The 70,558-nt window shown below is 53.0% G+C and overlaps 1 protein-coding gene across 2 annotated transcripts; it reads left to right on the plus strand.

The window, feature by feature from the left end:
- The first annotated feature begins 11,338 nt into the window (after nucleotides 1-11,338).
- On the plus strand, nucleotides 11,339-39,936 carry Micall2 (MICAL like 2). Of its 2 annotated transcripts, none has more exons than XM_075974714.1 (17): nucleotides 11,339-11,619; nucleotides 24,073-24,121; nucleotides 27,197-27,338; nucleotides 28,170-28,360; nucleotides 28,980-29,095; nucleotides 29,638-30,738; nucleotides 33,145-33,407; nucleotides 34,201-34,294; nucleotides 34,877-35,037; nucleotides 35,889-36,041; nucleotides 36,207-36,262; nucleotides 36,337-36,460; nucleotides 36,935-37,025; nucleotides 37,125-37,198; nucleotides 37,699-37,813; nucleotides 39,521-39,567; nucleotides 39,720-39,936. In XM_075974714.1, the coding sequence occupies exons 1-17, from the start codon at nucleotides 11,477-11,479 to the stop codon at nucleotides 39,791-39,793; spliced, it is 2,994 nt and encodes a 997-aa protein (XP_075830829.1). In that variant the 5' UTR covers nucleotides 11,339-11,476; the 3' UTR covers nucleotides 39,794-39,936. The 2 variants fall into 2 exon arrangements, with proteins under 2 accessions (XP_075830829.1, XP_075830836.1); XM_075974721.1 differs by having other exon boundaries at nucleotides 35,892-36,041.
- The last annotated feature ends 30,622 nt before the right edge of the window (nucleotides 39,937-70,558 follow it).

The raw sequence follows: 70,558 nt of genomic DNA on the forward strand, positions 1-70,558 counted from the left end.
GGGTGCCCTGCTGTAGGGAAATGGATCCTAGACAACAGGGCTCCAGCTTAGTAGCTTGTGCAGAGGGCCAGAGGTCTGTCCACACCCAGTGCTGAAGCTCACAGCTCACGAGACAAGGCAGGGCTGCAGACAACTCCTGGTACTGGACGTGGGTGTGTAAGGAGCACAGCGTCACTCACAAAGGCCATATGGGTGGCAGAGGGGCCAGTGTCCCCAGGTCCTTTCAGTCTCAGGATAAATCTGAAGGCTGATCCTGCTGTTAGCCTGGAACCTGCAGCAGACCACACACTAGCCTCCAAATCCAGACTTCCCCTGGAAAGGCACCTACGTTCCACACTCCAATGCCACATTCTCCGGCAGCCTTGGGCCTGTATTCTCATGCCCTGCACAGAGCTGGGAGATGGCCAGTGTCCAACTGTGTGGCAGAAACTGTACCTTAAACAAGGCCCAGCCTGAGGAGAGGGAATGAGATCCAGCTTAGGGTCCAAGAGTCAGCCATGGCCTTGAACCTGAGTCCAGAGGGACAGCTGATGGCCCAGTTCAGTGTCCAGTACTCCCGGTATACAGAGAAAACTGGCAGGAGCTGAGGTCATCTCTAGGCCACTCTGGCCTCAATTTCCCTTCATTGTAAAAGGGGTGTTCACACTTTTCCACCATTCTAGGGGAGGGATGGGGTGAAGGGTGCCCTACACTATAGCCAGGCCGTTGAGGGCAGAGTCCAGGGACTCCGCATGCACCAGGCCAATGACTTCCATAGTTCCTGGAGGACAAGAAGCCCAGCGTGTCCCCAGTTCAGAGGGGGCCAGAGTGTAGCCTAGTTGAGACAGAAGGCAGACATGGGCAGGTCTGCGGTGGGATGGCTGCAGGGCCCCTGCCAGTGAGGAGCTGTCTGGTGGGATTAGGGTCCATACAGTATCAGGCCAACCAAAAACAGATACACACAGGACCCTGGTGTAGCCCGTGTGTTGGCTCCAGGCTCTGCTTCCTCCCCATCAAAACCCCAGAGGTCTGCCATTGGGCACTTCATGGAGTATAGGACAGCCACTTCTGGGGTAGAGAGTCTGGGGTGGAGAGTCTGGGGTCAGCCTCCTGCAGTGGGGCAGCAGAAGTTCCCCCAGGCAACCCCATCCAAGCCCAGGGTCTTGCCAGTCCTCAGCTTTTCATTCTGAGGAGGAAGAAGAGATGGATATAGGACAGTGCCCCAAACCCACCCGCTTCCCTGTGGCTGCTAGCGGGTGCCGGGACTTAGGGTGTGGTGTTGTCATGGTGATAAGCATGCCTGCTTCCTCCTTGCCATAAAAAAAGCCTTTGGGTTTCATTTTCAATTCTGGGCAACTGTGACCTTCACATGAGGTGAGAGTTCTGGGAACCCCACACCTGGGAGTTCCAGGTACTCAATCATCTCTTCTGCCAGGTAGACAGAGCAGGGAGGCCCATGGTGGCTCAAGGTTGTGCTTAAGGGTGGGAACCAGAGACCTGGGAGGTTCTGGGGACTCGTGCCCCTCTCCATTTCTTCCTGAGAGCAGCCAGGAACTCTGACCCAGTTAGTCTGGCCAGGTAGGCTAGGGTCGTGCCAAGTATCTACTAGCGAGGCTATGCCTGGAAGCCTCATGGGACTGTGGCTCCTTCCTTCCTGGGAGGTGACCCTGCTAGGAGGACAGGGAGGCTCGGCTCATCCTGGATGTTCCTCCTCAGCCTGCATAGCTATAGATTTGAAAGGGTAACTTTTCAGCTCTAGGTCCCCTTGGGCTCGCTGGTCCAGTGGCTTACTAGAAGCATGAGAAAGTAGCATATCAAAGGGATGAAGAGGAGCCAGGCATGGTGGTGCACGCCTTTAATCTCAGGAGGCAGAGGCAGGTGGATCTCTGAGTTCGAGGCCAGCCCAGTCTACAAAGAGAGTTCCAGGACAGCCAGGACTCTTACACAGAGAAACCCCGTCTCAAAAAACAAACAACAACAAAAAAGGGAGTGGGGGAGAGAAGAGGAATTTTCCTGGGAAGTTCAACACATTGATTCCTGCTGAGAACTCAGGAGTCTCACTGACCCTGTGGGCATTTGCACAGGAAGCAGTCTGGTTCCTGTGACTCCAGGGAGGGAGATAAAGACCCAGAGGAGAGAGAGGCCCTCCTGGAGATAGGAAGATGTCACTCAGCAAGGCTTGGCCTCACTCACCCAAAGTCAGGGCCACCCAGAGAGTGGGACGGGCTCAGGGCAGGAACCTCTGCAATGCCCAGGACCCCACCAAACCCTAAGTTGAGGGGCCTGTGCTGCCTGTCAGTGGCTCTGCACTGGGCTCCTGCTGGGGCTACAGGTCCTGGGAGCAGAAATGCTGGGGACTGCGCTGGGTCCCTGGTCCCCTCATCCGTGGTAGCAGTACAGCAGGGGACCACAAGGCTCTTGTAGAGACCTCTGGGTGTGCTGGGTAAGGTGTGTCACTTAGAGGTTGTTAGCCAGGACTGGATCCTGCTCTCCCTTCCCTGGTTGGGCCCTCAAGCACATTTCTCAGCCACAGGGAGGCTGTGGGGAAGAGTGGGATTCCGCGGTGTGCGGAACCGCTTCTGGCGCTACGTGAACAGAGAGGGAATGTGATTTGACAGGCCGCACAGCCAAAAGCACAGGTCGGCTCCCTGCATCCATGGGTCCTGCTGCCCTCAGTGCCGAGTACTGTTTGCTGTTCATGTAGCGGGTCGGGCCCTATTACAAGGGGTTCCTATCAATGGTATGAAGAGGATTAATAATGTATTTATAGCACATCGTTGCGGTAGCCGAGAATGATCTATAAATGTGCGGTAAATGTTTTATAATGTTTTTGTAACCCGTTATAAATGATAAATGGCCGACTCTAGATGCGGGATCAAATATTTATAATGCATTGTGCGCAACGCTGGCCTGCAACAGTCCAGGAAAGCCATTAATAATAAAGTGGATGGAAATGTAAAAGTTACGGGCATGCCCGGCAAAGCCATTTATAATGAAATGTAAAATTTGGCTGTTGGAAGCAGCCCATGGCCGAAGCTCCAGCTGTGTCCAGTGTCTCCCATCTCCTGGAGGCCAAAGAGAGGTGAGAGGGAATGTCCAGAAGACCATTCAAGGCTATTAACGTACCCACAGTGGCCAGTACTCTTTGGTGAGGCCTAATCAATTAGCTAGAGGGCCTACAACCGGGATTCACAGCCTTCTCTCACTCCGCTCCCTTGCCTGGAGCTGTAGGGATACCTCCCTCCCCAGCCATCCACACAGATCCGTGAGCAAAGTCATGTTGGGAATCTCTGGGCAGCATCAGGATGTAAAGGCCCTGATAGGTCCTGCAGGGAACAGTCTGCTCTGGGTCTTGCTGCGATGTTTCTTTTACACATGCCCATTTCCTACCATCCCGTTGTCTCCCCTCATCAGCCCTGAGCCAACCACCACTTTAGGGGCACACCCACCAGGTGAAGGTCTACAGGCTCCGCTCTGTGAGGTACCCCACCCAGAGCGAACCACCAAAGCTCCTATAGGCTACAGGACAGAAGTGGACCATAGGTCTGAGCTAGCTTTTAAATTTATGTGTGTGTTTTTGTACCCTCTGAGACCAGAAGAAGGCACCAGATTCCCTGGAGTTGGAGTTACAGGTGATTGTAAGCCACCACACATGGGTTACAGACCTGGGCTCTCTTGAGCCATTTCTCCAGCCCCCATGCTAGCTTTTGAGTTGATGTGAATGATAGATACTTCTCTATCCTGTCCCGGTCCCCAGCTCTGCCTCTGCTGCCTTAAGACGATGCAACACAGATAAAAGCAGGAAGCAGGGAAACTGAAGCTGACCTGGAAGGCCACACAGAGAAAGAAACCACTGCAGTGGCTGGATCTCCAAACCCCTCCCTGGGCTGGGATGGGGCAGAGCTGGCCTTGGAACCTTGTTTTCTTCAGCCAGAGTGAAATGGAATGTGAGGATGGCTGAAGAGGCCAGGCCAGGGCCACTGCCCTCCCCAGCTCTCTCCCAAATCACCCTCTGGTCCCCACCAAGCTGCACTTCTGCCCATTCCTGCCCCAGGGCCTTTGAATGCCTGGCCCTCTGGCCTTTCCTCCTCCTGGCTGCTGCACACCTCCTTCAGGGCTCAGTTCTGACATTCTTTCCCTGGAGAAGTCTTCCAGCCTTCCAGACCCTGGTCCTATCGGCATGTCTGCAAGATCCAGCTGCAGTCCCAGCTGCTTTGCTCCCAAAGGTCTTTGCTGTCTGGCCCTGTGGAATCACCACACCACACACACACACACACACCTGCTAGGTGCCACTGGCTAGTAGTAAGGGCTTAACTTGACCTAAGGGAGCCAAGCAAAAGCGTGGTTTCACTAAAACCCATGCCCACCTGCTCTCAGTACGAATGCAGTCACCAGACAGCACAGCCGGCAAAGCTCAGCATGCCTGGTGCTGGGGGATACAGCAGGGAACCCGCAGACAGCTTTCCTGGTCACAAGGGCCGCATCACAACAGGTTGGATGGACAACCATGAGAGGAACTTGGGGTTTGAAGTTAAGCAGGGGTGGTGGAGATCTTTGAGCAAACAGCCAATAGGAGGTGAGCGGGGAACCTAGCAGACATGGGGGCAAAGGTCCTGAGGCAGGAATGTCGGACTGCATCCCAGGCACAGCTGCGGAGTGGGTGTGGGGATGCTGAAGGGACTGGGACAGAGCCCCGTGCTCTGATGTAAATGAGGTGTGCAGGGCTTAGGAAAAGGGATGGGACCACAAATAGTTTGTTCAAAGAGACAGGCAGCCTGCCCCACGTAGCAGGCCCCATAGAATCCCAGGTGAGAACTAGGGGAGCTATCGGGGTGATATGCAACAGGTAGATTAGGGGCCAGTGCTGAAGGCTAGACTCAAAAGTGTCCAAGAGCCAGCCTGTCTATCATCCAAGCAGCTGACCTGAGTCGTGGCCTCAGCTATGTAGGGCTGGGATGTGTGGATCGGGGCCAGAGAGTCAGGCCTTCAGCTTGAGCAACAATGAACATGAGGCTGCCTGGAGTCATCTAGGATGCTTGGGCCCAGGCCAGAGGCAGACGCCTGGGATTCATCAGCAAGAATGGGAGTTTAGAAGCTGAAGCAATCACTTGGTAGCTAAGAGCACTTGCTGCTCTCACAGAGGACTGAAGTTCAGTTCCCAACACCAAGACAGGTGGCTCACAGTCACCGTCCTTGACCCTGCTCCAACGGCTCTCCAGTGCTCCTGGCATCTATGGGTCCTGTACCACATGCACGAACTTGCACTCGGACAAACATATAATTTAAAAATAAACAGTCGGGTGGTGGTGGCACAGACCTTCAATCCCAGCAGCACTCAGGAGGCAGAGGCTAGCCTGGTCTACAGAGGGGTTTCCAGGACAACCAAGGGTACACAGAAGCCCTGTCTAAAAAAACTCAAGGAAATAAGTAAATACAAATAAAAAATACATCTTGTTTGTTTTTTTTCAAGACAGGATCTAGCTGTGTAGCTCTGGTTGTTCTGGAACTCCCTCTGTAGATCAGGTTGGCCTTGAACTCACAGAGCTCCGCCTGACTCTGCCTCCTAAGTGCTGGGAATGAAGGTGTGTGCCACTATGCCTAGCTTTAAATATAAATCTTTAAAAAAAAAACCAACAACAAAGCTGGACAGTGTTGGCGCACACCTCTAATCCCAGCACTTGAGAGGCAGAGGCAGGCAGATTTCTGTGAGTTCAAGGCCAGCCTGGTCTACAGAGCTAGGTCCAGGACAGCTATGACTACACAGAGAAACCCTGTCTCTAACAAAAAAAAAAAAAAAATCAAAAACCAAGCCAAACCAAACAAACAAAAAACAAAATCAGAATGTTCAACTAAAGCTGGTGGTGGCTATGTGCCTGTCATCCCAGTACTCAGGAGACTGAGCCAGGAAGGAGTTCAAGGCGAACGTGGCTAGCATGGGCTACACAGCAAGACCTTGACTCAAACAGCAAAAAGCAACTAAAGAACCTGTCGTGAATTCACCAAGGACGAGAGAGGGAAGGCAATCAATGGTGAGATAGGAGAGACTCAAGAGCGTGACCAGTGGCCTCGGGATCCGGCTGCAGGCTGCAGTGTGAAGTAGTGTGATGTCCTTACCTGAGTGACTGCGGAAGTGGTGGGATGGGGACCTCGGGCAGCAGATCCCTGGGCACATGGAGGTGGGACAGGGACAGTGTGGTCCACTGCTATTTGTCTTGCTATGGAGGGAGGAGGGGAGGAATGGGAGAAGCCACGGATCTGGAGGAAGGAAGCTACTTAGAAGGGCCTGGTTACAGGAGAGTCGTCACAGCCCAGGGTGGTCACAGGAGACGGCAGAGCCCATGGACTCATTCTGGGACAAGGGGGACAGGGTGGGAGTCCCCGGAGGATTCCTCCAGAGAAGCCCAATTTGAGTGCAATGACATCTACAGTATAGTGGGATGAGAACCTGTGTTTAGCCTCCCTACACATACCACACATACACACCACACATACACACACACACCACACACCACACACATACATTCCACACACACACCACACACACACACCACACACGCACACTAGTCACACATGCACACATACACACACACCACACACACCACACACATACACGCCACACATCACACATACACACACACACACACCACACACACCACACACATACATTCCACACACACACACCACACACACACCACCCACGCACACTAGTCACACATGCACATACACACACACACCATACACACCACACACACCACACACATACACGCCACACGCCACACATCACACACACACACACACACCACACACACACACCACACACATACATTCCACACACACACCACACACACACATCACCCACGCACACTAGTCACACGTGCACACATACACACACACACCATACACACCACACACACCACACACACACACCACACACGCACACTAGTCACACATACACACACACACCACACACACCACACACACACCACACACATACACGCACATATCACACATACACACACACACACACACCATACACACCACACACACCACACACACCACACACATACACGCCACACATCACACATACACACACACCACACACACACGATACACACGATTCTTCTCTGGACGGCTGTAGCACAGTGGACAGTGGCGCGAGCTGTACACTGCACATCTCCAGGGGCAGCCATGTGACTGGTCTCCTCTGCACATGGCCCTGTGACTCATCTCTGATGGCCTCCCCAAGGCTTTCCAGGCTCAGCCTACCTCACTCACAGGTGTGTCCTCCTGCTCTCCCAACCCTTAGAAATAGGCCACGCAAGACGTGTAAAAACGGTATGGGGAGAACAGGGACCAGGAATCCCTGAGCATGTGAGGGGAGGGCTCACCTCTGACATTGCTGTAGCTGCAGTGGCGACACTTCTGACTCCTTTTTAAATGGATCTGTGTGTTTTCCCGACATGTATGTATGTGCACCGTGTGCATTCAGTGTTGTTATGTAGGGTTTCCGCCAAGACGGAAACACCCCATCCTGCAGGGAAGTACAGAGATCTACCTGCCTCTGCTCCCTGAGTCCTAGGATTAAAGGCTGCTCCACCACTGCCCAACTGAGCCATTATTTTTTCATACTTTTAAAAAGCCAAATCTCTGGAACTGGAGTCACGGATGGTTGTGAATCCCCGTGCGCGTGCTGCGGACATAACCTGGGTCCTCTGCAGAAACAGCAAATGCTTTCAGCTTCAGCTGCAGAGTCTCAGAAGCCCTGTTAGCCTTTTCCCGGGAACTGGCCAGTCTTCTGCGCTCTGCCTCTCTAGTCTGTATCTCTCTCTGTCCTGAGTCTCTGTCAGCATCTCTTTCTCAGTCTCTCAGCATCTTCTTCTCTTTGTCTTTCTCTGTGCTTCTGTCTTGCTCTGTCTCTAGGTGTTTCTCTCTGTGTCTCTGTTACTCTCAGATTGAAATTAGCAAAATGCCCTATAGGGTCCAGACACCCACACACACCCAGGGGACCAATCTGAGCAAGAAAAACTCAACTGTGAGCACATGACCCTGCGTTCATTGAGTACCTATTACTCATATGCTCCCTTATGGGGGAAGAGCTGTGCTTTCCTTTGCGTCAGGAGAAACTGAGGCTGAAGTTGGTTGGGAAAGCAGTGGGTTTGATACCCATCTTCCTGACCTCCCCGGGCAGGTCAATCCCCTAGACAATGGCCATCACCAATAAAAGTTGTCTTGGTGAGAGCTGGGGCTGGGTGCCACCAGGGTGGAGGTGACGGGGTGGGGAAAATTTTCTCAGACGGCCACCGGGGTCAGAATTTGCACTGATGGTGGAGGCTTCCATAGGCAAGCACCAGTTAGAGCGGGAGAATGAGGGTTGAAGGGCAGGCAGGAAGGAGCAGAGAGGGGCACTCAGGTACGTCAGTGGCCCTCTGGAGCTGGACAGTGGGCTCCTGGAGAATGCTCTGTGTGGTCAGCTGGGGAACCGAGGCCCAAAGGGAACATGGCAGGGTGTGGCCTGCAGAGGCATGATAAGCAAGACTGGCAGGTTCTAGGAGCTGATAAGGTTCCTGGACTTTATTCAGAGGGAGAGCTGGCAGGAGGGGCATCTGGAACAATGGGGGGGGGACCGCAAGGTGGATGAAGGCACTGATGTCATCTTGGAGCGAGATATGGGAAGGTGGCAGTGGTGGGCAGATTGGGGTATTCTGGCTTCGGGGACTCTGGAAAGGCAGGTTCTGTGAGGTGCTGGTGGTGACATCACTGATGGCCCCAAGGGACTGTCACAAATGCTGTCCTCAAGCTACTATGGGAACAGGAGCTGGGGGTGGGGAGCATGCAAAGGTTGGCCTCGAGATGAGTTGAGCACTCAGACTCTGGCATGGCCCTCTCTGCTTTTGCTCACCCTTTCTTCCCCCTTCTAGACAGTTGCCTTCCATACCAGCTTTTCCAGTTCTTGTAACTGCCGCCCTGAAGGTCGGGAAAAGCCTGGTTCCGGGACCAGGCTCCGGCTGAATAGGCGTGATGCTGCACTTTGTCCCCTTGATGAGAACCCTCAGGCGGATCAGCTGCTTTGACTGGGCAAGGGTTGGGGCTCTAATCCCAGGCTTGTGCACTGTGTGGGACAAGGACCTCACTGCCCTCTTACGGGCCCCATACCTGCTGCCTGTACCCAGGTGCCTCCTCGATGCCAGTCCATGGTTTGGGCATGGAAACCCTGTCTTCAGCCCTTGTCAAGGGTGTAAAAAAAAAGCCACCTGGTTCCAAATCAGATGCCTCTTTTTGGAAAATCCCTACCTTCCTAAAGGTCCTGCCTAGACAAGCCTTGGGGCCCAGCTTGGAGGTGTCACCTCATTGTTGGTTAGTCTGGTTCATCTGACTACATGCAGATTCCTAAGGGGGAAAAAAACAGGTTGTAGTGTAGGTCTTTAATCCCAGCATGCTGGATGCAGAGGCAGGGGGATATTTGTAAATTCAGAGCCAACCTGGTCTACAGAGCAATTCTAGGACAGCCAGGGCTACAAATAGAAACTCTGTTTCAAAAAAACCAACCAACTAACCAACCAACCAACCAAACAAACAAACAAACAAACAAACAAAAAACCATAGAGGGCAGCCACCTGGCCAATTGAGGCTCTGAGAGAGGTATTTTCCTTATCATCCCTATCAGCTATGTAGAAAACAAAACCAACAAGAAAGCAGGAAGCCAAAACTCTCCTGTCTCCACAGAGACCTCTGGAGAGTCCCCCACAGCCTCAGCTTCCTCCTCCGTGAATGTGAGGAGATACCTCTGGCTGGCTGGCACCCCTGAGAGTGAAGGGAAATGAGGCTGCATTTTAATGTTTGCGACAGGGTCTCAGGTAGACCAACTCACCCTGGAACTCCATCTATATCAGAGGATGAGCTTGCATTTTTGATCTTCTGGCCTCGACCCACTGAGTGTGGGATTCCAAGTGTGAGCCACACACACAGTTTCTGCAGCGCTGAGGATGGAACAAGGACAGTGTGTAACAGGCAAACATTCTACCCACCAAGCTACACCCCAGCCTCCAAACCGGACAGCTTTGTCGACCCTGAAACAGGGAACTTCCTTCTCCACCAAGTTTGCATTAATCCCATCCTTTGTTTTCCCATATGTCAACAGGCCGCTTCCTCCACTTCTGCACCGGGATGCTAGGAGGCACCTGGCAGTACAGGCCTGCCATCCCAGACAGCTTCCAGAGGCTGAGTCAGGAGGATGACAAGTCCAACAGTTAGTTCAAGACCAGCCTGGGAAACTTGGACTCTATCAATCTTTTTTTTTTTTTTTTTTTTTTTTTTTTTTGGTTTTTGGTTTTTCAAGACAGGGTTTCTCTGTGGTTTTGGAGCCTGTCCTGGAACTAGCTCTTGTAGACCAGGCTGGTCTTGAACTCACAGAGATCCACCTGCCTCTGCCTCCCGAGTGCTGGGATTAAAGGCGTGCGCCACCACCGCCCGGCTAATCTTTTTTTTTTTAAATCTTTTTCTTAAAACTGTGGTGGGTTTGGGCTGGAGAGATCAGTCAGTGGTTAGGAGCATTTGTTGCTCTTCCAGAGAACCTGGGGCTTAATTTCCAGCACCCACGTGGCAGCACAACTGGCTCCAACTCCAGTTCCAGAGGAGCCGGGGCCCTCTTCAGGCCTCCTGGGGACCCAGACACACAAGTGGTACAGATGCATGTGCGTGACAAAGTCCATACACGTAAAATAGTATTAAAGGTTAAAAAGGAAAAGAAAGAAAATCGTGGCTGTGGATGCAGCTCAGCTGCTGGCATGCTTGCCTGGCATGCAGGAAGCCCCTACACTGCGGAAACCAGGAATGGTGTAAGTCAGACAGGCTTGTGACCCCAGCACTAAAGGTGGTGGAAGCAGGGCAATCTCAAACTCAACTCAAGGTCAGCCTTGCTTATACAGTAAGTTAGAGACCAGCCTGAGCTACACAGGTCCCGTCTCAAGGAAAAAGAAAGAAAGAAAGAAAGAGAGAGAGAGAGAGAGAGAGAGAGAGAGAGAGAGAGAGAGAGAGAGAGAGAGAGAGAGAGAGAGAGAAAAGAAAGAAAGAAAAGAAAACCCCGACGCCTCTGCTGGGAGTCCTGGCTGGAGGCCAAGGCTAGAGCACCCGGCCTTTATTCTCCCAGTCCCAGGAAGGAGGGGCGTGGTCTTCTATGGGCGTGGCTTTCCCGGGATATGGGTGTGGCCTGAGCAAACTGGGGCGGAGAGGCCAGAACAGAGGCGTCTGTGTGGAGCTTGGGGTTTATGAGACAGGCCTCCAGGGGGCGTGGCCATATGGGGGCGGACCCTAATAGGCGGGGACTTCAAGGGGGCGGGGCTGGCGGCCTCGCAAGCGGCTTTAGTGTGGGGCGCCGGTCGCGTTCTCTTCTTCCAACCGGGCTGGTTGGTGGTCTGCGGGTCCGGTCCTCGTCCGCGCCTCGGGCCCGATCGGGGCCTGTGGCCAGCTCCTCGAGCCGCCGTCCCGGCCCGCCGCCCACATGGCGGCCATCAAGGCCTTACAAGAGTGGTGCCGGCAGCAGTGCGAGGGCTACCGGGACGTGAGCATCACCAACATGACCACCTCGTTCCGCGATGGCCTGGCCTTCTGTGCTATCCTGCATCGACATCGGCCTGACCTTATGTGAGTGCTCTTTGACCCCTCAGTCGGGCTCTGAGGTGCCGCTGCAAACGGGAAACTGAGGCCACGCCTGCCCTGGGATCTGGGTCAGAGTTTGCAGACACACCCCTCTCCGATGGGTCACCCGGGGCAGGATAGAGTACTGCAGGCACAGTCCACTCTGTGGTCCCCAATGCTGCTGCAGTCAAGTGGCCTCTGTGCAGGCCACCAAGTGCAGCTGGGCCAGGGGCCAGGACGTGGGCTGTCCAGCCGGCTTAGTCAGTAGTGACTCAGGGCAGCGTCCGCCTTCCCCGGCTCCCTGAGAAAGGGCAAAGCAGCAGCTCCTGGGAACCTTCTGAGACCCTGTACTGTCCTGAGGTTTGACCCCAAGATCAGGGTCATTTAAGGCATCTAGTGGAAATACTACCTCTTCCCCTGCTTGTCCAGGCATCTTTGGGCAAACATTCAAAGAGGGAAGTCCAAGCCTTTTAGCATCCTAGGGTTGGGGGGGGGGATCAATGGAGACTGCGTCACTCTCCCTGGAAGTTACAGGAGCGGGCAGGGGATGGAGTCTAAAGCCCTTACCGAAAAAGAGGCTTTGGCATAGGACTTTAGGAAGTAAGCTGGCTCGGTTTTGCTGAGGGACCTTGGCCCACGGCTGAATCTGTTCTGTCGGTAATTCACTTAGCAAACGCTTTGGCAGACTGTTAGAGATCTAACTTAGGCTGGTGGCCAGAGTCTTGGAATGGGACAAGATCACCTGTAGCCCATGCTCTTCTGAGAAAAACTTTGTGCTGAGATATGGTAGCTGGAGTCGGGGCGGCTGGCCTGGGAGTGTTTCTCAGGGAGGGCTTGAGGCTAGGTGAGGCTCTAGGCAGCTTCTGTGGAGCCAGCCTTATTCAGGCTTCTTGCTGTGCAGACAGGGAAATTGAGGCTCAGAAAAAAAAACCAACAAATGAACAAACAAACAAAAACTCTTCTTCAGGTTACACAGCATGGCAAACAGAGCCAGGTCTGGTACCATCCGGCTTCCTTGTGCCAAGTCTTGCTCTTCTCGGGAAGTGGGAATCTTGAGCAAGAAGTAGTATTCTGCCCCATGGTTGTGAAATATGCTGTTCCCTCCACCCCCGCCCTGAGCTGCTTGGGGAGGCCCCGTGGCCTCAGTCACCCTCAGGGAGGTGGATGGTATGAGTTCAGTAGGTCATCAGAGATATGGCAAGCGGAGAAAGCCTTGATGGATATCGGGCCAGGGATGTGGACCTTGGAAGATGGCCTTAGCGCACAGGGATGTGGGTAGCTGGGTCTCTCTGGGTAGTGCAGGGGGAGGCTGGGTGATGATCTGGAGCAGGGAGCCTAGATGAGAACCATGGGACAGAATTTCAGATGGAGGAGACGATGGCGTTGGTTTCGGCTGGCCTAGCAGCCTCAGTTGGTAACTAGACAGGGACAGGACCTTTGCAGATACAGAGTTTCCATCTGCTCTGAGGCAGGGGGTTTATGAGCTCCGGCCTGACACATAGTACCCACCGACCAGGAGGGGCGTATACACAGCGGTGTACTTTGTGCTTGCCTGTGTGCTTGTGTGTACACATATGCCAGCACCAGCAAGTGCCAAATATTTGCTCATTTGACTGACAGTTACTAAGTGCCTGCTGTATACTGTGTAAGATTGCCTCAGCCCCCAATGTGCAGGGAACAACTTCCTGGTCTCAGAGACAGAAGCTCAAGGTGATGACAGGGAACCAAGAGACTGACAGGAAGGAGGCTGGAGGAAGAGGCGCCTGCTGAGTTCCACTCTGGGTGGGTTATCTCACACCCTGCTGACTTCCTTGCTGCCTGTTCCAGTTGAACTGAGAGCTCTAGGTGATGGGGGGGGGTGTCTCTTAGTTAATGCTGTGTGGAAGCTGGAAGTGGCTTGTCTCCACGTCGCTGGAGTCCCCCAGATAAGGTCGTGCCGCTGGAGCTCGGTAGATGCGGTAGAAGCTTGAGGGGACCTCTGTGGATTTGGAAGGAGTTTGGAAATGACAGAACTCTAGGCAGTCCAGAGATGGAGGCATGAGCTAAGGGACACCCTGGAGTTCCCAGAAGCTGGGAGAGATAAGAAGGACCCTCCCCTGGAATGAGTGTGACCCTGTGACATCTTGACCCTGGATACCTGGCCTTTGGGGATCGGAGGACATGTATTCCTTGGTGTGGACGTCTGTAATAGCAGCGGTGGGAAAGGAGTGTGGCTTTCGGCAGAATTGCAGTGGTTGGTGCAATTCTAAAGCAGTGGTCCTCAACCTTTGGGTCTCGAACCCTCAGCAGGTCGAACACCACTTTCCCAGGTCATACATATCAGACATCCTTCATATCAGATTACAATTTATAACAGTAGCAACATTACAGTTATGAAGTAACAAGGAAAACAGTTGTATGGTTGTGGGTCACGACAACATGAGGAGCTGTATTAAAGGGTCGCAGCATCAGGAAGGTTGAGAACCGTTCTTCTAAAGCGTGGCTGAGTGCAGGAGGAGGGACTGCCATCTGCATCTAAGCCTTAACCCCCCCCCCCCCAGTGTTGTGTCTGGCTCAGAGTTGGGCTTGCCACCAAGCCTGATGACATGCCTTGGCTCTGCGGGACTCACCCACGTGATGGAAGGAGAGAGGTGACTCCCAGAAACTGTCGATTCACCTGCACGTGTGCAGGGCTTCATGCGTGTTCTCCTCCAAATAAATAAATGCTGTTTTTAAAAAAGCCCCCGGCCTGTGTCCTGCCGTGCTCTGGTGCAGGTGGTGGGTGGGGTGGGGGTGGGGGATGTCTCACTGCAAAGTTGGGTGACTACCAGGAGGGGAAGAAAAGTATAATGGACCACAGCTACAGAGGGGCTGTCCTCTCTGAGGAGCCCTGAGGTCAGTCAGATCTTGGCAGGGGTGGGGGGACACAGGTCCTAGCACCCCAGTACTCAAGTTCACTTTTCCTTCCCCCCAAGACCCTCTGGCAGCAGGAAGGTGGACATCCTGTCTCCTTGTCCCTAGCTTTGCCACCAGGAAGTCCTTCCCTTTGTCTGGTCCTCCTGCCTGCTGAGTGTGCTTCCTGTGGCCCTTGGCGGAGCACAGCTGTGAGGGAGCCAGCCTGGGCACGGAGCCAGCCAGGTGGGGCCAGGCTGCAGGCAGTGAGTTCACGTGTGCTGTGTCCCTGACGTCCCTGACCCTCCCACGTTGCTAGGCCCACAGGACTGAGAAAACAGGCTTTCCAGTGAAGCCACCTGGGCCAGCTCCCTGCCTCATGCCACGTGTCCCTCCCTGCTCCGCCTCAGAGCTTGGGTTTTTCACAGAATTTAAGAGTGCCTGTTCGCAAGGACATTTCCGCTATGAAGCCACCACGCAGCGGCCAGGTGAGAGCTGGGAAACCACCCAGCACAGCAGCCCAACCCACTCTAGTCAGCAGCCCTGCCCCAAGTAGGGCCGGCTTCCCTTTGGACCTCACTAGGAGCCGCCACATGGTTCTAGCTGGGCCATGGGGGCAGAGGCGTAGTATTCTGTTGGTCTGAGCCAAGAGGTAAGGGAGGTTGCTTCAGGGAAGCTCCCCTCTGGCAGGAGAGCCCTGTGGGACCCTGAGATTGAACTCAGGTTGTCAGACATGTATGATGGAAGAGCCTTTACCCAATGAACTGTCTTGCTAACCTGTCTCTCTCTCTCTTTTTGTCTTTTTCTTTTTCTTTTTTTTTTTTTTTTTTTTGAGACAGAGTCTCATTATATAGCCCTGCAGGCTGGGAACTCACTATGTAGATCAGGCTGGCCTTAAACTCACAGAGATCTTTCTGCTTTTGTCTCCCAAGTGCTGGGATTAAGGTGTGTGTTGTTACCATGTCTGGCGCCTTTTTCTTTGTTGAAATGGGAGGGTGGTGTCTCTCGTCCAGGTTAGCCTTGAACTCACTATGTTGCCAAGGATGACCTTGAACTCCCGATCCACACATATGTGGGATTACATATGTGTGCCACAATGCACAATTTTTGCAGTCCTGGGGATGATCAGAACCCAGAGCTTCATGCCCACTCTAAGCAAGCCACACCCCTAGCCCCAATGGCGCTGTTCTGTTGTTTATTTGGAGACAAGGTCTTGAACTTGAATTTGGAGACAGGCTGGTCTAGAACTCACTGCATAGCCCAGATTTGGGCCAGTTCTGCTTTTGCCAGTGAGCTCTGGGATTATAGGTATGCACCGCCATGGATGCTATAAAGGCAGAGTTCTGTGGAAACTTCCTGCTCTTGGTCATTGGTGGGGTGACCTGAAGGTCCTCAAGGTCCCTGCAGCTCTGGAAGCTAACCACCGCTAGAAGCAGCAGGTGGCTGAGGCAGCCTTTGTATGGGTCCCTTGTGGGAGGGGTGCCTCTGACTCTTTGTCTAGACTGCAGACTGTCCTGCTGAAGGTCAGGGGTTTCCCAGGGTGTGCTCTATCCCAAAGCACCCCTGGCCAGAGCTGAGAGTGGACCGGGAGGCAAAGCCAGCTTCCTTCCCTCCCACACAGGCTCGGCCAGCGGGAAGCTGCTTGGGCATAGAGGCCTTCTGTTCTCCAGCCTGAGGCTGGCTGCCCAGACCCTGCCACTGCCTCTGGCTGAAACTGTCCAGGACTATGGGAGGGGGCTGCTGTCCTCCCAGGGGACAACCCAGCCTCATGCTGGCCTTCCAGAGGCCTGTTCCCTGTGCCCGATTCCCAGACTCCTAGGGGGCTGGTCTCCCGCTTGGTCCCCTTGGTTCTACACTCACCCTCAATCCCTCTCTCCACTTTGGAGCCACACCCCCCTCTCTTGCTGTCTCTTCTCTCTGCCTTCTTGCCAGTGAGATTAACTCCAGATGTGCTGGATTTGTCTAGCGATAACACTAAGCTGGGAATTCCCCTCCTAGCTGGGTACCTACCCCTACATAGCTGAGTTTTTTTTTTCAGGAAATACAAGAATGCGAAGTCAGCCACGTGGGAATTTAGAAGGGGGGGACTATTCCCAAGAGCCCCCCAGAGGTGTTGGGGGGGGCTGGAGGCTGGCTTCCTCCACAGCTAAAGCACACATGGCTGGGAGAGAGGGCCATTGTGTTCCATGGACGGGTGGTGGCCTGGTTGTTCAGGCCCCAGACTATTCGGCCATCCACACACTGGCGAGTGACTCTTTACCCCATTTATTGATTTGTTCAGTTCCTGATGAAACGAAATACAGCAGGGAGTGGGGAGGTGAGGGCCCAGTTCGCTCCCCAGTGCCCCTGTGATCATGGTGTGATAACCAGGGATGGCGGTGTGCCCTTGTAATCCCAGTGTGGGGAGGCGGAGACAGGAGACTGTCAGAACTTGCTGCTTTGCCAGCCTGTTCTAATGGGCAAGCTCCAGGCCCCAGTGAGAGACCCTGACTCAGAAAATGGGATGCATGGCTCCCTAGGTCGATGTCTGGCCTCCATATGTGTTCGCACATTTGTACACCCGCATGACCCACCCCCTGCACACACAAACACACACGAAATAAAGGAAAGAAGGAAAACGGAAGAAAGGGTAAGAGAATGCCAGGATCTTCCTTAAGATGTCTCAGACAGAGGAATCTAATACACGTGGGCCGCACACCTCTGGTCCCAGCTCCAAGAGGCTAAAGAAGGAGGATCCAGGTTGGTTTGGGTGGTGGAGTAAGTTCCAAGCCAGTCTGGACTGGGGGCTCAGGGAGACACAGTCTCAGTGAGTGTGAGGCTGACTGCTGGGGATTGTAGCTTTGTGGTAGAGACCAGCAGTGTGTATGAGGCTCTAGGGTTGATCCTCCCATACTGGAGAGATAAGTGAAGTTGGAGGGCAGGGCCGTTCTTCAGAGGCTGTGGAGAGAAGCCTTGCTTATCTCTGCTGGCGTGTGTATAGCCTGCTGTGGTCCCTCACGGTGCTCACGCCTTCCCTCCTCTGTGTACGTCTCTGTTCAAGTTTCCCCTCAGCATAGGGACACAGACATCTCTGGTCAGGCTATCCCAATGACACCATGTTTATTTGATCACATCTGTGATGACCCTGTCTCTAAGTCTGGTTATACTGGGAAGTTCTGGGGTACTGTGAGTGCGTGTGCCCCTCCACGTGTGCCCCTGCACAGGCATGCATGCATGTGTGTGTGTGTGTTATATGTGTGTGCTTCAGTGCATGTACGGGATATTATTATTCCTTGGATGTTTACCACATTGTTTTTATTTTTTAAAAAAAGATTTTTAAATGTTATTTTATGTATATGAATATTTTGAATACATATATGTCTGCGCACCATGTGCCTGCCTGGTGCCCGTGGAGGTCAGAAGAATATTTTGGGTCCCCTGGAACTGGAGTTACAGAACATTGTAAGCCATCATGTGGGTGCTGAGAACTGAATTGGTCCTTTGGAAGAGCAGCAAGTGCTTTCAACCACTGAGCCATCGCTGCAGCCCCACCTTGTTATTTATTTGTTTATGTATGTATGTATGTATGTATTTATTTAATGTATATGAGTGACCTGCCTTCAATGACACCAGAAGATGGGATCAGAACCCGTTATAGATGTTTGTGAGCATGTGGTTACTGGGAATTGAACTCAATACCTCCTGAACAGCCAGTACCCTTAACCGCTGAGCCATTTCTTCATTACCCCCCCCCCCATCTTGTTTTTTGAGACAGAGTTGCTCACTGGCCTGGAGCTCACCAGATAAGCTAGACTGGCTGACCAGAAGGCCTAGAAAGCTTCCTGTCTCTCTACCTGCCCAGCACCGGAGCTACAAGTTTGCACCACCACGCCTGGCTTTCTGCGTGGGTTCTGGGGATTGAACTCAGGTCCTCTTGGCGGCACACGGGCAGACGTAGCACTAGATGAACTGAGAGTTCTACATTCAGATCCACAGGCAACAGGAAGAGAGACAAAGGACCTGGCTTGAGCGTTTGAAACCCCAAAGCCTCCCCTCTGTGACACATTTCCTCCAACAGGGCCACACCTACTCCAACAAGGTCATAATTCCTAATCCCTGCCAAGCAGCACCACCCCCTAAAGACCAAGCATCCAAATATATGAGCATATGGGTTCCATTCCTATTCAAACCACCAACGGTTTATTTGGTTTCTTACACTTTCAGTTCACACTGTGTGGTTGAGGGAGGTCAATGCAGGAACCTGGAGGCGGGAACTGGAGCAGAAACCACGGAGGAATGCAGCCAACTGGCTTGCTCCCATGGCTTACTCGGCCTACTTTTTTTTATAGCACCCGGGATCACCTGCTCAAGGTGTGTGTGGGGGTGCACAGCCCACAATGGGATATACCCTACCATGTCAGTCATTAATCAAGAAAATGTTCCACCGACTTGCCTCCAGGTAATCTGATGGAGGATTGTCTCAGTTGAGTTCCCTCTTCCCAAATGACCCTTGCCTGTGTCAAGTTGATGTCATAACTAACTATCACAGCCAACTAGGGAGCTCAGCCTAGGCTATCTGAGACATGGCCTCAGACCCTAGCTCTGACTGTAAGCACTCAGTTTGGAATGTGATGCTGGATCCATGCTGGGTCCCGGATGCTTTCTGGGATGGTCAGCCCTTACTTGGTGGTCAGGACTCCAGGGCATGACTCACACCTGTAGTCCTAGCATTTGCAGGAAGAGGCAGCAGGATTGGGAGTTCAGGGTTATCCTTGGCCACAGAGTGGATCTGAGGCCATCCTGGGCTATGTGAGGGCCTCTCAAGAATGAGTAAGTAGGAGGTGGAGAGACGGTTCATCAGTTAAAAAAAAAAAAAAAACATTGGCTGCTCAGCCAGAAGTTCGGTTCCCAGTATCCACGTGGCAGCTAACAACTGTTTGTTACTCCAGTTCCAGAGGATCCAAGGCCTTCTTCTGGTTTCTGTGGACGCAGCACACACATGGTCCACAGACATATGTGCAGGCAAAACACCCATCCACGTAAAATAAAGATATGGCCGGGCAGTGATGACTCACGCCTTTAATCCCAGCACCCAGGATCTCTGTGAGTTGGAGGCCAACCTGGTCTACACAGTGAGTTCCAGGACAGCCAGGGCTGCTACCCAGAGAAACTGTGTCAGGGAAAGCAAAACAAAAACCAAAACCAATAGATAAATAAATCTTTAAAGCAAACATAAATGAAGCTACAACGAAACTCCAGGGCCGGAGAGATGGCTTAGTGGGTAAAGATGCTTTCTACACAGACCTGGTGGCCTGAGTTTGATCCCCAGCAACCACAGACAAATGAAGGAGAGAACCAATTCCATAAAGCTGCCTTCTGATGTCTAGACATATGAAGCAGACATATCACGTCATGTGTACACACAATCATAATAATGACAAAGAATTCTAAGGTAGTTCTGATGGACCGCCTTGTTGGCTAGCTCAGGTGACAGCAACTGAGGGACAGAACTGCTACCTGCTGTACCCCATGCCGGCCGGGGACATGAGCTCAGGGAAGGGAAAAGCAAAGGCATATACATGTCCACCTGGGACCTCAGTGTCCTCAGGCGACCCGGTCAGTGTGTCGGGCAGAGGAAGGGAACAGCTTGAGTTGAGGTGCGGAGGCTGGGCCTGGTGTCAGCAGGATGTGGTGACTGAGGGACTGGTCAGGGTGCTTCCATTCAGTCATGGAAACCTTTGGGCCCAGGGAAGCAGTTTATACTTGGTCCTGAGTGTCAGCTGGAAATGAATGTTTAGTCTCAGTCTCTGTCCCATGCCCCTTCTCAGAGTGTGGCTGCACTGTTGGGGCATGGAAGGCTTTGGAGTACCTGGAACTGTGGGCTAGATGACAAAATAGAGCTGCAGGGAGGCGCTGGGCCCCCTGGGTGTTCAGAGGCGAAAGTAGGAGGCTCGCCTCTTCCGGCTCTGTTTGGAAACAAAACACAGCTTGTTGTCCGGCCTCAGAGCAGTAGCCATTTAGGTCAGTGACCCTGGGCGCTGGAGGAGAACTTGTGCTTTCAAAGGGGTGGGGGAGGGGAGGGACCAGTGTGGCTGGAGGACTCTGGCTTGTCGGGTGCTGGACACTCCACATGCCCAGCCTTGGGCAGTCTAGAAACACCTGGCATCTGGGGATAGTCTCAGATGGATGGTGCTCACATAGGTGCATGGAGGCCACCCAGACTTTGGGGGCCTGGAACCCGCCCTTCCCCGCTCCTGTCATCTGTTGGCTCACCTCTCACTGTGCGGGTGGTCTTGGCATCTGGGATGCGTTATCGGAGCTGGTCCTGGCCGGAAGTGCCGAGAATTTCCTGAAGGGGCTGGGTAGCTGGTAGCTGGCTGGCTGGACTGAAAACTGAAGGAGGGAAGGGACACACTGCAGCCCCCCCCCCCCACACCGTATGGCAAGACTGACTGGTCTCATTTCACTTGGTCTATAAAATGGGCTTGCAGCCCAGGCTTCTCCTGATGTAGACTGGGCAAGGCTTGACTTCTGCAGGCAGACTGGCTTCGGAGCTAGGCTATCCCAGTTGAGGTGGCTATAGGCACCCAGAACCTTCCCGCTTCAGTTGAGACAGGCTGTGTACTGGGAACATGGCTGTCACATCTGATCAAATGGTGTACTGAACAAGACTCAAATTTGGGACTGGGATGGAGCCCAGTGGTAAGAGGTGTTTTAGCATGGGTAAAGGCCTACTCTGTCCCCAAGATGTCAGGGATGGAAGGAAGGGAGGGAGGGAAGAGGGAGGAGGGAGAAAGGAGAGAAGTTGGGGGGAAGGGACTGAGGAGATAGTTCAGTTGGTAAAGCGTTTGCTGTGCGTGCGTGAGGCCCTGAGTTCGAGGCCCTGAACCCATGGGAAAAGGCAGGTGTTGTGGCACGCATCTGTAATCTCAGGGCTGGGGCAGTGGTGGTTGGAGACAGGAGGATCTCCGGAGTCCCCAGCCCTCCTTACTGAATCAGTGAGCTCCAGGTTCCCTGAGAGACCCTCAAAAAGTAAGGTGGAGAGTGATTACGGAAGACACGTGACATTGACCTCTGGCCTCCACATACGCCTGCACACAACTAAACATGCACACACACATACATAGAAGACTGAGACTATAGCACAGTATAGTAACATGCTTTCCTAGCATGTATGAGGCCCTAAGTTCAATTCCCAGCACCTGGAAAAGAAAAAAAGAAAAAGAAAAAAAGTTTTAGGCTTGGGCTGGCAAAATGAGTTAATGGGTAAAGGAGTTTCCTGCGAAGTCTGATGACTTGAGTTCAGTTAGGATCCACATAGTGGAAGAAGGGAACCGACTCTGTCCTCCACACACACACACACACACACACACACACACACACACACACACGGCACACCCATGTCCACGCACAAGCACACTGACTACATAAATAAAATGTGATAAATATTTTAAATAGAAAAATAAGACTAAGGAAAAGAAAGAGAATTCTGTCTCTTTCAGAAACTTTGCTGTCCTCACAGGCTGGGAAACTGGAATCCCAAGGGAAGTGGCCTGCCCGAGGCAGACACTAAGAAACAGGACACAGTGTTTGGTCAGAGACCCTTCCTCTGTGCCAGGAAGCTTCTGGAACAATTTAGGTCACTCAAGTGGCAGCAGCTGCCTCCTGGGACCCACAGACAGCAAGTGGATAGATGGGCAGTTGCTGGTCTTTAACCAGTTTGCCCAGGGTGCCAGCAGGCTCTGGCTGACCTCTCTTGGCAACATGGGGCTGGGCAAGGCAACTTGCGGGTGAGCCGGGGTGTGTCATGTTGGGGTGTGTCAAGGGCATGTTGTGGCATGCACATGGAGTCTGGGGCCCACTGGATACCTGGGCGGGTGGGTGGCTCCCTTGGCTTCTACAAGAAAGCTCTACTATCCAGGCTGCTTGGGTACTTCCTAGGACCCCATAGTCACATATGAACTAATTTCTGACGCCCCAAGACCAGGTGAAGTCTCTGGTGAATAGCAAGTCACAGCTTCCCGTGAATGGATGGGTTGGCCCTGCCTCCTACGGAATGACTTGCATGTGCCCCCAAGCCTCTCTGCCTTCACAGTGTTTCAGCCCACAAGACTTGTGAGCATTGAGGAAGTATGTTTATGAGTGGGTCAGAACAGCGCCCCCTGCAGGAGGTGCCATAAAATTGTAAGTGGTGACCAGATTTATATATATGGGCAGTCACTTGCTAACCCTGTGACATTCCATCCCTCTCTGTTGGCTTTGTCCTCTGCCTTAGGGCCTCTCATGTTCACTGTCTTGTCCTTTCTCCATTGGAAGGAGCCTCCTCTGAGCTGTCTCAGCTGGACCACCCTGGGCTGGTGGCTATATCTCTCTGAATTTGGGTCCTGCTGTTTCTGATGGGGCCAGGAGTGCCAAGCAATGGCTCAAGCTCCTTAAGGTTCTGGAGGCGAGGGCTGATCTAGGGGCCCACTGTGGGTCACCAGTACCCAGATGTTAGGGTGTTGTAATAAGATTGGCGGGCTATGTCCCGCCACCCGTCTAGCTTTGTCTGAAATAATTACACGGACACTGTATTCTTTTAAACACTGCTTGGCCCATTTCTATCTAGCCTCTTCTAGGCTAATTCTCACATATTAATTTAGCCCATTTCTAATAATCTGTAGCACCGCTAGGTGTGCTTACTGGGAGGATTCTAGCCTATGTCCATCCTGGGTCAGAGCTTCATCGCGTGTGTCTGCCCGGGAGAGGGGAGCATGGCGTCTCTGAGCTCACTTCCTCTTCCTCCCAGCATTCTGTTCTGTTTACTCCTCCCACCTATGTTTTAACCTATCAAGGCCAAGCAGTTTCTTTATTGCTTAACCAATGAAATCAACAGATTGATATATGACACTCCCACATCATTAGGGGAGATCCAATCTGTTCATTCCAGCTGCCCAGACCCAAAATAATCACTCAAAATTTATACTATTTAAATCACTGCTTGGCCAATCACTTAAGCATATTGCTAGCTAACTCTTACAGCTTTGGTTAACCCATTTCTATTATTTTATATTTTACCACGAGACTCGTGGCCTACAGGCAAGTTTCTGACTGGCGAATCACATCTTTCTCCTCTGGTGGCTCCATGGCTTTTCCTTGCCTTTGCCTTCTCCCAGCATTCAGTTTAGTTCCCCCCACCCCCCCACCTAGCTCTACTCTGCTAAACCACAGGCCGAAACAGATTTTTTATTCATTAATCAACAAAAGCAACACATATACAGAAGGACTTCCCAACCACCCAGATGATAGGAGGTGGTGACATCATTGTGGTCAGAGTAGGTCACAAGCCAGACCCGGTACCAGCCTGGCTCAAGACCTGTTGGCCCTTAGCCTCAGTTTCCTCATTTGGGCAAGATAGCTGCCGAGGCCCCGGTTCTTTCTTAGAGTTGAGTGACTTTGGACATAAATGCTTTGTTTTGTTGAGATAAGGTCTTCCTACCTAGACCTGCCTGTCCTGGTACTTGCCATGTATTGAACTCACAGAGATCCACCTGCCTCTGCCTTCTGAGTTCAGAGATAAAAGATGTGCGCCATCACACTTGGTTTGACATAAGTGTTCTTATCTTCCAGAAACTTCAATGCCCTCCGGAAGGAAAACATTTACGAGAACAACAAGCTGGTGAGTTGGCGAGCTGACGCCCTCTGCCCTGTCCTCTAAGCCCTCTGCCTTGAACTCCCAGCTCTTGTTTTGTTCTGTTTTATTGTTTTTCAAGACAGGGTTTCTCTGTGTAACTGTTCTGGCTGTCCCAGAACTTGCTTTGTAGACCAGGCTGGCCTTGAACTCACTGAGATCTGCCTGCCTCTGCCTCTCAAGTGCTGGGGTTAAAGGCGTGTGCCACCACCTCCCAACCCAGCTCTTTTCTGAAGGGCCACTGCACCTCAGTGGAGCGAACCTTCCACTAGGCTATCCAGGGGTCCCATTCTGGGAATTTGGCCTCCCCACGACTTCTCAGCCAGTCCCAAACTGGTCAGTCTGTTCTGAGAGCAACTTTTGATCTTGGATCCTAGGACCCCATGGACCCCTCTCTTCCTCACTGGAACAGTGAGTCCCCAGGGAGTAGCAGCCAATCTCCTTCCCTGTGGATGGCCTTGCCGATCCACCCAGGGCAGAGCAAGGCCCGTGGAAGCTGTGAAAGGGGGGGGTTCTGATGGTCCTGAGGGTGGGCAGGACCACCTTCCTGGCCCCTTGATTCCAGACCTGCTCTGTACACCCATTGTGAGACCCTTCCTTCCCTGTGCCAACTTAAGTCTCCCTGCTACAAGATATGCCCCACTATCCCTTGGACTGATACATATCTGTTCTTGCTCTGAGCCAAGCAGGATCTGCATGGGCCCCAATACTGATCTTTGATGCTGATGCATGGGAAGTGGAGACAGGGGACACCAAGAGCAAGCTGTCTAGCCAGACAAGCCCAGATGTCTAACTTTGGATTCAAATGAGAGACTCTGAACCAGTACATACGGTGGAGAGTGACCCAGGAGGACCTTACATGTGCCCACATGGCCTCTGCATGCGTGGGCACATAGTACACACATACTGCATGACACGTACACGCACACACATTTGAACATGTGTGCACATACCCCCCCCAAGCATATTAAAAAACATAAGGTAGAGAGCAATTTTGGGAGACATCTGACCGTGCGCTCTGGCTGCCATAGGCATGCATGCATGCACACAGGGACACACACATGCACACACACCAAAGAGAGTTTGTTCAGTGTTGGCCGCATTGCAGTACACTGCGCTAATTGCACTGGGCGTGAGATGGGAGGTGAGGCTGGCGTCCATGGATACCTTGTTGGCAGGTCCGTGGATGGTTCCAGGAAGTCATCCTGGGTGGAGTAAAGGTTCTGGGGCTACAGAGTGCTGGGCAAGACACGTAGTTGAGGAGCCAGGGTGGGGTGGCGTCTTGAGCCAGATGCAGGGAATGGTGGAGAAAGGATTCTGGGCTTCTCTCCAAGCCAGTGAAAGTGGACCCCTGGGAAGCGTGGACCTGGAGGCTGTCCTCCAGACACTGCAGGAGAAAGGAGTGTCTGCTGAGGTCACACGGGAGGTACACATGGCCTTCAGTGGAAATGGCCAGATTTTGAGCCTGTTCTGTGGGTCAGAGGAGATTGGAGGCTTGGTATGAACGTGGCATGGGACCCTAAGGAACTGCACACGTGCGAGCAGTCTACGACCCCGACTTGGCATCCACATGGAAGCCACACAGGCATCTGGAAGAGAAGCCTCAGGGAAGGGATCTACAAGAGAGCCTTGTGAGTCACCAGGGGCCGGATGAGGACACCAGTGACCTCTGCCCTGGGCTAAATGGAGCTGGTGGAGTTTTACATTTTTTAGATTTTTTATGTATTTTGTTTTGCAGTACTGAGACTTAAACCTAGGGCATACATACTCTAAGCCACCACTAAGCCACACCCCAGCCCCTCACTGGGGGATTCTGGGCCGGAGCTCTAAGGCTGAGCCATAGTCTCAGTCCCCTTTTTACTTTTTATTTTGAGATAGTATTCCTAAGTAGGCCTGGGTAGCCTTGAACTCTGTAGCCCAGTATACTGTTGAACTCATAATCATCCTGCCTCAGCCTCCCAGGTAGCTGAGCTATGCCTGCATCCACAGTTGGCAATTGGAGAAGGGCTTGAGTGGGTAGAAGTCATCAGCAACCACAAGTGGGTATCTCAGTGAGGCCAAGAGTCAGATGCGGACAGGGGATATACAGGGAATCCACCACATCGGGGATTACTTGATAAGGGAAGCACGTGGGGAAGGCCAAGCATGGCCATCGGTCAGTAATTGGAGCCTCCCTGGGACTTTGGTGCTGGAGGTGGGCAGCAGACAGTGAAGGTGGGAGAGACACTGAGCTGTCAATCATCAGCCCAGCTGGCATGCAGCAAGCACTCTGTATGTGTAGGTTCCTGGTCTTCCCAGCACAGTGCGTCCTGTCCCCATCACAGGGTGACAAGCTGCTCTCAGTGGATGATGTTTGGCCCAGGAGGGCTGAAGAGCCTCAGGGCTGTTTCTAGAGTGATAAGCCCCAGGGGTGGGGCGAGCAACATACACCAAGAGCCTTCTAGAGCCTGGCTGGGTGGTACAATCCTGTTGTCAAAGCTACTCAGGAGGCTGAGGCAGGAGGATTACAAGTCCAGGGCCAGTGCTGGCACTCGGGGTGTGGCTCAGTGGTAGAGCCCCTGCCTAGAATCCCCCAGCGAGGGGCTGGGGCGTGGCTCAGTGGTAGAGCACCTGCCTAGAATCCCCCAGTGAGGGGCTGGGGCGTGGCTCAGTGGTAGAGCCCCTGCCTAGAATCCCCCAGTGAGGGGCTGGGGTGTGGCTCAGTGGTAGAGCCCCTGCCTAGAATCCCCCAGTGAGGAGCTGGGGTGTGGCTCAGTGGTAGAGCACCTGCCTAGAATCCCCCAGTGAGGAACTGGGGTGTGGTCTAGCAAGTTGAAGGTCCTGGGTTCAATTCATAGCACCGCCCCACCCTCATACAACTTAGCCTTCTGGGTCTGGTTTCCTGAGGAACTTCTGTTGGGATGTTGGTACTTTGAACCTTTTTACAAATAGACACATTGAGCCTGGGAGTTCACTCAGGCAGGGGTCCTTGGACTTGTAGCCTAGGCTTCTCTCTCATCTGGGCTGGTGGCTCAGCCATACTTCTTTCTACTGTCTGCGTTGCTGATTTAAACCTCTCTCCAGGCCTTCCAAGTGGCTGAAGAACAACTGGGCATCCCAGCCCTTCTGGATGCTGAGGACATGGTGGCCTTGAAGGTTCCAGACCGGCTGAGCATCCTCACCTACGTGTCACAGTATTACAACTACTTCCACGGCCGGTCCCCAAGTGAGTCCCTGTCCAGGAGGGCCCTCCCGTTCCAGCGACATGGCCAAGACTGCCGATGCTGTCAGGACCACCAGCCCAGGCTGCAGTCTCCCCCTTTGGGCTCCATGCCCACCCTCAGTTCTCACGCCACAGCACTGGGCCCAAGGGTGGGTAGAGATGCAGGAAGGGTACCTTTCTAAGACTACTCATGTGGGTCCTCGTAGCTGTATCTGTTACCAAGGAGACCAGAGGCCTTTGTGCAAGTATAGAGTGAGGCCCCTGGACTCCCTTGTTCCCCAACCTAGTCCTGCTGGGGGACATTTAGCAAGGCTTGTGCCTTCCCTATGCTCCTGTATGACTCCTGTCCTCGTCTTTCTAACCTTTTTGCCCATCTTGACCCCCAAGGTCTTAGACAGCTGCTGGAATCATTCAGCAGACCCTGCTTGACTGTGACCATGGAAGCTGTATGTCCCGGGCAGGGGTAGGCAGGGCAGGGCGCACAGGCCGGGTCTTCGCCCAGATCTGTGAGTGGGGAGCTCTTTGGCTTCCCACATCACATTCCTCTTAGAAATCTCCGGAATCCCCCTGGGCCGAGGGCCAGCCCGGAATGGTGGTTTGGAAACAGAAAAGTCCCTTTCCGTGACCCTACTTGGGGTTGTCGGCTGGGAGACGGGGTGAGGGCCAGGTCAGGGTTTGCTGGAAAGAATGTGCCCTGGGGCTGTCCTTTCCCAACTCTGCACCCCGCCAGCTGTCCTAGGAGGCCCAGGCCTTTCACTGTGGGCACAAGGACCTCTCAGAGGGTGCAAGTTCTGGGTGGGACCCTCCTTATCTGTTTCCTGTGTCTCATGCCAGTTGGGGGCATGGCTGGTGTGAAGAGACCCTCATCCGATTCGACTGAAGAATGTCCTGGAAAGAAGGTCCTGCCCTCGCCTGCCAAGGTGCCCTCACCAGCTCCAGCCCAGAGGTCACCACTGTCTCCAGCTAGGACAAACCCCATAGTTCGGAGGAATGAGAGTGGCTCAGAGAGACCATCTCCAAAGGCTGTAAGCATGTCTTGGTTGAGTGGGCATTATAGGGCTAAGTATATCCCAAACACAGACCTGTGTGGGATTTTCTCTTAGGGTACAGTACCCCTTCCCATGCTTTGTATCCAGTGTACCCACTGAGGTGGCTCTGCTCAATGTGGCCAAGAGCTGTAATTCCCATAATACAGATGGGTAAACTGAGCCACAGGAGGCCATCCAGGTGGGATGGAGCTGGAGGAAGGGACACTGGGTTGGACTTTGGCCAGCCCTGCAGTGCTAAATTTGAGTGCCCCCTGCTGTCCATTAATGGTTACTGCAGATTCCATGAATGCAGAGCAAGGCAGGCCTGGATGCCTGGGGGTTGGCCTGATCTCAGAGCCTGGTGGGGTAGCAGAAGGTACTAGATTTGTCTTTAGCCCCACATTGGGTCCCCAGGATCTCCGAAATCAGTCTCCTGCTCCCCGACAGGGCCAATGCGGAGGTCCCGAGTGTGCAGCCATGCCCATGCTGTGGCCAGTGGCTCCCCAGGGTCTCAGCTCTCCAGTCCATCAAGTGGGATCTGTTGGCCACCTCTGGGCTGAGGTGGGAGTCTGGAGATGTCAGCTGCCCCTCAGCAGCCCCTGACACTTCCCTGCAGGCTCTGGGAACTGCAGGCAGTTCCGTCAGCAGCATCTGTGGGATCTGTGGCAAACACGTTCACCTCGTACAGCGGCACCTGGCTGACGGGCGGCTCTACCACCGAAGCTGCTTCAGGTATGATTTCCAAACACTGCGTGTCTGGGTCCTTGCATCTGTCTTCCACTGGGGACAGTACCTGTATTCTCCTTTAATGTCGGGGTTGTCCTTTAGACATACTGACTCAATCTCCCTTGTTGTCTCAACCCTTTGTGTTGGTTTTTATTTATTTTTTTTACACTGTGATACTTAGTAACCTTCTTCTTGCCTCCCCGAAGCTTCCAGATTTGGGAGACAAGGAGTGAATCTCATGTCCATCTTCTTCAAGCTTGGGGGGCACTCCTGAAAGCGGGGCACACTCTGTAGTCTTTATGTATGCATCTGCTGACACATTTGAGCGCCTTCTGTGCTGTCCTCACCCGTGACCAGTGTGCCAGTGGACACTGCAGCTCACAGTGATGGATGTCACTCATGAGCAGTTGTCGTATGAACCGGGGACGGCACTAGTGGATACGGGAGTGTGGCGACGGGTGCTTCTGAGAGGATGAAGTGTATGAGCAAGGGATGCATGAGGGATTGCGCAAGGGCTCGGAATCGATCTCAGTGGCTTCCTCCCACAGGTGTAAGCAGTGTTCCAACACACTGCACTCAGGGGCCTACCGTGCCACAGGAGAGCCGGGCGTCTTTGTCTGTACCCATCACAGCCAAGAAGTCACCTCTGGGAGCCCCAAGTTGTCAAAACTAGCCTCCAGACAGCCAGGGGCTGTTGCTGCAGACACCAGGCCAACCAATGCCTCACGGAAAGTTCAGGAGGCAAATGGACCAGGAGAGGGGACACCGCCGAGGACCAAGGTAGCAGCCTGGGAGCCCACTGTAGGCAACACAACTGCCAAAGGTTTTGTCCAGACTGAACTTAACCAGCCAGCCACCTCCCATGTCCATGTGGGGAGCCCTGCAGGGCCCAGGCTGTCCACGAGCCCAGTGACCACCACTTCTGTGACTAGCAAAGCCATCACCCATGTGACTAATAGCTCCCCGACAGGCTGGTCATCACCTGCCAAGAGCAGCAGCACAGCGACCATCGACTCCCGTCCCCTTGTGCACCCAAGTACTCTGAACTCTCACCCGTCTGTGCCCCAAGGCCAGGCAACTTCCAAAGGTGTTAAGACTCCGCTCAACTCGAGCACAGCATCTCCAAACACAGCGGCCACCCCAGCCTGGACCTCCGCGGCCTCTAGGACTCAGCAAGCCCGAGAGAAATTTTTCCAGAATCCTGCCCCAGCCCCATCCAACAACAGTCCTGCCAGCAGGGTCCCCCCTGTGGTAAATACCTCCATCAGCAAGGTCCCCACTGTGGAAAATACCTCCACCAGCAAGGTTCCCACTGTGGTGAATGCCCCCAATGGTAGGGTCCCCTTTGTGGTGAATACATCCACCAGCAAGACCACCACTGTAGTAAATGCCCCCACCAGCAAGGCCCCCACTGTGGTGAATTCCCCCAATGGTAGGGTCCCCCCTTTGGTGAATACCTCTACCAGCAAGATCTCCACTGTGGTAAATGTCCCCACCAGCAAGGGCCCCACTGTGGTGAATGCCCCTGCCAGCAAGGTCTCTGCTGCTATGGATACCCCTGCCCAGGAGAGCAGCCGTGAGCAAGCGCTAAGTGTACTTAGGAAGGCCCTGCCGGGGCTGACAGGAGCTGGTACCCAGACGTCAGGCAGGTAGGTGGGAGAGATGTGGGGTGTGGCTGTGACCTGCCCACCAGGACATGGAGAAGTTCTGTCTCTCCATGACTGTGTGGCCTTAGCTACCTTATCTGGGAAGTGGAGGTGGGGGACAGGAGAGAAGCAGGATCAGGGTATGGTGGGCTTACAGGCATTGCTGGCTACAGGTGACCCACACTAGACCGGTATTCCAGGACCTCTATGCTTGTCTTGTGGACAGGAAGAGGGGTGTTCAAATGGAAGTCACACTGTCTGGTTCCATGCGTTGGATGACTTGTGTGTGTGGAGCTGGGTTCTGAGCATCCCTTTGTGCCTGGCACCTATAGTGTCTTCAATTAGACTGACCATAGGATGCAGGTAGGGGGAGGGGCAGTAGTCATCCCTCACAGGACAGCTTCAGTGGCAGAAGCATATCCTGTGGTAGGCCACACGCCCCACCAGGGCTGCAAAGGAGAGAGTCCTTTTACCCCAACATCTGCAGGTTCCTGGCAACCCTTGGTTGGTAGCAGCCTTCCTCCGTCTCTGATTCCATTATCTATGGACTCCACTATCCTCTCTTTCCTTTTTTTCTTGTGAAGAGTGCTGGAGATGGAATTAAGGGTATCCCACATGCGGGAAAGATGCTCTGCCACAGAGCCACACCCCAGCCCTTCACTGGGGGATTCTAGGCAGGGGCTCTACCACTGAGCCACACCCCAGCCCCTCACTGGGGGATTCTAGGCAGGGGCTCTACCACTGAGTCACGCCCCAGCCCTTCACTGGAGGATTCTAGGCAGGGGCTCTACCACTGAGCCACACCCCAACCCCTCACTGGGGGATTCTAGGCAGGTGCTCTACCACTGAGCCACACCCCAGCCCCTTACTGGGGGATTTTAGGCAGGGGCTCTACCACTGAGCCACACCCCAGCCCCTCATTGGGGGATTCTAGGCAGGTGTTCTACCACTGAGCCACACCTCAGCCCTCACTGGGGGATTCTAGGCAGGGGCTCTACCACTGAGCCACCCCCCAGCCCCTCATTGGGGGATTCTAGGCAGGTGTTCTACCACTGAGCCACACCTCAGCCCTCACTGGGGGATTCTAGGCAGGTGCTCTACCACTGAGCCACACACCCCAGGTCCTTTTTATGTATGTATTATGTATGATGTGTGTATGTATGATGGGGAAGAGTGCATATGTCACAATGTCTGTGTGGGGGTCAGAAACCAATTTTCTGGAGTCGGTTTTCCCCTCCACCTTCATGTGGGTACTGGGAGCTGAATTTGGGCTGCCAGGCTTCTATGGCAAGCACTTTCATCCATTGAGCCATCTCACCAGCCCAGTCCTTGTGTTTCTGAGACAAGGCCTCATGTATCCCAGCTGACCTTCAACTCCAAGTCCTCTTGCCTTAGCGTCCCCAGTGCTGAGATTACAGGTGTGCATCCCCACACTTACGCCGTCTGTCTCTTAGAAGGTTAGTGGTTTTGAATGGGAGCCTCTGTATTCTAGTGTGACTGCCTTATAATGTGGTGACATCTACTGCGCCTCCCCGCCCCCTTTTTTAAGACAAGCGTTCTCTGTGTAGCCCTGGCTGTCTTGAAACTCCTTGTGTAGAGTAGGTTGGATTCGAACTCACAGATTTGCCTGCCTCTTCCTCCTGAGTGCTGGGATTAAAGGTGTGTGCCACCACCACTCAGCGCCTTCCCCCCACTGTAAAATTAAGATCACACATCAAGTTCCCCAGTACTTCTGAGTTTTAAGGTGCCCATTCAACCCATTACAGTTGTTTAGTGAGTCAAGAGGTTCTATCCTGGGTTGGTCCTTGATTTTAGGATGGGGCATTCTTGGCTCATAACTGCCGGAACCTACCCCTACTTGGTACCTAGAGGCTCCTGGGCTGGTGCTGGGGTCAGGAGGGTTATACACTGCTGCCTCTGGGCCGTGATAAGCACCTCTGTCTTGGCCCTGCAGAATAGGCTTGGCAGAGCTTGGAGTGGTGCCACGTGTTGCCTGGGCTCTGTGTACCTGCATATGAGCTGCCTAAGGGAACGTAGGTAACCCAAAGCCACACAGCTCAGGTGGAGGCTGGTGCCTGGCTGGACCGTCCATCCTATGAGTTACTTAATACTTATCTGAGCAAGTGCAGGCCAGCCTGTGGCTCCAGCCAGGGCCCTCCTTGGCCCTTCAGCTCTGCACCCATGCATGGTATATCTGGGGGACATTTTAATTCCAGTGGACATCAGATTTAATAGCATAAAAGAGCTACCAGTGCATGTAAATGCCACAAGTAGATGCCACGGGCCATCTGGCCTGGGGTAGATTGTCCTCAGTTCATTGGGGTCACTCAGGAAACTAGCTTCTTGTGTGTGTGTGGTGGGGTGACTCGTGGATTTGCCCACACTTGGTACCCTCTTTCTTCTCCACAGGTCCTCCCCAGCCACTTCCTCCATCCCAATCTCTCTTCCCAAGAATGAAGTACCCCAAAAAGTTTCCTCACCCAAGCTATCACATTCAACCACTCCCCAACCCCCCACTTTGAAGGTGGAGCCTACCATCCCCCAGAATGTGGGCAATACTTCATGGGCATCTGTATCACTCCAGACTGGCAACAAGAGCCTGGGTATATCTCCAGGGGTTGGTAAGACCAGTGCCGGCTCCAGGCCACAAGCAGAAGCGGCAATACCGAAGGGTAAGAGTTCCTGCTAAGGGATGGGGAGGGGTGGAGAGGTGCAGGGCTCTGGGGTGGCCACTCCCCAAGTATTGCTATATGCTCAGGCTGCCTTTCTCTTTGAAGGCTGTTCTTGGTGTCTGCTGTTCTGTTGCTTAGCTCTCAGAACCCCATAGTCCTCTATGGACCTTCATCTGCTGCGTCTCTGTGGCTGTGGCCAGTGTTCCCAGGGTCTTACCATGATCATCGTCCTAGGTTCATGCGTATACCCAGGTTGTGTTGCCTTTTGTCCTTGGCTGTGCCCCCAGGGTGCAGAAGGAGGCCCTGTCCACCTTCACAATGGCTCTGCCTAGGACTGGGGTCCTGCTGTCCTCCAGGAATGCTTCCCAGACCCTCTGGGTCTACATAGCCCTGCCCTTTCTGTGGGTGCTTGGGCAAGTAGGGTTCAGGATGTACCACAGAGTTGTCTTTTCTGTAGCTTTCCCTTTGACTGAGCTCCCCATTGAATCCACTGCTAGGCATGAGCCAAGAGAGACTCTGAAGAGGGAGCAGTGCCCATTCATTGCTCGTCATGTCACCGCCATAGAGGAGGGAAACAGGGTTTCCCTTCCTTGTCAACACCCATTTGACAGATTGGAAATTGAGGCCTAGAAAGGGGCAGTGATTCCCTCAGGGTACACAGCACAGCAGCCAGGCTGGAAGCCCTGCCTCCGTCCTGCATGCTGGGCTGGCTCTGGGCTGTCAAAAGGAACAGATGACAATGGCCAACTTGTCTCAGCCTGTCTCACCTGCTTGATCTGTTTCCTACACTCAGGTCCGGGTTCCACCTCTCAGGAAGGCCGGGAGGAGGGCCCAGAAGGATGGAGGGCACGCCTGAAGCCTGTGGATAAGAAAAGTTCTGCCGGGAGGTGAGCGGAGGTGGCTGCTCACTAGCGGGGCCACACTCGTGCCTGTGGGTCTGCAGTATGAGCTGAGCCCGCACACAGTAGGTGCCTAATGAAGTGTGTGCGCGAGCATGGCAGGGTACATCCAGGAACTGGTGTGACCAGAAGGCACACACACACCTGGACTTTTCAGTATCCACAGAAAAAATTGGTTCACACCAGCTTGAGTGTCCCGGAACTCTTCACCTGCCAGGTGATGGGGACAGAGTGACAGAGACGCCTCATCCCAGTGGGATGACTTAAGGGAAGTGGTGAACTCAGAGCAGCAGGTGTGCCATGCCAGGCAGCTCCCATGAGCCTGGCTTGGGGCGGGTGTCCGTCCATTTGGCCTCTGCAAGCCAGAGGCATCCTTCCTGCCCCACAGGGAGCATGTGGAGGCCCACAGCCCTGTGTCCTGGGCAGGTCCGGGAATTAGAGGCCAGGATGATACAGGCCTGGCCAGGTGGCTTCCTTCAGACCATGTGGACCTTGGACATAGGCATATGGCTCTTGAGACACTTCTGGGTGTCCCCGTCTGGGTTGGGACTCACCTTCTCTTCCACCTAGGACTTTGGAGCCAAAGGAAGTACCTGTTCAGGCAGAGCCGAGGGCAGGAGATACTCCCAGCAAAGTCTCCAGCAGCTCTAGCCCCAGCGCTCACATCTTCTTGACTCCCGTTCAGAACAAGAGGACACCATGCCCGGCTGGTTCCGGGCCCAGCCCTGCAGGTAATGCCTGTGGGAACTCAGGTGTGTCCTTGTGTGTCGGGGGTACGTGCTCTTGCTCTGTCTGTGGTCAGGCAGAGGCCCTGCTCGGCCAGAGGGGCTACTTATGTATGTGCATGTGTGTTCCTAGATGGGTTTAATATACACTTATGTATTCAGGCACAAATATGTATACGCATGTGGTCTTATATGAGACATGTATATGGGGGATGAGCTTACATGCATGTTCAGAAACAGATTTTATGTATGCACACATATTTGGACATGGGGTATCAATATGTACATGCATGCTTAGATATAAGAGATATGTGTGACTATGTGTGTTCACACACGGGGTAAGTGTGAAGTGTGAATACATGTTCATGCATGGTTCGTATGTGTACTAGGCATGTTTAGGTATAGTCCATGTGCTCATGTGTGTTCAGGCATGGAACTGTACTTGTGTAAGGCATGGCCTATAAATGTGTGTGTGTACATGCATGGGATGTATGTGTGTGAGGCATGTTCAGGCATAGTCTGAATATGTATGTATGTTTTGTTAGGCACATGCATGTTTAGGTGCCTGTGAATCTGTATGGTGTTGGGCCAAGTTTGCTCTCAGCACAGTTGAGCCCTTTGTGGGCCACTTCCCAGGTCACATTCTGTGATGTCAATAGCCTTGTGGGTCTCTCGGATGCTGCTTCCCTGAGTGGATGTGGTCGGTTTGGGCAGGACAGGGGCCCTCCTTGGGAGGTGCATGGACTGCAACCCTGGCTGCTCTGGGACAGAGTAGGAGCTTAGAGCCCTGGTTCCCCTCAGTGTCAGGGCTCTGGCCAGTGGGTCTCACACATCTTTGCCCCCCACCTTTGTTCCAGCAGCCCCTTCTCCTTCTCTGTCACACCGTAAGAAACTAGCTGTCCCTCCCAGCCTTGATGTTTCTGCTGATTGGCTCCAGCCAGAGCTCAAGAAACAGGAAGCTCAGGCCAGGAACAGGAAGGAGGAGAAAACGCCCACCTGGGGGACAAGAGGTCAGTCCCAGTGATGCCATCTGGTTTGGAAGATAGTAAAGGGGGCAATGCCTGCTGGGCCTCATGGCCTAGAATAGATGGGTCTGGTCATGCCCATGCCAGTCCAGGTTCTGTTGGGCTTGGTGCCCTGAGCCTGAGGGCCTCAGTCATCTGTCTGTTTTCTAGAACGGTCTGCAGTCCTGGACAGTACACATGGTGAGACTGTGACCTCCCCAGTCAGGGTAAGTACGCAGGGCACTAGGGGGTGACTCAGCTTTGGTCCTGTGCTTGTGCTCACGCTCCGTTTTCCCTCCAGCTGCACCCCGACTATATCCCTCAGGAGGAGCTGCACAGGCAGCTGCAGGAGATTGAGAATCAGCTTGACGCCCTGGAGCTCAGGGGTGTAGAGCTGGAGAAGCGGCTGCGGGCAGCCGAGGGAGGTGAGCAGCTTGGGATACGCCTCTACCAGTGAACAATGCTGCAAAACTGACCACGCACCCACTGGTGGCTGGTGGCCACACTCTATACGCTTTCCATGCCCCTAAACCATTGTCCACACCTCTTCTGGCTTTCCACACTCCCAGTGGCTGACCACATCTCCTAGGGCTGACCACATGCTATAGCTGGCCATGTCCATGAGCTGGCCATACCCCAACTGGCAGGCCATGTTCCTATAGGCTGGTTATACCTACACTGGATGGCCAATGCCACACTGGTTGGCCACCCCTTACTGGTTGCAGATTGACCATGCCTCTTACTGGTACAGGCTGGCTCCACCCATGCTAGTTATGGACTGGCCCTCCTGAGTACCTCTGGCTAGCTTCCCCCGTCCCAGGTCAGCACTTCTGCACCAGAAGGGGGTGGGGGTGTCAGGCACACTGTGGCCTCTCTGCCCCAACTGTGTTTCTTCACAGATGCTGCGGAGGACAGCCTCATGGTGGACTGGTTCCGACTTATTCATGAGAAGCAGCTGCTGCTGAGGCTTGAATCAGAACTCATGTACAAGTGAGACCCCTGAGCCTTGCAGCGTCCTGCCGGGACCAGCCTACGGATATGGTGGGAGCAGCCTGGTCGGGCTGGGCCTCAGACATGTGTGTCCTACAGGTCTAAGGACCAACACCTGGAGGAGCGGCAACTGGACCTCCAGGACGAGCTGCGGAAGCTGATGGACAAGCCAGGTACGTGTCTGTGTCCGGGAAGCCTGGCCTGAGAGCCAGAGACCCGCCCATGTGCCAACTTCCCCATTTGCCCTGCCTTGACCTATGAGAGTCTAAAGGTGACTACGGTTGTGGCTAAGCCACGAGGCTTCTGGCTTTTGTTCCTATGCTGCTTCTGACTGTGTGACCTTGGACTAATGCCCTAGCTGTTCTGTTCCTGTGACAAAGTCAGGACCCCACAGTGTGCTCCCTGCCCTGCCCCCGACAGCTAGTGTGACGTTCAAGGGGATGACACGGGAGGGGCACTTTGAGCAATGGGGACAGCCTTCACACCACATCCTGGCTGGAGGACCCCTGCCTCAGCCTTGCATAACGAAGTCATAGAGACCAGAGGCCCCACACTCAGGCTCTGGATTAGGTTCCTCCATCCAGCCACAACACATAGGCAGTGTGCCTATCCTGTCCCTGATCCTGTCCCTGAGCACAGTGGGGCCCCTACTGACAGCAGGCTGTTCCCACAGAGGGTCTGAAGTCCCTCCAGGACCGCCAGCGGGAACAGGAGCTGCTGAGTCAATATGTGAACACCGTGAATGACCGCAGTGACATCGTTGACTTCCTGGATGAGGACCGGCTCCGGTGAGGGACAGGGGACCCAGGGAGGGCAGACTGGGGTCAGGGCTGCTCCCGGCTGGCAGGCTACTCATACTCAGTGGGACCCAGGTTGCATGGCACAAGGACTCAGGTTGGGGGAGGCTGGTCCTCGCATGGGGCCCTTTCGCACTCAGGTCCCTAGTCTTCCAGGACTAGCACTGGCCAAGACAGCTAACGAAGGAAATAGACTGTCATTCATGATGTCCAGTGTGGCAGCCATGAGTGGCTAACAGACCATGACCGTTGGCTTGTGAAGCTGAACCGTTGAGCCTAAAATGACTTTTGAAAAATGATTTATTTACTACTTTTATACATGTGCCTGTGTTCCTACAAGAATTTATGTGCACCGCATGTGTACAAGGTCAGAAGAGGGCATCAGATCCCCTGGAACTACAGTTACAGGTGGTTGTGAGCTGATATGTGGGTTCTGGGGCTGAACCTGGGTTCTCTGAAAGAGTAGTAAGCACTCTTAACTGCTGAGCCATCTCTCCAGCCCCTGAAGCTACTTTTATCTTAAACTTAGCCTCATGAATACTAGGCAGGTGCTCTACCACTGAGCCACACCCCAGCCCCTCACTGGGGGATTCTAGGCAGGTGCTCTACCACTGAGCCACACCCCAGCCCCTCACTGGGGGATTCTAGGCAGGTGCTCTACCACTGAGCCACATACCCAGTCCTTCACTGGAGGATTCTAGGCAGGTGCTCTATCACTGAGCCACACCCCAGCCCCTCACTGGGGGATTCTAGGCAGGTGCTCTACCACTGAGCCACATACCCAGTCCTTCACTGGAGGATTCTAGGCAGGTGCTCTACCACTGAGCCACACCCCAGCCCCTCACTGGGGGATTCTAGGCAGGGGCTCTACCACTGAACCACACCCCAGTCCCTCTCTGGGGACTCTAGTGTGCAGCACTGATGTTACTTTATTTTGAGACATGGTCTTACTAAGTTGCCCAGGCTGGCCTTGAACTTACTCTTTGGTCCAGGTAGACTTTGAATTCCATCCTCCTGCCTCAGACTTAGCTGGGATGTTATCCAAGAAGTAGCTGGGATGAAAGGCCTACACCACCAAGCCTGGCTTAGCACTTTATTTTAACCAGATATGTGTAGCTGTGTGTTTCCTGGCGGCTGCAAAGCTTCTCTATGATCCTGGATGTGACAGGAACTGGAGACAGCCAGTGACGTCAGATCTAGTCACAAGCAGAGGGACATGAATGTCAGCATGCTTGTGCTCGGCTCTCTAGTATCCAGTGAGGCCCAATGCCCAGGGTACACAGGGTCATCCCAAAGCTGAACTTAAGCCGGACTCCGTGTGACCCCAACATGGGCTTAGCTAGTGTCAGAACAGGCCATCTGCTGTCCCCATGTCACTGCTGAGTGGCTGGTCTGGGGAGGGCAGACACTGGGGAGGGCTGGGGATGGAGGGAGGAGTGGAGTGGCTCATGGCATGTTGGGGGTGGAGATAGCCAGGATGGGTGGGGCTGACTCTGGTATTAGTGTGGAGAGAGAGAGACAGAGACAGAGAGAGAGAGACAGAGGGAGAGAGAGATAGAGAGACTGAGGCAGACAAAGAAAGAGACAGACAGACAGAGAGTGGGAGAGAGAGACACAGAGAGAAAGAGTGTGTGCACACATGTTCTCCGTAGCTCCCCAGGGCCCATGTCCCTCACAGTCACCCTGTCCCCATTCCAGGGAACAAGAAGAGGACCAAATGCTGGAGAACATGATCCAGAACCTGGGTAATGATGGGTACCCAGCAGGGGGCAGGGAGGATGGCCTTTCCGGATTGGGTGGGGTAGAGCTTCCTGTGAGAGTGGCAGCTCCGTGGAGTGGTCAGGGAAGGAAACACAGGAACCTCAGTGGGAGCTTCATGGCTCTGTCCTCCCCTCAGGCCTTCAGAGGAAGAAGTCCAAGTTCCGCTTGTCCAAGATCTGGTCCTCAAAGAACAAAGGCGGGCAGACCTGAGCTGCCCGTGGCTGGCACCAGGGCCCTGGCCCTTCTCAGGAAGAGACTGATGCTGGGACCCCAGAAGGATGCTTGGGGTGCCGGGGCCCATGCCTCCCACTCTGAGTCCCTGTATCCTCAATAAAGACATCGACCCTCCCACATCTGCCGTGTGTGTCCCTGCCAGGTCAGTGCCAGGTGCTTGGGTGGACACTCATCCTCTGTTCCATTTCTTCTCTGTTGCTGTGGCGATGTATCTGAACAAGGCAACTGAAGGGAGAAGAGCTTGTTTGAGCTCTCAATCCCAGGTTACCTCACCGCAGTGAAGTCACGGAGGGCAGGCCTCGGACCAGCTGATCACATGACAGCCACAGTCGCGAACAGAGAAAAATGAGTATGTGCACACTTAGTGCTCAGCTTTCTTTTTCTGAGACAGGGATTCTCCATGCAACCTCCCTGGTTGTCCTGGAACTCACTCTGTAGACCAGGCTGGCCTTGAACTCACAGAGATCCGCCTGCCTCTGCCTCTTGAGTGCTGGGATTAAAGGCGTGTGCCACCACCACCCAGCGCAGTTGGCTTTTCTACTTTTGGATAATTCAGGTCCCAACCCCAGAGAGTGCTGCTGCCCTCTTTCAGGCTGGGCTTTTCTACTTCAATTGAGGCAATCAAGACAATCCCCCACAGATGTGCCTCCAGACCAACCTGATCTAGGTGGGCCCTCATTGAGACTCTAGACTATGCCCAGTTGACAGGTGAAGGTAACCGTCACCCCCTCTGGACATGTTAGTTACTCTCTGTCTGTGAAGATGGACAGGAGGACAGAGTGGAACACTATAATAATTATGCCCCCATGGCCTGGGATCTGTGCCCTGGACACAGGTGGCCCTGGGGCAGAAGATGCCTAGGGTTGATGATAGGTCCCTGAGTAGCTGCGAGGGTGTGTCTTCTCAGAGCTGGGGTGTACTCTACAGGCTTGAGAAAGACCAGTGGGGTAAGAGAGGCTTGGGGGAGTCAGGCCACGGATGGGTATGGCTGGTTCAATAGCAATGTGGCTAAGTGTGGCAGTGTGCTGCCTAGTTTTATGCCAACTTGGCACAAGCTAAAGTCATCTGAGAGGAGGGAACCTCAATTGGGAAAATGCTTCCATAGGATGGGGCTGCAGGCAAGCCTGTGGAGCATTGTATTAATTAGTGATTGATGTGGTTTGGCCCAGCCTATCGTGGGCGGTGCCATCTGTGGGCAGGGGATTCTGGGTTCTGTAGGAAAGCAGTCTGAGAAATCCGTGGAGAGCAGGCTGGAGCATCCTCCTCCATGGCCTCTGCATCAGCTCCTGTCTCCAGGTTCCTGCCCTGTTTGTGTTCCCGCCCTGACTTCCTTCAGTGATGGACTCTGGATGTGGAAGCATAAGTCAAATAAACCCTTTCCTCCCTAAGTTGCTCTGGTCATGGTGTTTCCTCACAATGATGATAACCTTACCTAGGACAGAAATTGGTCCTGGGAGTCGGGTATTGCTGTGGCAGAGCCGACTATGTGCTCTGGGGAGGACTGTGGAAGGACTTGGAATACTGAGCTAGAAAAGTGATCGAGTGTTGAGATCTCAGTGAGCTGTTCTGTGGGAGCTTGGAAGATAAGAGCGTTGACAGCCGTGCCGATGGTGGAGGCCTGGCTTGTGAAGTTTCAGAGGGAAGTCTGCGAGTCCCTAAGGACTCTACCAGAGTCGTTTGTCATTCTTAGTTAAGAACCCATGGTTCTGGTTAGTGAGGGCTGAAGAATCAGAGTGATTAACAAGAGCGCGGAACCACTGAAGTAAAACCTTTGCTTTACGGGGATAATGGATGCTGGTTGGCTGGGGCTGAAGGATCAGCTGGGATTAAGAAGAGGCCAGCAGCACTGAGGTGAAATCTGGGAAGTGTTTCCTGAGAGCACACAGAAGCTGAGTTCCGCCAAGGTGTACCTCGTGCTGGCGGCTAAACTCGGACGTGTGTAAGAGTCACCCAGGTGATGCTGGTTTTGAAGACATGAAAGGGGTCATGGAGAGCAGCTGAGGTCTGGCACCAGGAGAGGCCAGAAGAGGCCATTGGTGAAGGAGCCGCCGGAGTGGCAGTGGAGAGCCCAGGATTGAGGGGTGATGGAGAAGGTTGAGACTTGGCACGGCGGCGAGAGCCTAATAGAGGCTGTTGGTGAAAGTGCAGCCCTGTTGCAGCAGGTGACCCAGCATTCGGATGCCAGTACCAGGGGATGGCCACCAAGAGCAGCAGCAGAGGGTGGAGTGGAACCGGCCTGAGCCTAGCAGTCAAACTGTGCGTGCTGGTCAGGGTGGAGCTGGAGAAGTGACCCAAGCCTTTCGGAGGTGCCCAGAAGATCCTGAGTGGATCCCAGATATTGGGCATTGAGTTTTTACACTGTTGGTGTTTGGTTTTACTTTGATCTGATTGTAGCTGTTGCCCGGTTCTTCCCTTTTGAAATAAGAAATAGCTAATTTTATTTTGTAGGAGCCCACAGTTGAAAGGCATTCTATTTTAAAAGAGACTTTGGACTTTAAGAAAAAAACCCTTTTTTTTTTTTTTTTAGAGACTGAATTTTTAAAGCGTTTGAATTTGTAAGGTGGAAGGACTTTTTTTTTTTGTCTATAAAACGTTCTTTTTTTTTTTTTTTTTTTTGGTTTTTTGAGACAGGGTTTCTCTGTGGTTTTGGAGCCTGTCCTGGAACTAGCTCTTGTAGACCAGGCTGGTCTCGAACTCACAGAGATCCACCTGCCTCTGCCTCCCGAGTGCTGGGATTAAAGGCGTGCACCACCACCGCCCGGCTAAAACGTTCTTCATTGTGATGGTTACTTAATGTGTGATCTTGGGGGTGAGTAAGAGAGAAAAGGCTGTGGCTTTACAGCAGTGTGTTTGTGGCTCAAGTTGGCCAGTTGTGCTAGATAGTTTTATGGCCCGAGCTTGACCCAAGCTTAAGTTATGAGAGGAAGAAACCTCAATTAAGGAAATGCCTCCATGCCATGCATGGTGATGTACACCTTTAATCCCAGCACTCAAGAGGCAGAGGCAGGCAGATCTCTGAATTTGAGGCCAGTCTATTCTACTGAGCAAGTTCCAGAACAGCCAGGGCTACACAGAAACCATGTCCTGAAACTCCCACCCCCCCCCAATAAAGAAAGAAAGAAAGAGAGAGAGAAAGAAAGAAAGAGAAAACACCTCCATAAGACTGGACTGTAAGCAAGCCTGTAGGGTATTTTTTTAGTGATTGATTGGGGGAGGGCAACCCATTGTGGGTGGTACCATCTCTGGGCAGGTGGTCTTGGCAGGCTGAGCAAGCCATGGGGAACAAGCCAGTAAGCAGCACTCCTCCATGGCTTCTGCATCAGCCCCTGTCTCCAGCTTCCTGTCCTGAGTTCCTTCAGTGATGGGCTACAATATGGAAGTGTAAGCCAAATAAACCCTGTCCTCTCTGGAGTGCTTCGGTCATGGTGTTTCATCGCAGTAACAAAAACCCTAAGCAGTGTGTCCTTGTTCATTGAGCCTTGGGCTCTACAGTCAGCTTGGAGCCCCAGGAACTTTTGTGCATTGAGGGCACAAGGCTTGGAGGGGCCTGGGCAGACCTACCTGGCCCTTGAGTTAGCCACTCCCCACCTCTCCCACCCCACCCCACCCCCTCTTAAACCATCCAGGGACCCACTGCAGTTCAACCTCTTGATCTCCGGGGGAGGCAGACTGTCACACAGTAGGGTTGACTGGGGGTGCCAGGAGCAACTCAACTTTACAGATGGGGTGATCACTGAGGTTCAGAGAGGCTCTGCAGTTCCTGGAAGTCACACAGCAGGTCAGTCTCATATTGGAAACTGGAACCCAGAGGTGGACGGCTCTCTCAGCTCCTGGGCTGTGTCCCATGGGATGGTTCTCTAGCAGGTTATGTATGTGGAAGAGGGGCCAGGACACTGGTCCCCCACCTGTTATCTGGCTGCTCTCCATAGACCTCAGATGTCTTGGGACTGCCAGCAGTGCTTGGTAACCTATAGGATGAGGCAGAATCTGACCCAGGCCCGTGTGGCATCCCTGCTATTTCCCAGGGGCCCAGTGCCTGCTGCTCCACAGGGCATGATGGCAGAGGGGGCCAGGAAGTCATCCTTGGGGCACAGGAGTTGACTGTTGAGCCCCTTCAGTGAAGAGGCAGAGCATGAAGGGCCTCTGGAACATTGTGGTGGCCTATGGGGACAGATGGGGCTGTCTTCACTGCCACCCCAGCTTGGAATCGAATTAACTGCAGACTCCACTTGCCACAGGCCACCGGGATAGCTCACAAGGATGAGAGGGGTCCTATGTACACTCTTTTGGAGTCAGAGCCCTGAGGGCATCAAGGCATCATAGTCGGATGCTCTTTGTTGCTTATGTATACAGTTAGTGCTTAATATATGTGCCATTTCTGTTTCCAGGGTTAACCCAGAACAGTAATATTCCTGTGTCAGTATGGAGTTGGGTATGGGAGTTCTTAGGGGAGGGCATGTGTCCCCTATGCTCATGTTCACATTGGTCTTTAGCCCTGAGGATTGGAGGACGCTGAAAGATGTCCTGGGCTTTGGGGAGCAGGTGGGACTAGGGCCTGGCTCTGGGCTCCTATGACTGAGGCAGGGAGAAGTGGGGGAGCTGAAGCTGAGAGTAGGGAGTAAGACACTGTACTGGCTGGGTTTGTGTGTCAACTTGACACAAGCTGGAGTCATCAGAGAGCAAGGAGCCTCAGTTGAGAAAATGCCTCCATGAGACCCAGCTGTAAGGCATTTTCTTGATTAGTGATCAATGGGGGAGCGCCCAGCCCATGGTGGGTGGTGCCATCCCTGGGCTGGTGGTCCTAGGTTCTATAAGAAAGCAAGCTGAGTGAGCCAGGTGGAGTAAGCCAGTAAAGAGCAGCTCCCCTCCATGGCCTCTGCATCAGCTCCTGCCTTCCAGATCCTGCCCTGTTTGAGTTCTCTGTCCTGTGATGAACAGCGATGTGGAAGTGTGAGCCAAGTAAACCCTTTCTTCCCCAGCTTGCTTTCTTTTTGGTGTGTTGGTGTTTTGATGCAGCAATAGAAACCCTAACGTGTTGTAGGGAGCGGGGCCCCTTGTTTGTCCCGGCCGCCCCGCTAGCTTACACCCAAAATACACCCAGAATAATCACACAGAAACTGTATTAATTAAAACACTGCCTGGCCCATTATCTCTAGCCTCTTATTGGCTAACTCTCACATATTAGTTTAACCCATCTCCATTAATGTGTATCGCCACTTGACTGTGGCTTACCGACATGAGTCTAACCAGTGTCCGTCTCAGGCAGGAGAACCATGGTGTCTGACACACTGCCCTTCTTCCCAGCATCCTGTTCTGTTTACTTGCCTATCTGAGTTCTGCCCTATCCAAAGGCCAAGGCAGTTTCTTTATTCAGCCAATGAAAGCAACACATAGACAGAAGAACCTCCTACACCACTAACGAAGACACATACTATGTCTGGGCACGTGGGCATGACCTTGTCTTACAGGGCTTCACCTCCCTGAAGTACCTCCCACTTCCTCTCCTACCGCCAGGCTCCTGTGCCTGGGGTCTTTGCACAATGCTCTCTGGCTCACAACTGGCTCCCTACTCCCAGGCCTCTGGGTAACTCTGCCCTTCTGTTCTCATGGAGGGTCCTGAGCCAGATTCAGGTGTTGCTTTGTTTCCTGATGTCTAAGGTGGATGACCTTGAGGTCAGGGGGTGTTGGGGAATATTATTTTAGGGATGTTGCTTTTGTTTATGCTATATTTGTTTACCTCTGTGAAGCTGTGATTCTCTGCCTGTCTAAAACACCTGATGGTCCTAATAAGTTGCTGAACGGCCAATAGCGAGGTAGCAGAAAGGATAGGCGGGGCTGGCAGGCAGAGAGAAGAAATAGAAACGAGGACGAAAAAGCAGATGGAGCAGCAAGAGAAATGAGGAGCAGGAGAGAACAAGGAGAGGAGGATGTCGAAGACCAGCTACCCAGCCAGCCACGGAGTAAGAAGGAAAGTAAGACGTACAGAAATAAGAAAGATAAAAGCCTAGCGACAAAAGATAGACAGGATAATTTAAGATAAGAAGAGCTGGCTAGCAGCAAGTCAAGCTAAGGCTGGACATTTATAACTTAAGAATAAGCCTCTGTGTGTGATTTATTTGGGAGCTGGATGGTGGGTCTCCCAAAAGAGTAAAAAGAACAAAAACATTCACAACAAGGGGGGTTCATTTCTCTCCCACTGAGGACCCCATGTGCCAGTATAGTGCCTCACACACAGTGGGGGGGTCTTCTGATATTTTTCTGAATAAATGAATGAATGAATGAAGAAGACCCGTGTCTTGGACCACCAACTGCCTTTTGAGCCTCAGCGGGCATCAATGCAACCAGTGTCCATTGGCAGAGACAGACACTGGCTGAGCTCTGCCCTGCACCATCTTGCTGTGGGGCCCTGGAATTGCACCTTAGAGCCAAACTGCGGAGGATGAAGGGTAAGAGAAAGTGACTCAGAGTCCCTTGAGGACTCCCCAAGAGCATCTGAGCTGGGGACCATTCCTGGTGTCCAGGCCTAAAGGATGCTGTGGGCTTGCTTAACTGTGTCCCTAGTGACTCAGTGCTGTCTTCATAGTTGCTCAGCCACAGCTGGGTGTGAACACCCCAGCATGGGAAATACACAGGGCTCACTGGGGTGTGCTTAGGAGTTCCAAGCTCTGAGACGCTCAGTGTGAAGTGGGAGGTGGACATGAATTCCATGGTCACTCTCATCTTCCTGGAGGCTTCACCCTTCCAGGACTGGGGAGGCAAGGGATGGGACTCCAGCCGTGATACTTGCCAACCACATCCTTCTGGGCTCTGCGTCTTGCAGTTGCTCCTCCCATAGTGCCTGCTTTGGCTCCTGCCTGTCCCACACATTTGGAGCCCAGCCCACCTGGTCTGCCTTGGGATGTCCCTCTCCAGTTACCCACACTATATCTCACCAGAGATCTCCGAGCAGGGGCCTGTGGCATGTGCCAGGAGTCTGTTGCTGGTCTGCTGAGCTGGCTTCTCCTCAGGCTGGGCTGTACTGAGGAAGCACATTCCTCCCTTCATTCCCAGACTGGAGTTCAGGGGTTCTGCGTTAACTAATCTCTCAGGTGATTGGAGCCCTGATGGAGATGGATAGCCCGAATGCGGCCCATTAAACTTCCAATAAAGAAAATCCCCTCACCTTCGTCTGAAGCCGCTGGCACTTTATAAAACACACTGGATGTAATCCAATTGAAGGTGCAGCCCGGAGGACACCTTTATCTTATCTCAAATTGAAATTACATCATATTCTCTTCTTAAATTAAAAAGCAAGAATCTTTATGTTCACTTCCACATGGTCGTGTAAAACTTAATCAATGGTTTTCAAACATTAGACACCCAATATGGACTATTTCTAGTCTTGTTATTGATGGGGAAATTTCCAGAAAGGAGTGGTGGGTTTGTAGATGGAGATGTCAAATGCTGGGCTTGTGCCAGGTGAGATGGATGTGTCCATGTGCCATGGCAGGTCAGGGGCTGGGGGACAGTGGGGCCACTTTGGGATGGGTGTGTTGATGTTTTAAGATTTTCCTGTGAGTAGGGACTTGCAGTACAGGCTTTTCGTTCCAGCTACTATGGAGGCCGAGGAAACACCACCAAGAGTGTGAAGCAGTGGTTCTCAACCTGTGGGTTGCCATTGGGGGGCAAACGATCCTTTCACAGGGATCGCCTAAGACCATTGGGAAACGTAGATGTTTACATTACGATTCATAATGGTAGCAAATTACAGTTATGAAGCAGTACCAAAGATTTTATGGTTAGGGGTCACTACACCATGAGGAACTGCATTAAAGGGTCACAGAAATAGGAAGGTTGAGAACCACTGGTTTAAAGCCTACCTGGGCAAGTAAGTGAAATCTTGTTTCAGAATAAAATGAAGGGTTGGTAAGATGGCCCAGTGAGCAAAGTTGTTGCCAGAAGATCTGAGCTTGAGTCCCAGAGTCACATGACTGAAGCAGCAACTCCTACAGGTTGGTTTCTTCTGACTTCCACACATGTGCCATGGCTCATGGACACACACAAACTCTCACACTAACATTAAAAAAATGTAAAAAACAAGTTGGGAGTATATGTAGTTCAGTGGTAGAGCACCTGCCTAGAATCCCCAGTGAGGGGCTGGGGTGTGGCTCAGTGGTAGAGCACCTGACTAGAATCCCCCAGTGAGGGGCTGGGGTGTGGCTCAGTGGCAGAGCCCCTGTCTATCATGGGTGATGCCCTGCATTCCAACTATAGCATCATAAAGTAAAACTTGCTGTAACTTCTAGTTTCCCCAAACCCAGTCCTGGCAGCTGAGGACACTTGGCTGTCTTTCGTCATGTGACAGATGACAAGGGGCATGCAGGTTAACCACTGCTGATAGGGAAACAGAATTCTCAATGCTCAGCAGCATGCTACCATGGCCACTGGCCACAGGTGGCTGTTGAGACCTGAATCGTGGCCAGAGGAATAAAGGTGTGCAGGAGCTTTAAATATGAGGAACTGCCTCCTTTTCCTGATGTTGGGGATTGCACCCAAAAACTCTAATACACTATATATATTTTCCTCTGACTTCCATACGTGTGCCATGGCTCATGGACACACAAAAACTCTCGCACTAACATTAAAAAAATGTAAAAACCAAGTTGGGAGTATATGTAGTTCAGTGGTGATCTCCAGTGACTCAGTGGAGTCACACATCTTACAGAAATACACAAGTGAAGAGCCACGTGTAGGATCTGAAATTCTCTGAAAGCCACATTTAAAAAACCAGTAAATGGTTGACAACATGGTTGGCCCATTAAAGATGCTTGCCACCAAGCCTGCAGATATGAGTCCGACCCTTGGGACCAACAGAGTGGAAGAGGAACACTGACTCCCCAAGTTGTCCTCTGACCTCACACATGCCAAAAGTATTCTTTGGGTGTTTAAAATAGCAAAAACTCACATTTCAAAATGGAGAGTTCTAGAAGCCAGAAGTCTGAGATGTAGGAGTCAAGGCGCGGTGCTCTGGGAAGGCTGGGAGAGATTCTACTTCACTCAGTGTGGGGTGGCTGTCAGAATTCTTGGCTGTGGACTTACCTCCCTAGTTTTCTTTCCATTTCTCCTTCTGGGCATCCTACCCTGCACCAGTGTGCCCAAGTTGCTCTCTCGTGTGAATGCCAGCCAGGGGCCTGGGGTCCGTGACACCCAGGACAGCCTCTGCCAGCCAGCCTTGCTGTTAGGAGTGGGAAGTGTCCCCCTGAGGCTCCTGGTTTAGCGCCTGGTGTCCAGCAGGTGACACTATTTTGAAGGCCCTGGAGCTTTTAGGAGTTGGAGCCTCGCTACAGAAAATAGATCACGCAGGATGGTGGTGGCACATGCCTTTAATCCCAGCACTCGGAAGGCAGAGGCAGGAAGACCTCTGTGAGTTCGAGACCAGCCTGGTCTATGAGAGCTAGTTCCAGGCCAGGCACCAAAGCTACAGAGAAACCCTGTCTCGAAAAACCAAAAATAAATAAATAAATAAATGAAAATCACTGGGGGCTGGTCTCAGAAATTATACCCACCTCTTCTTCCTGCTCCAACATGTATGATTATGTGATCGGTCTCCACTCTTTTTTTTTTTAAAGATTTATTTATTATGTATACAACATTCTGCCGCCATGTACGCCTGCTGGCCAGAAGAGGGCACCAGATCTCATTACAGATGGCTGTGAGCCACCATGTGGTTGCTGGGAATTGAACTCAGGACTTCTGGAAGAGCAGTCAGTTCTCTTAACCTCTGAGCCATCTCTCCAGCCCCTCGGTCTCCACTCTTTACCCCTTCCACTGTGGTAGATAGGAACCTCTGAAACCATGAGCCCAAATGCATTCTTCCTCTTCTGTATGGTGTTTTGGTCACAGGGACACAGCAGCATGAAGTTTACATTTGCAGAAGACTATTTCCAAGGACGAGCTTTGGGGTACTCCCTGTCCCCTCAGGTGGGATTGCAGCAACCCCCTGCCTAAACTACATTGGTTTTCACCAAGGCTGGGGAAACTGTAGGAAATATCCCCTCGCTGGTCTGCAGTAGCTGCCTCCTGTGGCTTTAGAAAAGGCAGAGGGAGGGGAGAGGGAAGGGAAGGGAAACGAGAGCTGGTTGGTGGCAGCCACTCTGAGCACTAGAGGAATTACGATCTAGCAGATGAGTACACTGTTTGAACCAACACCTGTGCTGGCCAAAGGCTCGGTGAGTTGGTGCGGACACTGATGCCAATGGAGGTTGGCACTCAGAGGCTTAAAGGGAAGACGCCTGGAGGATCTAGTTCTTTCTGAAAACCTCCTGTTACCTTAGCTGGAGAACACCCGGGATGTGGAATGCTTTGGTGGGATGTGGGACTCAAGGAGCCTCAGCAGCCAGATTGGTATGCTGAGGACTAAGAGAGCCGCTAAGCAGAGACTGGAGGGGCAGAAACGAGGACGGCTCCTGCTCATGTCCCTGCGCCGTGGATGAGAGAATCTGGGACTTTCTGCCCAACGGACTTCTGGCTTGGAGAGGAAATGAACCCGGAACTCTTTGAGGTACCTGACAGGAGACTTCTATGGCCTGCCTAGGTTCCAGCTGGATCCAACCACCTTGTGCCATCCTCGGTCCTCAGACTGAGATCCCCAGAGATGGAGCCCTGACTCTGGCCACAAAATCCCATGGCCCCTTGGGGCTTTCTCTGGGTTCCCCACTGCACTGTCCAGGAGTCGTTCAGGTCCACACTACCATGAATCAGGGAGGCTGCAGTTTGGGGGCATGTTGGCCGTCCTCATTCTCATGCTTTCTGGGACAGAGTGGCTAGCCTCAACCTCTTCTCTCCTCTCCTCCTCCTCCTCTTCCTTCGCCTCCTCCTCCTCCTTCCTCTCTCTCTCTCTCTCTCTCTCTCTCTCTCTCTCTCTCTCTCTCTCTCTCTCTCTTTCTCTCTCTGTGTCTCTCTCCTCTCTGTCATTCTTCTCATCCATTCTGGCTTCTGGAAGGATTAGGAGGGCTCAGGAAGTTCTACCTCTTATCTGACCAGTACAAGAGACTGAAGTGTTACTGCTAGGGGCCACTCCATCCCTTTTAGACTTGAATGCTGGCCTGTGGTGAAGCGGAGGTGGGGGGTACGGGGTGGGGGTGTTTCCTACCTCTCAACTTTCTCTAATAACCTTTACGTACCCCCCCCCCAGTGGGTGTACTGTGAAGGGAAGGGGACAGTACCAGCTTTGCCCTGAGGCCTCCCTGGACTTGGCAAGGCTCCAGGTAACAGCCAGGTAGCTGGCTGTGCGCTCCCTCCCCTGGAAGTGTGTGTGGGGGTCCCAGGGGAGGCCCCCCGCATCACATGACCCCATCAGCTGATGGAACAGGATGACTCAGCCGGCAGCTGTCGGCCCCCTAGAAATAATGACAGAAACAATTAGCAACTCAAGCAGTAGCCTTTCCTTAATTATCTCCTCCGAGTTTAATTAACTAGCTAAATTATCAGCAGTAATGTAGGCATTAATTATGTCAAATTACAGCGTAAAACTCACAAAGTGTGGAAAACGTCAACTCAGCTAGCCTCACCTGCCAAGCGCAGTGGCGGGTGCCCTGTACCTGTGTGCTGCGACTGGGGGCTGCCGAGCAGGGGCCCTGCCAGTGTCCTGGGGGCCTGGGCGAGGGGTTCAAGCCCTGGGAACAGGGCAGCCAGGTCCTTGAGAGCTCATGGGGCTGAGACAAAGTCTTGGCTCGGGCAAGAGAGAGGGAGAGTACCCTGCTCCTTGGCCAGATGGCCAGGATATTGAATTATTAAATTATGAATATTAACACAAACCAGACACAAAAGAGGTAATAATTTTGGTGCCTTAAAGAAATAATTAACGTAATTTTGATAAATTACATGATAAAGGGATCTCAGAATGGAAGGAGATTTATCTTAATTAATATCTTGGACTGGCTTTGGAAGGTAAATGGCTCCTGTGGGGACAGGGCAGGTGAGGCCAGGTGGCGATCTGGCCCAGCCTGGGACACGTTTCCTGCTGTTGCAGAGTTGCTGGAGGGAAGAGACAGGACCTCAGTTGGGCAAGATTCATGGGAACATCTCGGCTCTGTGCCTTAGTTTCCCTTTTTTGAATCTGGCCAGCTTTTCCAATGCCTTTAGCTCTGACTCTCTTAGCTATTTAAGATTATAAGATTATAGTATGTTCTGGCTTCTAGCAGACTCAGTAAGTTCTACCTCTCGTCTAACCACTACAAACAGTCCAAGCATCCCTGTCAGGGGCGGTCTGGCTTTAGTCAGCTTCTCCCTGTGAATGTTCCGGTTGTGCCCTGGATTATCTGGTTGTGGCAACAGGGTCGCCGGTAAATAATTTATTACTTCATCCCTGAAGGACCTAAGCTAGGACTTCTCCCTTCCAGGCCTCAGTTTCCCTCAAGTGCAGTGAGCTTGGGTTGCTCAGACTTTAAAGATTGTTGGCTGCCCCTTCCCCCACCTCTCCATAGGTGCCAGCCAGTCCTCTGGGGACATTCTCAATCATAGGCATCTCCAAAATTGGTGGGCCAGACTCCTGCAGTGGGGTTCCCAGAGTTTCCCAGTTCTGGTTAAAGTCCCCTGTCTTGGTGTTCTACTGCTGTGAAGAGACACCATGACCACGGCGACTCTTATAAAGGAAAGCATTTCACTGGGGCTGGCTTACAGTTCAGAGGTCTAGTCCATTATTGTCATGGTGGGAACTAAGGTGGCAACGTGGGCAGATACAGAGCTGGAGAGGTAGCTGAGAGTTTTACATCCAGATCTACAGGCAGTAGGAAGAGAGAGTGACACCTGGCCTGGCTTGAGCATCAGAAACCTCAAAACCCACCCCCAGTGACATACTTCCTCCAAGAATGCCACACCTCCAAATAGTGCCACTCCCTGGTGACCAAACATTCAAACATATGAGTCTATGGGGGCCATTCCTATTTCAAACCACCACACCCTCTATTCTAGAAGCCTTGCTTCCTGTGACCTGGGACCATGAGTGTCTAACTGGGGAACTTGCTACCTGGAGGCCCAAAGGCTCTCCTCTCCTTCCCTTGACCCAGCAGCACAGGTTCCTATAGGCCAGCAGCCTCCTGCCTCTGGGCCTTTGCTGGTTGTGTTGCTTGGAGCTGTCATTCAGTTCCCCTGCCACCCTGGCTGTCAGTTTCCCAGTGGCCCTGTCTGGCTCCACCCTGGAGTCCTGTCCCCTCTCCTCTTGTTTGCCTCCTCTCAGTTCACCTTGGCATCTGGCTATTTGTAGTCACCAGCCTTCCCCAGAACATGAGTCCCAGGAACACAGAGGGGCCATCTCCTCTCTCTGCTACTGTATTTTGGTGTCTGGGACTCAGTAGGTCTCAGTCAACTCGTGGATTAACATGGTAGATGTTTTCCTTGGTCCCAGACTGGTAGATATGCCACAGCACCTGGTCCCTGGGCTCAGCAAGCCATGTCTCAGCAGCCGCACATGTGTATGTCCTGCCGTCATACACTCCGTGGCAAAGGGCCTGTTACTTATGTGTATTCCAGTGCATTTTCTGTGGCAGACACAGGACATCCATGGGGCATGTCACACATTTGCCACACCACATATACCTGTGTGTCACAAGCTACATGTTTTGTGTGTGTGCTTTATGAGCAAAAACATATGAATGTGTGTGTGTGTGTGTGTGTGCGTGTGTGTGCTCTTTCAAGAGATACTGAGAGCTAGCTATGTTGTCCTGAGGCTCTGGGCAAGGCCCATTCTTCTTGCTGGGCCGTAATTTCCCTGCCTCAGGGTCTCTGTCTGTCCTGGACAAGCAGGAGTGGCAATGTCCCTGGGCCTGTCCCCACCACAAACCTGGGCTTGGGATAATATGTCAGCACCATGAGAGGAGGAAGCTGACGCTTGGGCTATGTGGGGCCTCTAGGGTCACACGGAGCAGGATGAGGAGGGATGAGGGTTTCTGTGGCTAGCATGTGGCCTGTTGGAGTTGACAGGACAGCTTTGCACGGCAGATACAGGAAGATGCCCAGAGAACCAAGGCTACTTGACAAGATCCAGGCCATTGAGAGCCCCTGTCTCGAAACACAAGGTGGACAGCTCCCGAGGAATGACACCTAGGACTTGTCTCTGGACTATGCATGCACACACTCACTCATGCATACATGCAGTTCTATGGGTTTAAAAGTTTCAACCTGCTCAGAAGCAAGCAAGCCAGGGCCCCGTGTTTCTTTTCAGTCCGGTACCTTTCAACCTCCATTCTTCATGTTCACAATCCATCCTGCTCTGACATCTTGAGGAGCCTGGCCAATCTGTAAAGCCACTTCCTGTGGCTCCACCCCCTGTGACATCATCAGAAATAGGCCAATCCTGGGGCCTGGTATCTATAGCTCCACCCCCTGTGCTATTCCCACCCCCCAGAGCCTGGCCATGAAGTCATCAGGCCCCCTGCTGGAACGTCTGAGGAGGCCCCTGTTTGATTAAAAGAAAAAGAAGTTCTCCACAGCCTGAATGTAATGTTGCACCATCCACAGGGTCTCTGGCCCCTCAGAGTCGGGAAGACTGAAGTGAATTGGGTGAGACACGTGGCTCCCTAAGGTGCTGGAGGACAGTGGTGGAGAGCTGCCAGGGGGCAGCAAGAGATGGAGGGCATGCCTCTGGATGGACTTTGGGAGAAGGAGGGTCCCAACACCCTTCCCTGTGAGGTCCGTGCTTGGAGGCCTGAAGTCCAAGGTTCATATGGCTGCAGACTGTCGTCCTGGTCCAGGAGGTGCCTCTTTGGACCTCTGGGACCCTCCAAAAGCCCAACAATAGTCTCTTCCTACCTTCTGCCTTAATCTTTCCACCTACATGATGGGGCTCAGTAAGAGAGGAACCCTTTTTCACTAGCAAACAAGGATCATGAGTGCAGCCACACAACACCCTTCAAGGATTCCATGTCATTATCTTCTCACCCAGATGTCGATCATCCATCCATGAACTCATCCCTCCATCCATGTACCCATCCATCCATGAATCCATCCATCCGTGAACCCATCCATCCATCCATCCATCCATCCATCCATCCACCCATTCACTTACCCATCCATGAATCCATCCCTCCATCCATGTACCCATCCATCCATGAATCCATCCATCCGTGAACCCATCCATCCATCCACCCATTCACTTACCCATCCATGCATCCATTTACCCATCCACCCACTCACCATCCATCCACCCACCTGCCCATTTACTTACCCATCTATCCACCCATTCACCCTTCCTTCCTCCCTCCCTTCCTTCCTTCTTTCCTTCCTTCCTTCTATTCATCCACACACCTGTTCACTCATTCATCCGTCTACCCACCATCTATCCATTATCCACCCATCCATCCACCCATCCATCCGTCTACATCTATCATGTATTATCTATCCATCCACCTAACCAACCACCATCCATTCATCCATCACCCATCCATCATCCATTCATCCATCCTTCCTTCCATCTTCCCATTCATCATTCATTCATCCACCCACTTGCTCATCTTCCCACGATCCATCCACTCACCCACCCACTACCTACACATCTACCAACCAGTCGATCCATCAATATTCATCCCTCCACCTAATATCACTCCCGGGTTCTCCATCCTCCATGCCTCCTCTCTCCCCCATCTCCCTATACCCTCATCAGCAGCTGTGTGTGGGTCAACTGGCATCTGAACACCCGAGTGCAGGTGTGTGACTGAGCTCAACCAGGAAACACACTTTCAGCCAGCAGGCAAGGTGGCAAGTGTGAGCACACACATCCCCTGTGTGTGTATGGACAGCGCCAGGCAAATGCTCACAGCCTGAAGGGACATCATGCGCAGTGGGAACAGAGCTGACCATGCTCATCGGGAGCTGGAGAGGAGCGGGCCCCACCCCCTAATCCTGCTGTGACCTTCCGTGGTGCTGGGGTGTGGCTGGTGTTGATGCCGCAATGTGTGCCGCTTGCTGAGATCTTTGGGGTGCACGGGCTCTCCTAGATTCATTTCAGCCTCAGCTGTTGGCTAACAAGTGCACTGAGGAGTCCAGCCAAACTGCTCCCCTCAGGGGTAGCACAGTCAAGTGTTAAGCTTCTGGAGGGGTGTGTGCTCCACCCCCCAGAGTATGACCAGGTCCTGGACCTGAGGATGAGGTGTGGCTGAGCCATGTCTAAAATCCCTGCCTATGCTGACTCATGGATGGGAAGTCACTTCTCTACTGTCTTCATTGAAGTCTCTGTTTTCCTGTCTTTAAAATGGGTATGTGAAGGCTGCCTGTGAGGATGGAGTGGTCCAATGGGTTGAACACAGTGCCCGCATACCATGGGCCTCTGAGGCTTCTCTGGGAACAGGCCCAAAGGTTACCCCTTCTACTATCCTGCCCCCAGGCCTAGATTTTTCTGATGAAAACCTTGATCCCAAGGCTCAGAGAGGTTAAGCCACTTGCCGAAGCTCACAGAGTCTGTTGGTGGCACTGCCTGGGTGTGAAGGGAGCCGTGTGTAACAGGGTCCTGAGATGATATGGTCATGGTGAATGGGAGAGTCATGACAGCAGAGACCGGGGCGGGGCAGCAAGGGGGCGCCTTCCAAGGTCACGCTGCTCAGACACAGCATCAAGCCAGGTCCCCACACGACCCCCCCCCACCAGGTGCAGCCAGAGTTCAGTCCTGCCACAGTTCTTGGCATTGCTCTCAACACCAGCAGGCTCTGCCTGGATCCAGCTGGGTTGGCACCCGGACCAGCACCATCTGTCCCTTACCTCCATCTGAGATGCCCCCCTCCCGTGAGGCCAGCGGGGTGTAGGAGGGCCGTGGGCAGCAGTAGATGGAAACACTAGACTTCCTGCCAGTGACAGCCATAGACTCCGGGGGACCCCACGAGGGACAGCCCTGCCCCAGCTTGGTACTATAGAGACTTCTGCTAACGCATCCAAGGTGTGGGGAGGATTTGAGAAAAGAGACATTGTGGCCTCTGTCCCATACATTGTGCAGGTGGGGAAACTGTGGCACGCATGTCTCGAACTATTGAAATGCTACTCGGCGAGGCTGAAACCATAACGTCACGGATCATCAGCTGCATTTGCTCCTTTAGCCTCCTAATGCCCAGGTTCTTACCGCCCTCTCCTAAGTGCCCGGACTTGGAAGGTTCTTTGTACAGCTCAGGATCTTGGGTGTTGAGACCTGTCCGTGCTACTTCCTGGATACTGATACAGGGTATGAGGCTGGCATGGGTATAACACTGCAAATAATTTTCGTAACTGATGGGTGGCTGGTAAGATTCTGCAGCTGGGTAAACGGTGAACCCATTTGGTTGCTTTCAACTGAGGTCATCTTAAGCTACCTTTTTCTCGTCTCAGTTTCTTCGTCAGCAAAATGGAGTCAAGGAATGAATGGCTCAGTGACACGCTTAGCCTTAGAGTGGTCCCGTGATGGGTTCCTAAGTCCAGCCAGCACAGCACCGCCGAGAGTGGCCGGCAGGTGGCGCTGCGGCGTTTCTAAGAGCGCTGGCCTCTGCGGGGTGGTGGCCCTGCCGACGTCCCAGAGGCTGTGTAAGAGGCAAGCTTCCCTAAGCCACCAGCCCACAAATGCCTGCACGACGGTCCAGGGGCACCCGACTGAGCCACCCTGAGGACGTCCGGCAGGCTGTTGTGGCCCAGGCCTGGCATGTCTCCTCTGGGGCAGAGCTGGTGCCCTGGGCTCGAGGAGGCCTTTGGAAAGAGGCCTGGGAGAAGGGCACTGGCTGGCTTGTCTACAGATGAGGCCCATAGGGCAGTAACATCGCTGGCTCAAGCGGTGACTTCAGGAAGTACTCGGTGCCATTATGTCCAGTAACTAAGTTGGAGGGGTGGGCGCTTGCCTATGTATGTGTATACTGGACAGTTGCTGGCCTCAGACAGAAGGACTCTGGATCTTGGTCCTTCTTCGTCCCTCTGGGGATAAGTGATTTCTTAAGGGTGAAGGGTGGGGCCTGGAGGGCCAGGGAAGAGCCCAGAATTGCAGTGTTGCACCTAGGGAGGTGAGCATCCCTCGGCCTCATTGTCTCTACCTGTCCACTAGGGTGGCAGATTACCTTGGCTTTCTCCCCAGGACAAACGGCAGGCTCTGTCGCTGTGTTATTTCCTGACTGGACTGAGCCTAGCTGTGTCCTCCTTAGTCACAGGCAGGCTCCACACAACCCCACCAAAGGGAGGACCCTCCCACAACAGAGGACAGCCCCGCCTACCGCAAGGATAGCCCGCCCACTGAGCAGGATAGCCCGGCCCAGTACTCTGAGAAAGCCTGGGTGTATAAGGCCCACAAGCCCAGACTTGCAGAATGTGCCCCCGGAGCGTACCCCAAGTGCACGGAGGGGACGCGGGCCGAGAAAAGAGCCGCGTGTGCGCACAGCAGCCGGGTGTGTGCGCACAGCAGCCGGGTGTGTGCAGGGGACTGTTGGAGCGCCGGGCTCCGCAGCGAAGCTCCTTAATTAGATTCTGGGAACCAGACACACAAACAAAAGATATTAATATCAAGCGGCGCCGCATCAATCGCAGTTTACACAGATCAGAGAGTGGTTTGGGCGCAAAGAGGTTGTAGCGTGACAGGGTTGTTACTTTACAAGTTGGGGGTGGAGGACGCGTGGAAGGCCCGAGACTGCAGCTACTCCGAGAAGGTTTCCATGGCTGGAGATGAGACTGAGGAGGAGGAGGATGTCGTGCAAGACTATGACAGGGCCTGGCTGCCACAGAGGCCTGTGCAGCTCAGGGAAGCTATACATCTAATCAATTCACAGTAACTGCGGTAAAGTCCTAACCCTAATAACCAGTGAATGTGATCTTATTTTCAATGTATTTTATTTTATTTTTTTTTATTTTTGAGATAGGACCTCATGCACCCCAGGCTGGCCTCAAACTGACTATGAAGTCAAGGATGACCTTGAACTCCTGATCTTTCTGCCTGCCCCTCTTGAATGCTGGGGTTGCAGTGTGCACCACCATGCCCGGTTTATACCACGCTGAGCATGGAACCCAGGGCTCCAGGTATGTGAGGCAAGAGCTCTATCATCTGAGACAAGGTCTGTTATCCAGGCTGGTATGGAGCTCCTGATCCCTATGCTTCCCAAGTGCTGGGACGACAGGCCCGTGGCACCATATCTGGCTTCAATTTTTAGAAAGAAAGCAATATAGCTACATAGTACACACAAAAAACTTTAAGACAGTATAAAAGAGATTAATTCAGGATGTGATGGCACACATCTTTAATCCCAGCACTCCTAACAGAGGTAGAGGCAGGAGGATCTCTGTGAGTTCAAAACTGCCCTGGTCTACATAGAAAGTTCCAGGCCAGCCAAGGCTCCATAGTGAGACCCTGTCTCAAGAATGAGGGTGGGCGTTAAACTGAAACATATATTTCCTTCTCGTCAGTCTGGGGGCTGTGGGTGCTAAGCGGGGAGGGGCATGTGGTGACACAAGGCCTGGGGTCCCTTCTCAGAGTCTCCCCACAGTGACTGCAGAGCGCCTGGCTGCACAAGCCTCAGAACCTACCATCCTGCAGCAGAAGGGCTCTTGGTATGCCCAGCCTCAGGGGACTCCCTATACACCCACTATAAGCTACCACCTCGGACTTGAAGTCTTTAGGCATTTGAGGTCCTCTATTGTTGGCAGGCTTCCAACATGAACTTGAGGGCACGTATGGGGAAAGTGCCCCCCAAAACAAAGTTGCCAGGACATTCCTCCAAGTCCAGACAGGGAAACTGAGGCCAGGAGAGGCTCTGGAGCTTGTTCACGTTCCCATAGAAAGTGACACTTTCTGATACCATGTAAGGTGTGTGCTGCTCACGTATAACCCCGATGTCTCAGCCTTCACCCCACAACCAGTCTCCTGACTCCTTCACCCCACAACCAGTCTCCTGACTCCTTCACCCCACAACCAGTCTCCTGACTCCTTCACCCCACAACCAGTCTCCTGATTCCTTCACCCCACAACCAGTCTCCTGACTCCTTCACCCCACAACCAGTCTCCTGACTCCTTCACCCCACAACCAGTCTCCTGACTCCTTCACCCCACAACCAGTCTCCTGACTCCTTCACCCCACAACCAGTCTCCTGACTCCTTCACCCCACAACCAGTCTCCTGACTCCTTCTCTTGTCCTCTGGTCCCTGCAGCCTCTGACTCAGGCCCTGCCATAGGCGGGCTGCCTACTCTTCCTATCCCATTTCCCATGTGATCTCAGACATGTGGTCTCCCTTTTGGATCCTAGGTTTCTACTCGGCTCATGTTGGAGTGAGGGTGGGTGTCAGTCTTGGTACCATCTGAGAGGCCTGGGTGCCCACAGGGCCAGTTGCTGGTACTTGCTGAGTTCTATTCACATCAGTTGTTTCATGTCTGACATTAAACGATGGCCTGGCTAGATCCTGGAGCCAAGGGCTCCCTTGGAGTGTCTTTGATATGTGAAGGATACCACACAGCGTCTTGCCCATGGTCCCTAGTAGGCACGGGGCAGTTTGTAATCCTTAAGGCTGAGAGACCCTATGAGGTTATCTGAGGGAGGGGCTATAACAGATGAGAAAACTAAGCTCAGAGAGGTTATGCCGCCCACTGGAATGTCACACAGCATGACAGTGACATTGTTCTCAAAGCTTCTTGGTCCCTTCCTTGGGTGGAGTGAACCAGGCCGCCCCACGCCTCTGTCTTCCTCTCAGTGCCGGGGTGTTCTCAGAAGAAGCGCTGAAGGAGTTGTTAGGTGAGGTTGGCTCCCATGTTGGGGAGGAGAAGATATGCCTGTTTAAAGGAAACTGCCTCCGATGTATTCAATTACATGTAATTTATATAATAGCCGCCGGAGTTTCCAGCCAAAATAATAATAATAATGATAATCATATGATTTTCCTTCCAAAGCCCCAGAGACAAATTAAAGTACTGCAAAGTGAGTTTGTAATTGACGTGGGCCGTGAGAGTCTGGGGATATCCAGGTGTGTGCCCGACAGGGCAACGGCTCCCTGTAGCGTGGCTGGCCCTCCATTTTCTAGGTCTTGTGACCCTGCCCATGGCCTTCACGCAGCCTGCCCATAAATGATGGACCTGGGTTCTTCTCATGAGCCAAGGACCCGGGTGTCAGGGGCAAGAAGTGACAGACAAAGGCTGCGAGCCCACTCCCAGCTTCAGCATCCAGGGCATGTCTCCAGGGCCCAGCTCCCTGGAGCCCTTTCCTGAGCAAAACAATCTTTCCATTCTTAGAGACTAAAACTGTGTGTCAGATCCAGGGCACCCCAGCCTGGCATTCAAAGAGCATGAGAAAGGCCCGCACTAGGCTGGACAGACGGAGGCATGCTAGCCTGGAGTCTGAGCCTCATTCTTTGCCTCTGTGAAATGGAGCCATTCAGACCCAGAGACAAGCTGGCCTTGCTAACCCATGGTTGATGCTGTGTGAGGCTCTGTCCAAGTGATCTGAGTGGCCTTAAGTGGCATCAGGACCGATGGCTTTCCCATTTGGCAGGTGTGACTCTGGAGGTCCCATGGAGTTCACAGCTAGCTAGCCCTGGCATGTACGGTAGGGTAGAGTGGGCCCTGAGTCTCAAGCCCTTCCACGCAGGATCCTGGTACCTCACCGCACCCTTCAATGTTCACGAGAGTAAAGGGTGCTTGGCCTGAACTGCAGTGGGGAGACTCAGAGCATTACAGCCTGTGACAGTCTCTTGGTCATCCCTAGGCCTCCCACCTTGTGATGCCCCTGTCCCTCATCTCCACCTACCTAAGCTGGGCATGGCAAGGCTACTCCCCCACAGTCTCTCATTGGATTCTCCTGCGTTGCTTGAGTCTGACAGGTTCCCCATCATTGGTACAGTGTCATAGGGCTCTACCAGCATGCAGGATCCCTGCCTTGCATAGCTGGTCACTTTGAGGCCCCAGAGTGGGAGCAGATCGCCCACCAGAAGCAGCTTTGGCTGGTGGGATCTTGGTGGCAGAGGTGGGGGTGGGCTTGTGTTGCTTCTAGCTTGGAATTAGAAACAGACAGTCTGTGTTCACTGATTCTTAAGTTCAACAGAAGGTGTGGGAACCCTCACGTGAACAGAAATTGCAGAAGGAAAGGTGCAGGGGAGAGTGGGGAGGTCTTCAAGGACATAAATTGATGCTGGACAGCCTGTGCCTCCCTAGTCCAGGCTCCATCTCAGAAGCTGGGGCACTGGGGGTTGTGCCAGAGGGGAGGGCCAAGCCAGCCCCCTCTTTCCTTTTCTCCAGCATCAAAAGCTTACACCTGAAAGGGACAGACTCATCTTTGACTTAGGAGGACTAGATAGATGCAGGGTCCTGAGGGTGCTCCATCCTTGGAACTTCCTGGTTCTCACTGCCTACTGAACTCATGTCCCCAGGGGTAGCTGCTGAGACTTCCTGACACCCTTAGTCCTGATGGTGGGATACCTTTGGCTGGCTCCTAACAGACTGGGTTCCCAAGTCCAGATGAACCTAGGGAGTGGAGGCACCTGGGGAGGATTGCTGGCGACTGGGCTGCCTGGCCACTTATGGTCTGTCCCCATATCCTTTGTGGACACTGGTTCTCTTCATTGCTGCAGGATACCTGCCCCTACCCCACCCCCAGCTTCTTGGGGGTCCTGTGACTGATGTTTGTGCCCTTCTTCCTCCCCTCCCTCCTCCTTCCTATCCCTCCTTTTCCCCTCCCCTCCTCTTCCTCATCCCCTCCTCTTCTTCTCCCTCCAACTCTCTCCTATGCCCCTACTTCCTCCCCTCCCCATTCCTCATCTCTCTTCCCTCCCTTCACCTCCTTCCTCCCCCCTCCCCTCCCCCTCTGTCTCAGGCTCTGCAATTACAGCTAATCAGATACCTGAGCCGCTCACGAAGCTATTAGCAGCTCTCCCTGTCCAGTGGGAAATCAACCGGGCCGGACAATTAGCTTTTTAGTTCCAAGTCGGATTCTGATGCGTAAACAACTCAAGCGCTCCCCGCCCCCACCTCTCGGCGGTACTTTCCCTCCTCCTCCTCCTTCTCCGGCTCCTCCACCTGGACCAACCCCACCCAGATGCCAGCCAGCAACTCCCACATCCTCCTTTCATCCTGCCGGGCCTGGCCCAGAGCAGACGGGACCGTGCCTGGACCGAGGCCATTCTCTGCAGGCCTTGCTCTCTGCTAGGCGTGTGAGTGAAAAGGCAGGAGGAGGCGACAGTGACCGCAGTATTTTCAGGGGATCTGCATTGCCAGCTTCCTACCCCGCCCCAGGCTAAGCCTTCCCCACCCTCTCATCTTATTGAGTATGAACACGTGTGTGTGTGTGTGTGTGTGTGTGTGTGTGTGTGTGTGTGTGTGTGTGTGTGTGTGCCTGCGCGCGCCTGCCTGCGCACGCGCCTGTTTGTAATTAAGCAGCTAATTGTGCCGGTTCTTGATTAGCTTGGGGGTGGTAATGTTCTAGCGAGATGAGGTGTTGTGTACAGTTCAGAACCATTTAGAGAAATTGGAGCTAATTTTGCTGTCTGCGCTTATTACTGCATTAATTTAATTTGGGTTGCTTTTAGCTCATTAACACATCTAATTAATTCGTTGACATCACTATTAAGATGTCTCTTTGAAATTGGCGTCTCTAGATAATGGGGATGGAGAGGCTGACGCGCTGAGCTGCTTGGGAAGGCGGGGAAGGGAGGGGAGGGGGCCGGGGCCACTAATGAATTTTCCATCAGGATCTCCCAGTGTGGCAGAGGGGGTGCAAGGCAGGCGGAGGGAGCAGAGACAAAGAAAGGGGGAAGTGGAGAGCTTGTGGCTGGCCGGCTCTTAAATATTGAATCGCTTATATAAACAAACAGACGGGTCTGCAGGAGCCGGTGCCAGGCTGCACCCTACCCTGGCCTGCTCCCCTGTGCTCTGGGTTTACAATAAGCCAAAGTCAAGGTCAACTCCGCGGGTGGCAGAGGATGGAGGTGAGGTCCAAAACTACCTGAGGGACTCTGGGAAGGTTTGCTGAACATCTGGGGAAACCGAGGCTGGGTGTGGAAAAAAGAGGTGGTGACTCACGACTCCTAGCGCAGGCATTGGCACAGGTCCCTGAACCTAGGGCTAGCTTGAGCAGGAGGATTAAGTTTTGGGCCAACCTGGGCCACATCATGAAACTCAGGCCCAGAGATTAGCAGGTTCTCAGGAGCTTTCAGGGGAGACTTCCTGTTGCTGCTCCTTCTTCATCAGAGCCCTGAGGTGACAGACACACAAGAGACCAGTTCAGTCAGGGTGGTAAGCTGGCTACTCTCCTCTGGGAATTGAGGCCGGGTAGCCTTCATGGAGGAGGTGGACTCCTGAGCTGGACCTCGAGGGGTGGAGAGTGAGCCAGGATCTGTCAGCCTGACCTCGGCAACTGCTTCCACCGTGGCCAAGAGGGGTTGGATTGGCTAGGAACCAGAATGGTGCAGCTTGCTGTGGTCTACCCTCAAGGTGGCAGGTGGGAAGACGGGATCTGGGTCTCCCAAGGTCATTGGAATGAAGGTCAGACCTGCTATGTGGTGGCTTGTCCTGGGCCTCACAGGCTAGTACAGAAGTAGATGCTGATTGTGATTCTGCTTTATGGATTATATGAGACCAGGTCTCACTAGATAGCCCAGGTTAGTCTCGAATCACAACAATCCTCCTGCCTCAGCTTTCCAAGTGCTGTTTTATAGGAGTGGTGAAGAAGTGGCTCAGCAGTCAAGAGCACATGATACTCTTCCAGAGGACACAAGCTTGGGTCACCATCATGGCAGCTGTTCTTCTTTGTTCAGTACTGGAACCGGAACCCACCAATGAATGAGCCATATCTCTGCCCCTCACTGGGGGATTCTAGGCAGGTACTCTACCACTAAGCCACGCCCCAGCCCCTCACTGGGGATCCTATGCAGGGGCTCTACCACTGAGCCAGAAATCCAGCCCCTCACTGGGGAATCCTAGGCAGGTGCTCTACTATTGAGCCATGCCACTAACCCTTTATACTTTTTTTTTTAGGTTTTTTTTTCCAACACAGGGTTTCTCTGTAGCTTTGGTGCCTGTCCTGGAACTAGCTCTTGTAGACCAGGCTGGCCTCGAACTCACAGAGATCCGCCTGCCTCTGCCTCCCGAATGCTGGGATTAAAGGCGTGCGCCACCACTGCCTGGCTCCCTTTAAAGTCTTGAAGGGTTGGGGCCATGTTTATTGTTTAACAAGCACTTTGAAAATGAATGCTGGGACCAGCCTGGTCTACAGAGCTAGTTCCAGGACTGGCTCCAAAGCCACAGAGAAACCCTGTCTCGAAAAACCAAAAAAAAAAAAAAAAAAAAAAAGAAAGAAAATGAATGCTGGGACCCTGGCTTCCAGGTTTAGAGGTCAGAGGCTAGCTTCGGGTCCAGGAATCTGCTGCTGCCATGGCCAGGCTCTGGACACACTTTTCAGGTTGGCCAGCATGGACTCAGGTAAAGACAGATTCTTCTAGTCACAGCTCCGAGTTGCTGGGTCCCTTGGGGTCACTCCCACTCCCAGAAGAATCCCACCTGGCACCCAGCATGGAGGCCAGATGGGGGAAAAGATGAGTGGGTCCAGGTAGGGGGCATTGGGCTTGCCCATTTGGTACCTGGCTGGGCTGTGGACAGTGCTTTCTTGTCTATACCACCATGTGGGTCCCTTTTTCCCCAGTCCACTAGTGTTGTCTTCAGCTGGGCGGAATCTTGGACCTACTTATTGGATTCTTGAAGTGTTACCTGGAAATGGATTAAGAAATTAAGATTATTTCCATTTTAATTGCTTATTTATTTTACGGCTTATTTATTATTTTCGAAATAGGGCCCCTCTACATAGCCCTAGTTGTCTTGGAACTCACTCTGTAGACCAGGCTGGCCTCAAACTCACAGAGATCTGCCAGCCTCTGCCTCCAGAGTGCTGGGATTAAAGGGCTGCACCACCATGGCTGGATAATTCCAGTTTTTAATTGTGTGTGCTGGTGTGTGGGTGTGTCTAACATAGGTGCTGAGAACCAAACTCGAGCCCTCTGGAAGAGCAGTATGATTCTGAACCACTGAGCTCGCTCTCCAGCCCCTCAAAATGGCATCTTTAGAATTTTATCCAACACCTCAGTCAGCAACAACCTGGCGGGGAGGCTCTGCCCCAGGTTCCCGCATGTAGTATCAACCAGTTACACCATTTAACTTATGAACTTCCTTCAAGTGTGGTTGGCTATGGTGATGGGAGAGCCTTGAAAGTACACACTTGGCTGGGGGCTGAACTATGCAACTTCTGCCCCCACCTTCATTAACAAACGAGACACTCTAGATTGCCCTGTGTGGTAGGAAAACATGGCGCACACCCTATTACAGGTCCTGCGATGGCATACTGTCTTCTTCCTGGTCTGTCTGCCTGAGCTTTGAGCATGGATGAGGCCTCTGTTCCACCCCTCCCCCCACCATCCCAGCCGTCCAGGAGACTGTGGTAAGCCCATGAGGAGTGTGATACACAGACACACACCCCGGCTCATCCCTGTGCCCACCGCCCATCACATCTTACCTTCCAGCACTTGAGTGTGCATCTCATCTCTCCCCTGACCAAGGGGCAGAAAACACAGCTGGAGACTTGCAAACCTGGCTGTGCTGTGCAGTGTGACTGTGGGCCACCCCCCTGTAGCAGACAGATCTCAAGGACTCCCAGGATCCAGCTTCCCAGAGCTCACATCATACAGGATGCCCTTCTCCCAGGTATGAGCAGAATGCCTGCCTCACCCCTAAACCACAGGACGTGGGACCACTGTGTCGTGGGTCCATTGGTGTTTTAAGAGACTCCCTGCCAGTAGACATGTACTGGCTGGCATGGAGAGGTGGCTTCCTTGTCTTAGGAGAGCCCAAGAAGCTGAGGAGCTGTCCAACAAAAGGTCCCCAGCCCTCTGGTACAGCTGCAAGGACAGGCACCTAGTCCCAGCTCCAGCAGCTTGGAGGCAGCTCCTTCCCTTGCTGAGCGCTGTTGTGACTGGCCTGTAAAGTGTTCCTTCCTCCAAGCAGAGAACCTGGTGAGCCTTGTCTGGTCCCTGACCCACAGAGCCTATGTCTGGGAGAGTGGGGCTATGGCATGCTGTGCAGGACTAGAAACCAGTTGCTCTTGTCTTTAAGAGCTCGTCACTGTTCTATGCTCCATGAATTGGGCTCTTTGGTGGCCACACCTGCCACTGATCACCTCAACTGAAATATCATCTCTGGGAAGGCACCAGGATTGTCCCACCCGATCAGCCACAAGTGACCAGGGTTCTTGGCTGGTTGGAGGAGGAGGACTGAACAATCTTGACACCTCCAGGACCCAGCCAGGTCTTGGGACATCTCTGGGGTGGGCACTAGGTCTGTAGAACCTTCTGTCTAGGTCTCAGCTGGCCAGCTGGCATGGAACTGTTCCGAGTCCTTGTGCCCATCTGCCTAGCTTGGGGATATGCATCCCCAGTACACAGCCTTGAGAATTCCCAGACCCCAGTACTTCCCAAGCCTCTAAATCCATCAGCCCAAGAAGCTCATGGTTAGCCACCACTGATACCCACTTGAAGCCACTGAGCAATGGGATCACTCATGGCTCAGCCACAAAGTATGTGTGTATGATGTGTGTGTGTGTATGTGTGTGTGTGCGCATGCGTGTGCTTGCCTATGAAGGTCAGAGGCCACCTCTGGTGTCATCCCCCCAGTACTCAGTAGCCTTTTTCTTTCTTTTTTCCTTCCTTCCTTCCTTCCTTCCTTCCTTCCTTCCTTCCTTCCTTCCATTCCTTTCTTTCCTTTTAAGGCAAGGTCTATCACTAGCCTGGAACTCAGATTCAGCCAGACTGGCTGGCCAGTGAGCCCCAGGCATCCTCCTGTCTCTGCCTCCCCAGCATTGGAATCATACGCTCACACCACCATACCTGGCTTGTTTCTGCAGGTTCTGGGAATTGAACTCTGACCCTCATGCTGACAGGCCAAGCACTTCACGAATTGAACCGTCTATTTATCTCCCCCTCTCTGGATCAAAATGTTTAAAATCTCACACCAGTGCTCAAAACTTGTGGATTTCAGAGCATTTTGGACTTCTAGATCAGGATGCTGAGTGTAGATAAAGTCTGTACAAATGTTCTCGAATCCAAAAACAAACAAACAAAAAAAAAACACTCCCCAACCCTCCCCCAAAATACAAAAATCAAAACAAAACAAAACAACAACAGAAAAAAAAAAAACCTCTGAAATCCAAAACACCGTCAGTCTCCAGTGCTTTGGATAAAGGATCTTCCACCTGTATCAGACTTGAGAAAAATCTGGGCTCAGAGATGTTGGGCGACTTTACTGGAGACACACAGCAGAGACAGAAGTTGGACTCTGGTCTGCCTAACCCCATAGTCCAGGTCTTTTCTCCTGTCCCTCCTCAGCTTGCTCTACAGTGTGGGCCTCTTGGGAGCTCAGGACCGCTGACTACTGGGGTCCCATTCTCCACTAATAAGCTCGGGTGGAGGGAAATTTCAATCCGATAACACAAATCTGCAATAACAGTTATAATTAATTTATACAGAAGGCATTATGTAATTACCCTCCGTGCATTCCAGTTCCATGGACGAGGTTCACCAGCTCTCCAGTTAAGCTACGGGGCCTCGTGAAGACAGACGGGAAAGCGGTATTTCAATATTTCTTATAATTTTATATTGTCTCTAATGTCTCTCATGCTAATTTCATTATGCAACACAGTCGGCACAGTGATGTAATTATTGAAAAGTAATTTTGCAATAAATGGATTTAAATGTGTTGGCGTCCGTTGTAAATTCAATCTCACGGCGAGGGTGCCGGGTGCAGACGGGAGGCAAGAGGGGATCAGGGGCCCCAGGGCTGGAAATTGAGAAGTCCTGTGTGGTTCCAAGTGGGAGTCACCTTACACCTGCCAACAGCACTCGGGACTCTGAGGACTCGATTGCCACTCATTCCTGTCCCACCCACAGTCATATCCTACCTGATCTGGTGCCACCCTCCGCGCCCAGGGACATGGGGACCCTTCTACAGCCAGTGAGTCCAGGCCAGGCCCTCCAGTCCTTGTCTAAGACTTTGAAATAAAATCCAGACCCTTGTGGTGGTGGCCCCTCTCTCCTGTGATTTCTCGGCTCACCTGCTTGCTCTCTGATCCACCTGCCAGTGGGCTCCTCGCCCGGTTTCATGATGTACCCCAGGGCCCTTGCACATGTTGATGTGGTTGCTGACAGTCCCTCCAGGTTGGCTTTCCCAGATCCCTTACACCCTGGGAGCCTCTTTGATCACACTCACCGGGGCCTCAGCTTTGGGCAGTACATCCGGATGGCCATGACTGCTCTTGAATTCTTCCTGGGGCATTCCGGTGCCTCTATCTCTCCTGCAGGACTTTTGGCTCCAGGATGCCTTCCTGAGCAAGTTCTGGCTCGAGCTGAGCTAGGAGGGCACACCAGAAGCAGCAGGGCAGAGCCTTGGGTTGTAGGGCTAAGGAGGCCTAAGCAGCTGGTAGACTTGAGTTCCTGCTCCCAAGAACCCTCCTTGACTGCTGAGGTTGCGGCTGCAGAGGCTCTGTAGCTGGTTGAGGGTGGGAATACAGGGGTAGGGGATACGGCAGAGCTGGGAGGTCCAAGCTCAAGCCCAGCTTCCTACTCAGCACCTGACGCCCTTGCCTTGCAAGTGGGGAAACCCACCTGATGTGTGGACGCAGTTGGCCTGACGTAAAGGATCACTTGGCTCATAACTGCCCAGGGAAAGAAAGGGTGGTTCTCATCTCCTAGGCTCAGGCCTCCATGACGGGCAACAAGCGAGCGATATTACCTGGCTCCTGGTACGGTTCGCAGCTGTTCCCGTGGAAGGGACTTTCTCTCTCCACCTAACGCTGCAGCGTGTGAGGCAGGGTCCCCACCCACACCGGCCCCGCACAAGTGGGAGCCTTTCTCCCCTCCACTCCACAGATGCCTATGTATCCTGCCCCAGCCAGCCCCCCCTCTCCATCACTTCTGGAACTCTGGCTGCCCCCTGGCTGCTGGCTCCAGAGCCCCCGTGTCACAGCCGAACCCCATCTGCCATTTGTTCCTGGGCGATGTGCGAATTGGCAACTCATCGATTATTAATGAAGCGTTAATTGCTCTCTGCAGCCGGTTCCCACGTGATGCTGTTTCGCAGTTTGGATGGGTTTTCCAGCATGGGCTTCCACAGCTGTTGATACCAAGTCCCTGGACTGGGGACAGGACCATGGGACACTCAACAGCTTTTGGGGTCCCATTGTGTCCCCATAGATGGGCTGAATAACACAGCTAGAAGCCTGTGTGGAAACCACTTTCCCCAGAGAGAAACAGAAGGTGGTGGTGGCCCACTTTGGACTGGCCCCATCTCAGATGTGATGACAGGCGCCCTACAGGTGGCGATTGCCCTCTGGCCTGGGAAAAGGAGTTCTTCCACGGTGTCACTGCTGGGTTCCTGCTAGACATCTGGCTATGAGGTTGTGACAACCAGGGTCCAGCCTGCCCTGGGGACAAGGGCAGAAGGTGACTCTAGGGGCCAGTAGCGCTGATGCAGTGGAAACAGTGTTGCCCGGGGTGAGGCTCAAGACCGCCGTTGCCCAGGTACACCACGCAGTTGCCTGGCAACTGGGGCTCAGGGGCATCCCCACAAGCAGATCTGGCTTCTCAGGGGATGAGTTCCCAGAGGACAGGGATGGGGAAGGAGCAGGAAGCCCTAGCTCCAATGCTGTCAAGGTCAAGACCACGAAAGACCCCAGAGCCTGAGACCTGCAAGGGTTGTCCTTGAAGTCCACAGTTCTGAGGTTTTCGGGTACAGACTGAGAGTTCAGCGAGGAAAGGGA

This window comes from Microtus pennsylvanicus, chromosome 1 (genome assembly GCF_037038515.1).
Source record: "Microtus pennsylvanicus isolate mMicPen1 chromosome 1, mMicPen1.hap1, whole genome shotgun sequence".
Taxonomy (NCBI): Eukaryota; Metazoa; Chordata; class Mammalia; order Rodentia; family Cricetidae; genus Microtus; species Microtus pennsylvanicus.

Coding starts and splice junctions, on each gene's coding strand:
- Micall2 (XM_075974714.1), top strand. CDS start 11,477: ATGGCGGCCATCAAGGCCTTACAAGAGTGGTGCCGGCAGCAGTGCGAG. Junction 36,042..36,206: donor GCCCACCTGGGGGACAAGAG/GTCAGTCCCAGT, acceptor TCTGTTTTCTAG/AACGGTCTGCAGTCCTGGAC. Junction 37,814..39,520: donor CTGGATGAGGACCGGCTCCG/GTGAGGGACAGG, acceptor TCCCCATTCCAG/GGAACAAGAAGAGGACCAAA.